Source organism: Chlorocebus sabaeus, chromosome 10 (genome assembly GCF_047675955.1).
Source record: "Chlorocebus sabaeus isolate Y175 chromosome 10, mChlSab1.0.hap1, whole genome shotgun sequence".
Taxonomy (NCBI): Eukaryota; Metazoa; Chordata; class Mammalia; order Primates; family Cercopithecidae; genus Chlorocebus; species Chlorocebus sabaeus.
In genome coordinates, this window is record NC_132913.1 from 58,044,766 (window position 1) to 58,105,713 (window position 60,948).

At 39.1% G+C, this 60,948-nt stretch overlaps 1 protein-coding gene across 6 annotated transcripts; it reads left to right on the forward strand.

Moving 5' to 3' along the window:
* The first annotated feature begins 4,882 nt into the window (after positions 1-4,882).
* ERICH2 (glutamate rich 2) lies at positions 4,883-59,579 on the forward strand. 6 transcript variants are annotated; one of them, XM_007965326.3, is made up of 10 exons: positions 32,086-32,895; positions 38,876-38,906; positions 39,105-39,153; positions 39,372-39,408; positions 41,519-41,614; positions 43,659-43,807; positions 46,052-46,239; positions 53,452-53,509; positions 58,654-58,725; positions 59,384-59,579. In XM_007965326.3, the coding sequence occupies exons 1-10, from the start codon at positions 32,390-32,392 to the stop codon at positions 59,506-59,508; spliced, it is 1,311 nt and encodes a 436-aa protein (XP_007963517.2). In that variant the 5' UTR covers positions 32,086-32,389; the 3' UTR covers positions 59,509-59,579. The 6 variants fall into 6 exon arrangements, with proteins under 6 accessions (XP_072875905.1, XP_007963517.2, XP_037857863.1 ...); XM_038001938.2 differs by having other exon boundaries at positions 32,788-33,128; XM_073019804.1 differs by lacking the exons at positions 32,086-32,895; positions 38,876-38,906 and adding an exon at positions 4,883-5,077.
* Positions 59,580-60,948: the final 1,369 nt, after the last annotated feature.

The window sequence follows — 60,948 nt, forward strand, 5'->3', positions numbered from 1 at the left end:
CATGGTCGAGGAATGTGCAGCACAGGAGCTTGGTCTAGTCCAAGCAGTTAGAGAAGACTTCCCTAAAACAAAGCAATATTTAAGCTAATAAATAACTCAACAATGAGTAAAAGGTAATTAAACTAGGATGTTGCGAAGTATGTTACAGAAACTACTAGTGGTACACAGATATATTATTATTGTCATTATTCTGTATTTTATAGTTTTGCGTGATTTGTGACCAGTGAAATTGGCTCTCCATTTACATTGGCATATAAAATTTCCTTGTAAAATAAATGTATTTAAATTTTAAAAGCTGTAAATGTAAAGAAAGATCATAAGAAAAATAATAGAGTAGGCATTACACAGAAAGGGCAAACATGAAGGTGTTAGGTGTAAACCCGAAGCTTAGTAAATACTGGACTAGGTGTGCTGGAGGGTGGGTTGAGGAGGGGAGTCGTGGGCAAAAGCCTGAAGTGGAAGAAAGACTCAGGGGTCCAACAAGCAGAAAGGAACCAATATGGCTGGAGCAGAAAGAAAGAGGAAGTCACTCACTGTGAGCCAGGCGAGGCCAGCAGGACCTCGATATTCAGGGACTTTCGTTCAGAACTGAAACTAAAATCAACATGAGCAGCTGTACTTTCTTTCCCTTAAATATTGTACTTGTGGAAGTTTACTACAAAATCACTGAACTTCACTGAGTATTTGAATAGTGATTGATTTATATTTTTGAGACACAGTCTTGCTCTGTTGGCCAGGTTGGAGTGCAATAGTGCAATAACAGCTCACTGCAACCTCAACCTCCTAAGCGCAAGTGATCCTCCCACCTCAGTCTCCCAAGTAGCAGGGACCACAGGCATCTGCCACCACGCCCAGCTAATTAAAAAAAAAAAAATTTGTAAACATGGGTTCTTGCCACGTTGACCAGGCCTATCTATTCTGGAACTCCTGGGCTCAAGTGATCCACCCACCCTGGCCTCCCAAAGTGCTAGGATTACAGGCAAGAGCCACCGCACCCAGCCTGAATAGTAAATTTTTAATAGAACAAACTTAGTCTATATAGATAACAACAATATTAACTTGCAGTGTCTAAGAGCTAATATTCCCACAGAAAATAGTGTTGTTCAATCTGTTTTAATTATCCTAAAAGCAATGGGACACCATTGAAGAATTTGGGAAAGAGGAGTGATAAAACCTAGTTTGTGAGTTTTTAAAAAGTGATTTCTATCAATGTATCCATGCATTTAAAAAATTGTACAGGAATGCTAATAATAATAAGATGCAACATTCTGCTCTCCAACCTCTTTCCCACCCCCAGAAACAACCACCTTACCTTTTTTCTGTTTGTATTCTCCTGGTGGTTTCCTCCTTCTCTCCAGAAAAAAAATATGCTTTCTTGCTTTTTCACATTTGGACACTGCAGTGCATACATCACAGATGCTTGCTTAGCTATCATAGGCTCAGCAGTCTCCCAGCCACTCAGCCTCCCCTGACGAGGCCATCCCAGTGGTGACTGACCGAGTGTGTGCATGTGGTTCCACCGCAGCAGCCATCAGGCCACGTGCCCAGATCTGGCTTCCCCAGTGGCTATGAAAGGGGCCAGGTGCCAGGTGACACAACCCAGATGTGTGTGGGCATTAACTGCCCCAGCCAGCACATTTTGACCTGCAGAAGATAGAAGGCAAAGTGAGCTTGCAGATGCATTTTCTCTCCCTCCTGCTTTTGAGGGACTGTCCCAGGCACAGTATTTCCATAAAGCCTGTCCAAAGAGGTCCTTTGTGACTGAGCAGCCAGCCACCTGCTGAGAAACTAGCTCTGTTTATTCATGGCTCTTCATGAAGCAATGGCCAGTGCAGTCATTCATCACCTTGTACTTGCTGCCATTCCTTCCCTGCCATTCCTTCCCTGCCTCTCTTCCTTTTCCCCTGGCTCTCGCAGAGCTGGGTCTGTACCTCCCTAAAAAATGTAAGCACTTAAGCTTTGCCTCGGGCTCTGTGTTCTAGGGAAATCAGACAAAGACAGACATTGCCAATATTATTGATGAACTCAATAATATGATTTATATCACCACTTCCATCTCTCTCCCATGTTAACTCATTGTTTTTAGTTCTATCAGCTATGCTTACAAGCATAAGTTACAACTTTCAATTTTGTGCTTATAACTTTACTTCATTTTCCAATCATCAGAGCCAGTCTCTTGTTTCTGATACTTTGCAAGATGAAGACATTGGTGTCCTTTCCCTTCTTTTCACCTCTCTTTCCCTGATCACTTCCAAACCTCTGTCATCATACTGTCCCATCCTTAAGGTTGAAAGCATTTACATACTGTTCTATAATCCCTTTTCTGCTATTTTCCTAAGTGCTGATTCTAAATTTGAAAATCAATATAAAGTGTCAATCACTATGATGACTATCCATTGAACAGTGAATGTTTATTAAGAGTTTGCTATGTTTTAGGCACAGTTCTCCAGGCTCTAGGGATAGAACAGGGAAGAAAATGGACAGAAATCCTTGCCTTCACAGAGCTTTCATTTCAGTGAGGAGACAAACAAAAAACAATACAGATACATAAACTATAGAGCATGCTGGGTAATGGAAAGTACTAAGAGGAGAATAAGGCAAGGAAGAAGAATAAGAGTCGGTCAAAGGAGCTGAAATTTTAGGTAGGCTGGGCAGGGAAGACTGCTCTGAGAAAGTAAGGAAGTGAGGGATCAAGCCAAGCAGCTATCTGCTGGAACAGCATTCCAAGCAAAGGGAACAGCAAGTACAATGGTCCTAAGACAGGAGTGTGCTTATTGTATTCAAGCAACAGCAAGCAAGCTCATGTGGCTGGAGAAGATTGACCAAGCGGGAGAGTAGAGGGGAATAAAGATAGAGAAGTCATGGGGAGCAGATCACGGAGGGCCTTAGAAGCCAAAGCAAGGACTTTGGCTTTTACTATAGCAGAGGCAGATAGCCTTTGAAAGGGTTTGAGCAGTGGACAGACAGGATCTAACATACATGCGAACAAGACTACTCTGGATATCATGATAAGAAGACACTGAAGGGGGTGAGGAGGAAGCAGGAAAAGTAGTTGGGAGACTCGAAACAATCTAAGCAAAGGATGATGGTGGCCTGAAGTAGGGTGACAGTAGTGAAAGAGATGAGAAGAAGTCAGAATCTCTATTTTGAAGGTAGAGCCAATATGATTGGTGAGTGATTGGATGTGGCAGAAAATGCAGTCAAGAATGACTCTAGAGTTTTACCTGAGCACCTGGAAAAATGGAGTTGTCACATAAGGAGACAGGGACGACTGTAGAGAGAACAGAGCTTAAAAGAAAAGATACAGGCTCTGCTGTAGCCAGTTTGAGTTGCTGGTTTTTGTTTTGTTTTGTTTTGTTTCGAGACAGAGTCTCGTTCTGTCGCCCAGGTTGGAGTGCAATGGTGCGATCTCAGCTCACTGCAACCTCCACCTCTCAGGTTCAAGTGATTCTCCTGCCTCAGCCTCCTGAGTAGATGGGATTAGAAGCACCTGCCACCGTGCCCAGCTAATTGTATTTTTAGTAGACACGGGGTTTCACCATGCCTTGAACTCCTGACCTCGTGATCTGCCCACCTTGGCCTCCCAAAATGCTGGGATTACAAGCATGAGCCACTGCGCCTGGCCTCATTGCTGTTTTAATTATCTATATTGCATAACCAATCACCCCAAAAACTCAGCTGCTCAAAACAGCAATTTACTGTCATCACTCATAGTTTCTGTAGGTAAGGAATTTGGATAGGATTCAGCTGAGCAGTTCTTGCTCGAGGTCTCTCACTGAAACTGCCCCAGTTTTAGCTCTAAAAGCCCTGTGTCCTGGCAAATCTCTCCCAAGGATATGAAAAGTTCTGGTTGTCAGTGATGGGGGCAGAAGTTGGAGAGAAAATACAACACTATACGGTGACCCTAAAAACTAGAGACTGAACGCCGTGCTATTTATAGTGTTAAATGGATACAGCATTGACTCTCTGCCTTTGGGAGTCACTATCACTGATTTTTCCTGACCACTGAGGTTGGCCACAGTGGTTTGTGGTTGACATAATGGATCACCCATTCTGGCATCACTTCAAGTAATATGAATTAAGTATGCAACTTGAGTTGCAATCGTGGGTGTTAACAGTCTGTTTGACTTCACCTATAGATTAACCGTCGTGCTTATTTTATTTTATTTTTTTTTGGAGACAGGATCTTGCTCTGTCGCTCAGATTGGAGGGCAGTGGCACAATCACGGCTCACTGCAGCTTTAACTTCGCAGGCTCAAGCGATCCTCCCACCTTAGCCTCCTGAGTAGCTGGGACCACAGGCACGTGTCACCACACCTAGCTTTTTTTTTTTTGCTTTTTTTTTTTTTTTTTTGTAGAGACAGGGTGTCCCTGTGTTGCCCAGGCTGATCTCAAACTCCTGGGCTCAAGTGATCCTCCCCACTGGGCCTCCCAAAGAGCTGGAATTATAGGTGTGAGCCATTGGGCCCCACCAAATGTCTGAGGATTAGTGTGACCACTCCGGAGAACTAGGATAAGCCCCACCCAAAGTTCAGTTCAGACGTTAAGACTCCTAATGCCAAGTACACCTCAGGACATAATGGAAAGGTTGATTACTTACATAATTGAGGTCTCTGGGGAAAGCAGAGCGGACCTTTCTGTAAGTCCAGAATGGCTTGAGAGAGCAGGGAACAGAGACTGGTTGAGTTTTATTGTGGTTAGGGGTGGAGGCGGGGTGAGGGCTGCCCCCTGTTGGGAGGAGCTTATGTAGTTTGAGTCTCTCCACAGCACAGAGAGAACACCCAGCCTTTCTTATCAGCTTGCCCAGATGTGGGGCAGACGGAGAGACAGAGAGGTGGGGCTCAATGCTGTTGCTAGCCAAACACCAAAGAGTGGAGCCAGACTCCTTATTCCAGAGAGTGCTAGTTTAATTTTTAACATTGTAAATATTGTGGCAATATTTTCTAAAAGTTCAGATTGTGAAAAAGAGAACAACTACAATATCACCAGCACGACCCAGATCTCGCTGAAAAGGAAGGCTAAATGACTGTGTTCTCTTAAGGACAAAAGGAAGGACACATACAACTGGATTAGGGAGGTAAGTCACCAAAATGGCGCACACTGCACAATATGCAGAAAGCAGCTTTGGCCTGGGCATTGCAGAAAAGGTGATTGCGAAAACACACGTGGGCGCTGGATTTCACAATTCTGGGATTAGACAAGGAAGAATTTCTAAATCAGAAGAGTTTTTTTGTTTTTGTTTTTGTTTTTGTCTCCCAAAGACACCTATGCTCAGTTAAAAACAGTGACCACTGAATTGGTATGGGCATACCACATGAACAAACACACAGTATTTTATCATTCTCTTGATGGCACTATGGAAATGAGTGAAGTTACATTTCCTGATTCACAAGCTGAAGCTATAATGTACTGTGGGCAAACAAAAGGGGGAAATTTGAGAACTGACATGTTGGGCCCTGTAATAGATTGCTAGGGCTGCCAAAACCAAGTACCACAAAACAGGTGGCTTGACACAACAAATTTACCCTCTCATAGTTCTGGAGGCAAAAAGTCTGCAATCAAGATGTCAGCAGGACTGTGCTCCCTCCGAGGTTCTAGGGAGGAACCTGTTGCACGCCTCCATCCTAGTTTCGGGTGATCCTGGCAGTCCTTGGCATGCCTTCGCCTGAAGCTACAGCACTCCAATTTCTCCTTCCAGCCTCACTTGGAATCACACATCTTCCGCGTGTGTGTGTGTGTGTGTGTGTATGTGTGTGTCTGTCTGAATTTCCCTCTTCTTTAAGGACAGCAGTTATATTGGATTTATGGCCCACCCTAATCTAGTATGACTTCATCTTAACTTGATTACTTCTACAAAGACCCTTATTTCCAAATAAGGTCACATTCACAGGTTGCAGGTGGACATGAATTTTAATGTTGGGGGTGATACTGCTCAACACAGTACCGCCCTTTGGAACTCTTCTCATCAGATTGTACCTATGATCATGCCTCCTATAATATATCAAGAAATGAATCGAATTATAGCAACAACAAAATGTTCTCCTGCTCTTACTTTAATTTGAAAAATGGAGTTTCAAACAATTGTCTTATTTCTATGAAGATTTTAGTGAAACTACAGAAAGCACAAAACAAAAAATTGTTGATATTTTGTTTAAAAAAAATAGACTTTCCTCATCTATCTGCATATTCAGCAGAAAGTGCTGCTAGGAAAATCCTGGGAAATTTTATTGTTTATAAACTTCTATAATATGGACTTGATTATAGCAGAGCTGCAAGTCAAAATGAATTTACATTTGACTGTATTCACTTTTACCACTGCATAAAAGGAAGGAAGGATGTCCTAAAAGCTGCAGGCAGTTCAGAGAAATATTATTGAAAAAGGCGGCTGGGCATGGTGTCTCACGCCTGTAATCCCAGCACTTTGGAAGGCCAAGGCGGGTGGATCACCTGAGGTCAGGAGTTCGAGACCAGCCTGACTAACATGGTGAAATCCCGTCTCTACTAAAAATACAAAATTGGCCAGGCGTGGTGGTGCGTGCCTGTAATCCCAGCTACTTAGGAGGCTGAAGCAGGAGAATTGCTTGAACGATCATGCCATTGCACTCCAGCCTGGGCAACAAGAGAGAAACTCCATCTCAAAAACTAAATAAATAAAATAAACAAGAAAAAGGCAACCGAAGGTTTAAAAAAACCTACCACATCACAGGGCAGAAGGAAACATGTCATTGCAATTTTTTATTAAATATAGGTAATATTTGGTTAATAATACTATTTATGTTCTTCTTTTAAAATATCTCATGTATATTTTCTTAAGAATATATAATAATAGAACCTGCAAAATTTAAATACCTAATATAGAGTTAAAAAAAGATAAAACAAATTGCTATATCAAAGGACAAGAAGAAAGTTATTAAAATATTGTCATATTTCGCTCACACATATTATGTGTTTAGTTAGTCCTATTGTTAATTACTTCTAATTGCATTATTTATTAGTCCCATTGTTTATTTACAAATTTTTAAGTAATTTAAATAATTAATTTAAATTTATGTTTGTGTGCATATGAGATCTCTGATAGTCTACTTTTGAGAATAATTTAGTAAAGCTTTTAAATAAAAATCAGAAGTAACTCCATTAATTGCATTATATGTCATAATTATATTTTTCTGTTTATTTAATGAAATAAAACTTTATAGCTGACTAAAAAAAATTCTTTTTTTTAGACAGAATCTCATTCTGTCACCCAGGCTGGAGTGCAGTGGCATGATCTCATCTCATTGCAACCTCTGCCTCCCAGGTTCAAGCTACTCTCATGCCTCAGACTCCTGAGTATCTGGGACTACAGGCATGCGCCACCACATCCAGCTAATTTTTTGTATGTTTAGTAGAGATGGGGTTTCATCATGTTGGCCAGGCTGGTCTTGAATTCCTGAGCTCAAGTGATCCACCTGCCTCAGCCTCCCAAAGTGCTGGGATTACAGGCATGAGCCACTGCACCCGGCCACTAGCAAACTTTTTTGAATAGGAAGTAGATAATATTTAACACTTTATGAGAGTTGATTGTAAGTGAAATAGTTCATGATATAATTTAATAAAATAGGTACTAACTATATTATTTAATACGGTGCACCCAATCTGAAAGAAATCACATAAAAGTTTTATCTATAGCTTTTATTTAATACATCGTTTTAAAACTAGTAGTCTCAGAAATCATTCCAGTTACAGTGGAAGAATTGTTGTTATTAACTTACACTGATTTGATATTCAAAAAGTTTTTTCTTCCTAGCTAATAACATAGACCTAAGGATGAGAATAGTGAAAAAGGTTTTCTGATGTTTAAATACATTTAAAAAGTCTTCTTTTTTTTTTTTGGCCAGGTGTAGTGGCTCATGCCTGTAATCCTAGCACTTTGGGAGACCAACGAGGGAGGATCTCTTGAGCCTAAGAGTTCGACACCAGACTGGGCAAAATAGTAAGACCCGGTCTCAATTTTTTTTTAAATTGACTCTAAAAAAATAATTTTTTTCTCATTAATAGTTAATAATTTACCAATCAATATCCTCACCAATATTTCTCACTAATCATCTCTTTGTTCTCCTGGACTCTCACCTAAGAATGATGCACTCTTGATAAAAAAAAAGTCTGGGTCTTTCAATGAAAATTGTCAATGATCTACCACCCTACTCTACAATGTATAGGAACTGAAAACGCTTCAATGTAGGTCAAATGCTGACTTTCCTTGAATGGAAATATACACAGAGAAATGTTAAATGTTTCTGTGTCTTGATCAGAGGTGATGGAACTGCCCTGTGGCTTATCCCCGGAGGTATTGACCCCTGAGATTGAAGGAGGTGAGAGATTGCCTTTGTTTTGTACAGTGAGAGAAGAAATTTTGTGATGTGAATTTTAGGAAACTCCATGTACATGTTGAGGATCTGGTAGCTAATTCCCTTCAACTCTTTTCTCCTTGGAAAGCCATCACAGTTTGAAAACCACTGGTACAGGAGAGAGGGAGAGCAGACAGACTGAGCACATGTGGTATGAAGGAGGGCTGCACTGAGGGTCTCCTGAGATTAACCAGGAAGAATCTGAAGTGAAACTGGTCATGTGTTTCCATCAGCCACAGTCTGCTGCACTGATACAGGCATGAAGGAGTTAGAGATCTGGATTTAACCAGGGTTGTAGATTTAACCAAGCAAGTAGTTTTGAGAATTTAAAGATGTGATACAGGCCAACAATGAACAATAGGGAAGGAAAAAGAAAAAAAAAAAAAAAAGACCATACTAGAAAGGAAACATAATCACAGTGCACAACTAGATTGTGCAGCAACACATTTTGTATAGACTTTAGCTCCTGACTCATCATACTCTCTCAGATCAGCCTGTCATGTTCCTGATAAGTCCATTACCCATGCAGAAGCATAAAGGATTTACAGGTATATGCCAGGGAGTGATTAAAATGATTGTGTCCAGATGTGGTGGCTCACACCTGTAATCCCAGTACTTTGGGAGGCCAAAGCAGGCAGATTGCTTGAGCCTAAGCATTTAAGTCCAGCCAGGGCAACATAATAAGACCCCATCTCAAAAAAAACAAAAAAAGAAAAAAGAAAAAAAAGCCAGATGTGGTGGCATGCATCTGTAGTCCCTGCTACTTAGGTGGCTGAGGTGGGAGAATCACCTGAGCCCTGGAGTTTAAGGCTGCATGAGCTGTGATGGCACCACTGCACTTGAGCGTGGGTGACAGAGTGAGACCTTGTCTCAAAGAAAAAAATGTTTTTTAAATGACTGAACATGGCACTTTAGGTAGGTAGGAAAGGCTGTGAGGACCCTAGGGAAGGGAAGAAGGTTCAGTGAAAAGGTGATAGCATCAGTGAATTAAAAGTTTAGTGGGAAGGAAACGTTATTAGAGGTGGAGTCCCATAGGAAGTAGGCCGAGAAAATAGTGTTCAGTGAACAGTGCGATTAAAACGGAGATTCAGGAGGATTTTCTGTGTTGATAATAAAATCTAGGGCACTGCTAATAGAAGTATAAAGTGAGTAACATATGTAATTTAAAATATTCTACCAGCCACATGTAAAAAGTAAAATGAAACAAGTGAATTTCTTTTGATAACATTTCACTTAACAAATACATGTGAAGTATTATCATAATATGTAATCAATATAAAAAATTCATTCGATATTTCATATTCTTTACTTTATGAAACTACATCTTCAAAATTCAGTGTATATTTTACACTTGGGTACATCTCATTTTGACCTAGCCACATTTCAGGTGCTTAAAGCTAAAAGTGGCTAGTGGCTACAGTAATTGGAAAACTCAGATCCAGGGGCTGACCAAGGTCACGGATGGTAGAAGTAGGCAGAGGACACATTCATTGTAAAAGAGATCAAGGGGGCCGGGCGCAGTGGCTCACGCCTGTAATCGCAGCACTTTGGGAGGCTAAGGCAGGAGAATCACTTGAACCTGGGAGGCATAGGTTGCAGTGAGCTGAGATCGTGCCATTGCACTCCAGCCAGAGCAACATGAGCAAAACTCCGTCTCAAAAAAAAAAAAAAATCAAGGAGTCGGAAATATTATCTCCCTGGATATTGAAATCACCAAGAATAATGACAAGATGGTGTCAGAAACCATGGTAAGCCACAAGCTAAAATCTTTGTAAATATTTTTGTGCTGTGGTGGTTATATTTCCTTTCTTGTCCCTTTTTTTTTTTTTTTTTTTTCATTGTTGGCCAGGTTGGAGTGTAGTGGTGCTGTCTCGGCTCACTGCAACCTCCACCTCCCGTGTTCAAGTGATTCTCCTGCCTCAGCTTCCCGAGTAGCTGGGATTGCAGGCACGTGCCACTACGCCCAGCTAATTTTTTGTATTTTTGGTAGAGATGGGGTTTCTCCATGTTGGTCAGGCTGGTCTCAAACTCCCGACCTCAGGTGGTCCGCCCACCTTGGCCTTCCAAAGTGCTGGGATTACAGGCGCGAGCCACTGCGCCCAGCCCGTTTCCTTAAGTTCTAAGGGTCCTCTCAGAACTCTTTTCTCAAGTATTCTCAGGAGCCCTCTCTAGGTTTGCTGCAAAGCTGTCATCTTTAGACTTGGTGTATAGTCATATATCCTGCATATCTGAAAAATGTCTTTATCCTATTGTCACACTTAATAATTTGACTTGGTATAGAATTCTCAGGACCTTGAAAGAATTATTGACTACTTTCTAGAATTAAACACTGCTGATGAGAAGTCTGATATCAGTCTGAGTCTAACTCTTTTGTAGGTGACTTTTTAAAAAAAAACTAAAGATGCTTCTTGTTTCTTTAACTTCTTGCCACTCTGAAATTTCACAATAATGTGGCATTAGGATTATCAGGAGACAGAAACCATAATAGTAACATAATCAGAGAAAATGTAATATGAAGAATTATTAGTTAGTAAAAGGGGATTGTCTAGTAAAAAGGATAAAGAATGCAGAAATATCAGATGTAAAGAGCAGCCACCACCTCTAGGACTGAAAAGAATACCCAGGAAGGAATGAACACGGAAGAGGACCTTCAATCAAGGCTGACATTCGAAGTCACTGGAAAAGATACATCATTGAAAGGGTATACTGGAAATTTGCCAAAACGCCATGGGCTCAAGCTGGCAAGCAGGAAGTTACCCACTGGGATACTAGCAAAATTCCTGGGAAGCTACCCTCCAGGGTGTTGTTCAAATTTGCTGGCAGTTATGCACCATTAGCTACCTTGACAGCACTCTGAAAGAAGCTGCCTGCTGGCACCACAGAAGCAAGAAAAATGATCACTGGAACCAGGAAGGGGAGCCGCTTCCCCTTGCAGTGTCCTTCCAGTATCCTCTACTGACAAGGCCTAATCTTACATCACCTGGGAAAGGAGAAATATTTACAGGACCCACCTCCAGTAATCCAAAGTAGGGAAAGAAGGGTGGATATGGGGCACAGAGGAAATATATTGATGACTGGGACACGTGTGCTTAGTGTAGTATTTTGTATTTTATCTTTTTTCTTTAGGTGCATATCTTGGTATGTTTTGTATTTTATTGACATTTATGGGCTAGGCACTTCTTGGGCCTTTTAAATCTGAAGATTTCTGATTTAGTTCAGCTCTTGGAAGTTAGCTTTTATGATTTTCTTTATAATACTCCTCCCTCCATTTTCTCCGTTCTCCTTTTCTAGGTTACACCACTTGTAGGTTACACCTTCTGGATTGATCTTGTAAATCTCTCCTCTTTTCTCCCAATTTTCTTTTCTTCTCCAATCCAGGAGATGTCCTCAATTCTATTATCCAATCTTTTTTTAAAAATAGCTTCCCAGCCAGGTGCAGATGGCTCATGCCTGTAATCCCAGCACTTCTGGAGGCCAAAGGGGGCGGATCACGAGGTCCAGAGATCGAGACCATCCTGGCTAACACGGTGAAACCCCATCTCTGCTAAAAACACAAAAAATTAGCCGGGCGTGGTGGCGTGTGCCTGTAGTCCCAGCTACTCAGGAGGCTGAGGCAGGGGAATCGGTTGAACCTGGGAGGTGAAGGTTGCAGTGAGCTGAGATGGTGCCACTGCACTCTAGCCTGACAACACAGCAAGACTCAGTCTCAAAAAAAAAGAAAAGAAAAACAACTTCCCGTTTCCCCTCTCCCCAGCCCCTGGTAACCACCACTCCAGTCTTTGATTTTATGAACTTGACTCCTTTAGATACCTCAAATGAGTGAAATCATGCAGTATTTGTCTTTCTATGTCTGAGTTATTTCACTTAGCACAATGTTCTGAAGATCCATTTATGTTGTTGAATATTGCAGATTTCCTTCTTTTTAAGGCAGAATAGTATTCCGTAATATGTATATGCCACATTTTCTTTATCCATTCATCTGTCAATGGATGATTAGGTTGTTTCCATATCTTGGTGATTGTTTGTGAACGATGTTGCAGTAAACATGGGAGTGCTTATATCCCTTCAAGATCCTGATTTTCAATTTTTTTGGGTACATACCCAGAAGTGGGATTGCTGGATCATATGGTAATTCTATCTTTATTGATTATATGTACATGTATACATTTATTTATTATACATATATAATACATGTGTAAATATATAAATATATGCATTTAAATACATTATATATTGAATATTTACATATGCATATATGAATATATATTAATATATAATTAATATATGCATATGTATATATTACTGTATATGTATAATATATACATATAATAAAGATAGAAATATTTTATATATTTATCATTTTGTATAATAAATCTATACATATAGCATCTACATTTTTTTCTTTCTCTCTTTCTTTTGAGACAGAGTCTCACTCTATGGCCTGAGCTGGGATGCAGTGGCATGATCATGGTTCACTGCAGCCTGGATCTTCTGGGCTCAGGTGATCCTCGCACCTCAGCCTCCCAAGTAGCTGGGACTACAGACACACACCATCATAGCCAACTAATGTATTTTTTGTAGAGATGAGGGTTTGCCATGTTGCCCAGCCTGGTCTTGAACTCCTGGGCTCAAGCAATCCATCAGCATCAGCCTCCCAAAGTGCTGGACTTACAGGCATGAGCCACTGTGCCCAGTCAATTCTATCTTTAACTCTTTGGGAATCTCCATACTGTTTTTCACAGCAACTGCATCATTTTGCAGTCCCACCAATACTGTGAAAGAGTTCCAGTTTCTCCACGTTCTTACCAACATTTGTTATCTTTTTTTTTCATAGCCATCCTGACTGTGAAGTATAAAGTGTTATCTCATTGTGGTTTTGATTTGCATTTCCCTAATAATTAGTAATGATAAGCATTTTTTCATACATCTGTTGGCCATTTGTATGTGTTCAATCTTTTAAATTAAAAATGTTTAATAACCATTTGCAATTTTTAAAGAGCTATTTCTTCTTCTTAGATTGATTTTGTTATGGCATCCTATTTGTCTTTTATGGATGCAATATAGTATTTTCCCAAATTTCTCTGAGGATGGTTTCTAGTATAGTATTTTATGTGTTCTTCTGTTCCCTTAATTACTGATGTCCTCTGGCATCATTTATTTTCTGATAGTTTATCAAGCTGTTTTTATTGCATGTTTTTGGCTTTTCTCTAATGTCTGGTAATCCTTGGTTGCGTGATTATATTTAAGAGGAAGGCAATAGGAATTCTGCTTCTGGCCAAGATGGAGTAATGGGAAGGGCTTTACCCTCTAACTTGAAAAAACTCCAAAAAAATATTTTTTTAGTTAATCAACAGGTTTCAAGACATTAGACATCTGGCAACAAAAGAAGTGATCCCTAAAACCACAAACAGAAAAGGTAAGCCCTATGGTTATATTGGCTTCTGCCTGGAGAGATTTTTCAGGCTATAGCACAGCAAGGGAAACCTAGGCAGACCTGAGCAGTCCACCTACATCAAACAGACACTACAGTTCACAGGAAAAAGTATCAGAGGAGAAAGCTGTACAGAGAAAAGACTCCAGAGATCTGCAAGGATCATCTTGAATATTCATCTGAGTAATGAGTAGTGCACACATTTGAGAAAAGTTACCAGAGGCCAAGGAAAGGATCCCATGCCAGGATTACAGCTAACAGTATACAGGACTCCACAAGGCTGTGAAGAGTGCCTATTCCCACCAGCCAAGGTGGAAAACCTTAGAACTTACAGGGCACAGAGTAGAGTGAGCACTCAGACGGGTTTTGCCTCTGTAGTGGGGAAAAGAAAAATAGCTTCAGGCTTAATGCTGTTCTGGCCTTCCCTATCAAAGCTTAAAAGCAAGACCTAAAAGGATCAAACTGCACCAGAGAACAAAGCTCAAGTATATTTATAGGAAGACAAAAATACCCAGCACCCAAAAAGTAAAATTCGTAATGTTTGACATCTATCCAAAAATTTCCAGAAGAAACAAAAAATTACTATCCACAATAAAAGGTACAATAGGCTGGGCAAGGTGGCTCATGCCCATAGTGCTAGCTACTGGGGAGGCTGAGTGGGGAGGACCACTTCAGCCCAGGAGTTCAAGGTCGCAGTGAGCTATGATCACATTGCTGCACTGAAGCGTGGGCAACAGAGCAAGACCCTGTCTCTAAAAAAGAAGCAAAAAACAGGGGGAGGGGTGTATGTACGATTAGTCACTTGAAACTAACCTAGATTTGATACGAATGATAGACTTCGTGGACAAGGATATTAATGCAGCCATTATTATAATTATCGTCAAGAAGCTAGAGAAAAGGTTGAGTATGTAATTGAAGACATGGAAGTTATAAAAAAGATCCATATCAAACTTTTAGAGATGAAAACTAAAATGTCTAATATAAAAAACACACAGGATGGGATTAACGTCAGATTGGACATTGCAGAAGAAATGATTAGTGAATTTGAAAACATTTTCATAGAAACTATCCAAAATGAAACACACAGAGAAAAAAATATTAAAAAAAGAAATGAACAGAATACCAGCAAGCTGTGGGACAAGGGGCCTAATGCATGTGTAACTAAAGTTCCCACAGAAAAAAAAATGAGGTGAGAGAGAATAATATGTCAAGTAGTAATGGATGAAATTTTCCAAATTTGATAAAATTATAAACCAATAAATTCACAATGCTCACTGTATTAGTCCATTCTCAAGCTGCTATAAACTGCCCCAGACTGGGCAATTTAGAAGGAAAGAAGTTTAATTGACTCACAGTTCCACACTGCTGAGGAGGCCTCAGGAAACCTACAATCATGGGGGAAGCAGGGGAAATGCTGGATATTTATAAAACCATCAGATCTCGTGAGACTCACTCACTATCATGAGAACATGATGGGGGAAACCACCTCATGATCTGATGACTCCACCTGGTCCCACCCTTGACACGTGGGGATTATGGGGATTACAATTCAAGATGAAATTTTGGGTGGGGACACAGAAACCATATCACTCACCAAACCTCAAGCATAAGAAACTTGGAAGAAACTACATCAAGGCTCATAGTAATAAAATTGCTTAAAAACAGTAATAAAGAGAGAATCATAAAAGCAGACAGAGGCAAAATGATATCACATGCCAAAGAACAAAGAACAGTATGACAGATTTCTTTTTAGAAACAATGCGCCGGGCGCGGTGGCTCAAGCCTGTAATCCCAGCACTTTGGGAGGCCGAGACGGGCGGATCACAAGGTCAGGAGATCGAGACCATCCTGGCTAACACGGTGAAACCCCGTCTCTACTAAAAAATACAAAAAACTAGCCGGGCGTGGTGGCGGGCTCCTGTAGTCCCAGCTACTTGGGAGGCTGAGGCAGGAGAATGGCGTGAACCCGGGAGGCGGAGCTTGCAGTGAGCTGCGATCCGGCCACTGCACTCCAGCCTGGGCGACAGAGCGAGACTCCGTCTCAAAAAAAAAAAAAAAAAAAAGAAACAATGCAAGTGTAGCATAGCAAGACAAAGGTGCAAGACAATGGAGCAACATTTTTTAATGTCCTGAAGGGAGGGAAGGAGAGGGAATCACTGGCAACACAAAATCCTTTACCCAGCCAAAATCTGTGTCAAAAAATGGAAGGCAAAACAAGGACCCTTTTTAGATGTACAAAAGCCAAAATAATTTATCATCACCAGACCAGCACTACAAGAAATGTTAACAGTAATCCTCCAAGCAGAAGGAAATGGTACCAGATATAAATCTGCATCTACATAAAGGAGTGAAGTATACTGGAGATGGTAACTATGTGGGTAAATATAAAGTTTTTTCTTATTATTTAAATCTCTTTAAAAGATAACCAATTCTTTAAAGCAAAAAAGAAAATGTATTATCTATTTGGAAACTAAATGTAAATATAACACATATAGAAATATAATATATGACAACAAAAGCACAAAGGACAAGAGGGGAGAAAAGGAAGCATGTTTTACATTTCTTATATTCTACGTGCAGTGGTATAATATTACTCAAAGATAGATTGTGATAAGTTAAAGATGTATGCTCTATGCCTTAGCGATCACTGAAATAATACAGCAAAGAGTTATACTAATAAACCAACAAAGGAGATACAATTTAATCATAAAAATAATTTAATCCAAGGCAATGAAGAAAAATAGGAAAAAGGGAATAAAGAACAGGTAGGATGAATAGAAAACAAATAATATATAATCCCAATATCAACATAATATTAAATTTAAATGGTCTAAATACTTCAATTAAAAGGCAGAGATGTGAGATTGGTTAAAAAGGCAAGATGCAAATCTATTCAAACTACTGGGGACCAACTTTATATATAAGGACACAAATAGGTAAAAATAATGGGATAAAAAATAGATATATCATGGTAACACAAATCAAAAAAAGTCTGGGGAATGTATTAATATCAGACAAAATAGATTACAGAGCAAAGAATATTACCAGGGATAAAAAGGGTCATTTAATTTTGATAAAATGATCAATTTATCAAGAGGCTATAACAATCGTAAATGTTTATGTCCCTACTAACAGAGCTTGCAAACACATGTAGAGAAGCTGATAGAATTGCAAGGAGAAATAAATAAGTATACAATTATAGTTGGAGATTTTGACACCCTTCTCTCAATAATTGGTAGGATAAGTGGACCAAAAATCAGTAAGATATAGAAGATTCAAACAAAACTATCAACCAACTTGACCTAATTGACATTTATAGATGTACCCCATGTAACAACAGCTGAATACATATTCTTTTCATATGCACATAAAACATTTACCAGGATAGACCATAGTCTGGGTCATTATAAAGTACAGATATGTTTAATAGAATTCAAGTCATACAAAGTATATTCTCTGATCAATGGAATTGAATTAGAAATCAACAACAGAAAGATCTCTGCAAAATCCACAATTATTTGAAAACTAAGCTATACACTTCTAAATACTTCATGTGTCAAAGAATAAATGAAAAAGGAACTTAGGAACTATTTAGAACTAAATGAACATGAAAAACACAACATTCAAAATTTGTGGAATGCAACTAAAGTTGAACTTAGGAAGAAATTTATAGCACTGAACATTCATATTTGAAAAAAAGAAAGCCTTCAATCATTGACCTGAGAGCTTTCATCTTAAGAAGAAACTTGAAAAGGAAGGCCAAATGAAACCTAAAGTAAGTAGAAGAAAGGAAATATCAAAAATCAGAGTAAGCCAGACATGGTGGTGCACACCCATCATCCTAGCTACTCAGGAGGCTGAGACAAGAAGAACACTTGTGCCAAGGAGTTTGAAGTTGCACTGAGCTATGATTGTGCCACTGCACTCCAGCCTGGGTGACACAGTGAGACCCTGTCTCAAAATAATAATAATAATAATAATAGAATCAGAGTAGCTATCAGTGACAGAAAAAAAAAGAAAACAATACAGAAGATTGATGAAACCAAAAGTTGATTTGAGAAAACAAATACAATTATGAAACCTCTAACTATACTGATAAGGAAAAAAGAGAGAAGACCCAAATTATCAGTATCAGGAATGAGAAGAGTGGCATCAATACATATTTTATAGGTAGTAAAAGGACAGTAAGGACTGCTATGAACATCTTTATGCCAATAATTCAACTTATACAAAATGGACAAATTCCTTGGAAGACATAAACTGCCAAAGCTCACTTAAGAAAAAATAGGTAACCAGAATAGCTCTATACCTATGAAAGAAAGTGAATTTGTAGTTTTAAAAACTTTCCAGCCGGGCACGGTGGCTCATGCCTGTAATCCCTGCACTTTGGGAAGCCGAGGTGGGTGGATCATGAAGTCAGGAGATGGAGACCATCCTGGCTAACAAGGTGAAACCCCGTCTCTACTATAAATACAAAAGTTAGCCAGGTGTGGTGGCTGGCACCTGTAGTCCCAGCTACTCGGGAGCCTGAGGCAGGAGAATGGCGTGAACACGGGAGGCGGAGCTTGCAGTGAGCCGAGATCTTGCCACTGCTCTCCAGCTTGGGCGATAGAGCGAGACTCTGTCTCAAAAAACAAAAACAAAAACAAAAACAAAAAAAAACTTTCCAACAAAGCAACTCCATGTCTAGATGGCTTCACTTGGGAATTCTACCAAACATTTAAGAGAGAAATTCTATACAAATTCTCCCAGAAAATTGAAGAGAAATAATACTTTCCAGCTCATTCTAGAAGGTCAGTATTACTCTGATACCAAAACTAGACAGACTTTACAAAGAAAGAAAAGTAGTGACTAATGTTACTATGAATGTATATATAAAAATTCTTAATAAAATTTTAGCAGATTGAATCTGGCAATATTTTTAAAAGATAATATATCATGGCCAAGTTGGTTTATTCCAAGAATTTGTTAGGTTTACTAGTAGAAAAATCAATGCAATTCAACATAATAGTAAACTTTTTTTTTTATGAGACAGAGTCTCGCTCTGTCGCCCAGGCTGGAGTGCAGTGGCACAATCTCGGCTCACTGCAAGCTCCGCCTCCCGGGTTCACGCCATTCTCCTGCCTCCGCCTCCCGAGTAGCTGGGACTACAGGCGCCCGCCACCTTGCCTGGCTAGTTTTTTGTATTTTTAGTAGAGATGGGGTTTCACCATGTTAGCCAGGATGGTCTCGAACTCCTGACCTCGTGATCCGCCCGCCCCGGCCTCCCAAAGTGCTGGGATTATAGACGTGAGCCACTGTGCCCGGCCAACATAATAGTAAACTTAAGAAGAAAAACCATATGATCATCTCAGTAGGTACAGAAAAAACATTTGGCAAAATTGAATGTTTATTCCTGACAAAAATTCTCAGGAATAGAAGGAAACTTAAAATCTTGTAAAGGGTATTCATTAAAAAATATATATATACCAAAAGCCTAATACTTAATGTTGAATGACTGACTGCTTTCCCCCTCTCTGATAAAAAATAAAGCCACTGTGCCCAACCAACAACTGACAGAGAAGAACCAAGTTAGAAGACATACATTACCTAAATTCAAGAGTTCTTATAAATCTACAGAAATCAAGATATTTTGAAATTGACATTAAGATTGATGAATAAAATACATTAATGTAATATGATAGAGCCCAGAAACATACTCAGATATATTTGGTCAGTTGATTTTTGGCAAAGGTACAAAGGCAATTCAGAGTAGAAAAAACATTTTTTAACAAATAGTGCTGGCCGGGCACAGTGGCTCACACCTGTAATCCCAACACTTTGCAGGGCCAAGGTAGGCAGATCACCTGAGGTAAGGATTTCAAGACCAGCCTGGCCAACATGGTGAAACCCCGTCTCTACTAAAAATAAAAAAAATTAGCTGGGTGTGGTGGTGGGCGCCTGTAATCAATCCCAGCTACTCGGGAAGCTGAGGCAAGAGAATCGCTTGAACCCGGGAGGCGCAGGTTGCAGTGAGCCAAGATTGCACCATTACACTCCAGCCTGGGCAACAACAGGGAAACTGTCTCCAAAAAAAAAAAAGAAAAGAAAGAGAAAAAGTGCTGGAGTAATTGGAAAACCATACGTTTTTAAAAATAGACTTCAGGCTGGGCGAGGTGGCTTATGCCTGTAATCCCAGCACTTTGGGAGGCCAAGGCGGGTGGATCACAAGGTCAGGAGTTCAAGACCAGCCTGGCCAAGATGGTGAAACCCCATCTCTACTAAAAATACAAAAAATTAGCTGGGCATGGTGGCAGGAGCCTGTAATCCCAGCTACTCGGGAGGCTGAGGCAGGGGAATTGCTTGAACCCGGGAGGTGGAGGTTGCAATGAGTCGAGATCACGCAACTGCACTCCAGCCTGGGTGACAGGGCGAGACTCTGTCTCTAAATAAATAAATACATAAATAAAACTAAAAATAGACTTCAATTCATACCTTGTACCATATAGAAAAATTAATGAAGATGGATAGCAGACAAAAATGTAAAACCTAAAAATATGAAACTTCTGGAAGAAAATAAAGGAGAAAATCTTTTTGGTCTAGGATTGGGCCCAAATTTCTTAGATATGAAACACACAGGCTGGGTGTGGTGGCTCACACCTGTAATCCCAGCACTTTAAGAGTCCGAGGCGGGTGGATCCCTGAGGTCAGGAGTTTGAGACCAGCCTGGCCAACATGGAGAAACCCCGTCTCTACTAAAAATACAAAAAAAATTTAGCCGGGCATGGTGGTGGGCACCTATAATCCCAACTACTCGAGAAGCTGAAGCAGGAGAACCACTTGAACCTGGGAGGTGGAGGTTGCAGTGAGCCAAGATTGCACCATTGCACTCCAGCCTGAATGACAAGAGCGAAACTCTGTCTCAACAAAAAAAAAAAAAAAAAAAAAAAAAACAGCACACACAATAGTGATTTATAAAAGCAAAAATTTGACTTAGACTTCATCAAAATTAAAAGCTTCTGCTTTTGAAAGACACTTTAAGACAAGACAATATATATGGATTTATTTACTAGTGTAAATATATATATATTTATACTACATATGTGTGTATACATTTATACTATATATGTGTGTGTATATATGTGTATATATACATATATTATATATATATATATACAGTCCTATGCCACATAACATTTAAGTCAAGGACAGATTGCAGTCAGTGGTCTCATAAGATTATAGTGTCATGTTTTTACTGTACCTTTTCTATGTTTAGATATGTTTATTTATTTTTGAGACAGAGTCTCACTATGTCACCCAGGCTGTAGTGCAGTGGCACGATCTTGGCTCACTGCAACCTCTACCTCCCAGGTTCAGGTAATTCTTATGCCACAGCCTCCCGAGTAGCTGGGATTACAGGCATGCACCACCATGCCCAGCTAGAGACAGGGTTTCATCATGTTGGTCAGACTTGTCTCAAACTCCTGGCCTGGAGTGATTTATCTGCCTTAGCCTCCTAAAGTGCTACAATTGCAGATCTGAGCCACGAGCCTGGCCTAGATACATTTACATACACAAATACTTATCATTGTGTTATAATTGCCTATGGTATTCAGTACAGTAACATGCTATTGAGGTTGGTAGCCTAGAAGCAATAAGCCATACCATACAGCCTAGGTGTATAGCAGGCTATATCATCTAGGTTTATGTAAGTTCACTCTAGGATGTTCCCTCAAGGATGAAATCACATAATGACACATTTCTCAGAAAGTATCCCCACCATTAAGCCATACAAGACTGTATATAAACCCTCCCATCTACATAATTAGAAAGGAAATTTTTAAACAGTCCCAAAATTTGAACAAAGACTTCACCAAAGAAAATATATGGACAGCAAATGAAAAAAGCACTCAAAATCATTAGTCATTGGGGATATTAAAATTAAAACTACAATGAGATAATGCAACAGACGTAATAGAATAGCTAAAATTTAAAAGACTGCCTATGGAGAATCGCTTGAACCTGGGAGGCAGTGGTTGCGGTGAGCCGAGATCACGCCATTGTACTCCAGCCTGGGCAACAAGAGCGAAACTCCATCCCCAAAAAAAAAAAAAAAAAAAAAAAAAGTCTGCCTATACCTGGACTAGGTGAGGAAGTAGAGGAACTGGAACTTTCATATGCTGCTGTTAAGAACATAAAACATACAATCACATTGCCAGTGTCTTAAAAAGTGAAACATACATATACCAAATTACCCAGCCATTTCACTCCTGTGTGTTTACCCAAGAAAATGAAAGTATATGTCCACAGAAAGACTTTTATTTTATCTATTTTATTTTATTTTATTTATTTTATTTTATTTTATTTTAGACAGGGTCTCACTCTGTTGTCCAGGCTGGTCTCAAACTCCTGGGCTCAAGTGATCCTCCCACCTCAGCCTCTTGAGTAACTAGGACTACAGGTACATGCCACCACAACCAGTTAATTTTTTTTTATTTTTGTATCTTTTGTAGAGACAGAGTCTCACTATGTTACCCAGGCTGATCTCAAACACCTGACCTCAAGTGATCCTCCTGCCTTAGCCTCCCAAAGCATTGGGATTACAGGCATGAGCCACTGAACCCAGCCTAAAGTCTTATACGTGAATGTTCATAACAGCTCAATTTGTAACAGCCAGAAACTGAAAACAACGCAAATGTCCATCAACAAGTGAACAAATAGTGGCATACCCATGCAATGGAATACTACTTGGCAATAAAAAGGAAAGAACTACTGATTTTACAACATGATTAAATCTAAAATTATGATGCTGAGTTAAAGAAGCTAGACAAAAAAGTATATACTGTATAATTCCATTGACATAAAATGGTAGAAAAATACAGAGATCTATAGTGGTAGAAAGCAGACCAGTAATGGCTTGGGAATGACAGGAGGGACAGAAGATCTTTTAAAGAGGAAGAGGGTTCATTTAATATTTTTGGAGGTACACCTTCTCCTCCTCCTCCTTTTTTGGCCTAAGTTAAGTTAGGGAATACTTGGCTACCAACTGTTCTGTCCTAGAATGAATGAGGAGGATGGTGTTCATTGTAGGCCATCACTTAACCCTCTCTTTTTTCTGTTCCATGTCACATGTCCGCCTTTCATACCTGCAGCCATCTAGTCCAAAATCTCTAGCCTTTTCCAGAAGAATCTCTTTTTGGATCTATTTTCCATGCAACATAGAGGCTTAGACTGCCTCTATCTTGATTCATCAGTCACTATTTCTCCATTGCTTTCTTCCCTCTAAAAACGTTGAACTTAACGACAGTCAGCCCTGCCTCAATTCTCTTTGTTATGGATGTAGGCTTTTCAAAATTTTGTATTATTTTAATAAATGTATTGGGAGGAAGAGATGATACGCATAGCTGCTTAGTTTGTCACTTTGAACAAAAAGTTTTCAAATTGCATTTTAAATGACTACTCTGGCTCTTGAATGGAGAATGGATTTGATAGTGGGGACAAGAATGAATGAAGTGATATTAGGAGACAGTTGCAGTAATCCAAGTAAAGGGTACTGGTCGCTTGGCCTAAGGTGGTAGAAGTGGAAATGGAGAAAAGTGCGTGGTGTGGAGAGTTATTCAAAATATAAAATTGACATGACTGGGTTATGAATTGGACATGGGGAAAGAAAAAAAAAAAAAGATGTTTGCCCAGCCTCCTTACTCACCAGTGGTTATAGTCACTAAGATAGGGACTGAAAGAGGACAAGATTTCTGGTAGAAAATCATTAATATAGTTTTAGAGCTACTGAGCTTGTATCATTGATACATCCAAATGAAGAAGTCAAGAAGGCTCATGCTGTATGAATTCAGAGGTGAGGTCTGAGAAGAAGACATGTATTAGGGAGTTATTGATGGACAATGAGCCAAGCTGAATGGATGAAATCTCTTAGAAAATGATTATGAATAAGAAGAGGAATGGGTTGTAGTATACTGTTAAAAAAAAAAAATAGCCACATATGCCTCTTGCCAAATTTGCATGACTCTGCAATGTGATTTTGTCTCCCACTAAAAGGTGGAGTTTATTTCTCCACCCTTGGAGTCTGAACTGGCCTTGTGTCTTATTCTGACCCATAGAATATGGTGAAAGTGATGAGTGGGAATCTGAGCCTAGAAGTCAAGAGAACTGGCAGCTTCTGCTCTTGCACTTGAGACCACCATGTTAAGAAACCTAGATTAACCCTGTGAGAAGGTAAACGACAATGAGACAAAGGCTCAGCCAACAGCCACCACCAACACCCATACATGAGACTAAAGTTGTAGATTACTGAGGCCCCAGTCAGCCACCAGACAAGGTCATGAGTAACCACAGATAGGGGCAGCAGAAGCCCTCAGCCAAGCCAACCTCAACTTGCTACCCCGTAGAATCATGATCAAATAAAATATTTGCCACTTTATAGACTCTAAGTTTATTTGTTTTTTGTTTTTAGACAGAGTCTTGCTCTGTCACCCAGGCTGGACTGCAGTGGCACGATCTTGGCTCACTGCAATCTCCACCTCCTGGGTTCTAAACAATTCTGTCTCAGCCTCCCGAGTAGCTGGGATTACAGGTGCATACCACCACACCCGGCTAATTTTTGTATTTTTTAGTAGAGACAGCATTTCACCATGTTGGCCAGGCTGTTCTCGAACTCGTGACCTCATGTGATTTGCCCACCTTGGCCTCCCAAAGTGCTGGGATTACATTTAGCCACTAAGTTTCAAAGTTGTTTGTTATGTAGTGATAGACCACTGATGTAGTAGCTGAGGAGTCTTGAGAAACTCCAATATTTAAATATTCAGTAGAGAAATGTAAATTGACATACACACACAAAAAAGGTAGTCAGAACCAGGAAGAAAATCAGAAAGGTATAATGTCACAGAAGCAAGATATAGACCCACAGAAACAAAGCAAAGTGTTCACAGAATAAAGGAATGCAATGTGTCAAATATAGCTGAAAGGTCAAATAAGATGAGATAAAAAGGTACTTTTGGATTTAATGACATGAAGGTTGTGGTCACACAGTGACAACTGGGGCAGAGGGAAAACTTACAAGCTCAGCTCTGGACAAATAGAGTTTGAGATGTCTATGGGATATTTAAGTATATTTGTCCAGCATGTAGTTAGATAATATATGACCTGAAGCTCAGTTTAGGGCCAGTAAGCATAAAGGTGGTCGATAAAACTGTTAGTGTAAATGAGATCATCAGGGAGACCATGTCAATGGGTGGGAAGGGATCTTAGTGCACAGCAAGGTTTTACAGTGTGAGCACAGGCAGAAAACACACAAAGAAGCTCATGAAGAGGAGAACTGGGAGAATGAGGTTCATGAAAGACAAAAGTGTTTCAAAAAGAAACAAGAAAGGCCAGGCATGGTGGCTCATGCCTGTAATCCCAACACTTTGGGAGGCCAAGGTAGGAGGATCATTTGAGCCTAGGAGTTCAAGACTAGCCGGGGCAACATCTCTGCAAAAATACAAATAAAAAAATTACCCAGGCATGGTGGCATACACTGTAGTCCCAGCTATTCCGGTAGCTGAGGCAGGAGGATAGCTTAAGCCTGGGAGGTCGAAACTGCAGTGAGCTGTGATGGTGCCACTGCACTCCAGCCTAGGCCACACAGCAAGACCCTGCTGATGCAGGGTAAGTGAGTCCTAAAGTGGACCTTAGCTCACTGGGTTCTTGGTTTTTCCCAGTAAATAATTTAAGGGCAAGCCAAGGGTGGAAGAAAACAGCTTTGTTGAAGAGGCAGTGTTACAGCTCTGTGACTGCTCCTGCAAAGCAGGGCTACCCCATTAGGCAGAGGGTAGCAACTCAGGGCATTTTGCAGTCATAGTTATACTCATTTTTACTTGCATGCAGATTAAGGGATGGTTTGTGCAGAAATTTCTAGGGAAGGGGCAGTAACCATTGGGTCATTTCCATGGAAAGGGGTGGTAACTACCAAGTGTTGCCATGGCAATAGTAAATTGACATGGCACACAGTGGGCATATCTGATTGAAAGCTGCTTTTGTCCTGGCCCTGTTTTAGCTAGTTCTCAATCTGGTCCAGTGTCCAAACCCCGCGTCTCGTGTCTAGTCCTGCCTCCTACCTCACCATCTCAAAAAAAGAAAAGGCGGGGTGCAGTGGCTCACGCCTGTAATCAATCCCAGCACTTTGGGAAGCAGAGGCTGGCGGATCACGAGGTCAGGAGATCGAGACCATCCTGCCTAACACGGTGAAACCCTGTCTCTACTAAAAATACAAAAAATTAGCCGGACGTGGTGGCGGGCGCCTGTAGTCCCAGCTACTCGGCAGGCTGAGGCAGGACAATGGCGTAAACGCGGGAGGCGGAGCTTGCAGTAAATCGAGATCGTGTCACTGCACTCCAGCCTGGGCGACCGAGCAAGACTCTGTCTCAAAAAAAAGGGGGGGAGGGAGGGGGAATGAGAAGTAATTATGTCAAATGCAGTAGAAAAATCTCCTAAGGCAAGAAGCAGAAGGTCCCCTCTCACATACCGCTCTGAATCTGACACTATTTGCCAGAGCAGTTTCAGCAGTGCGGTGCGAAGCCAGCAAGGGCATGCTGAGCAATGATGAAAATTAGAATATGGATGCCCACATGTAGAGACTCTTGGTGCTGCGGACAGGGCAAAAAAGGGCACTTTTGAGGACCATGTGCTTTGTTTTCTGTTTCATTTTGTTTTGAGACTGACTTAAGTTTATTAATTGAGGGGAAACACCCCAGTGGAATGTTTTTCCAACATTTGCTTTCCCCAGCTTTTTTGAAAAGTCCTTCAACTTGTGTTTAGTTTTAACTATATCACCTTTCATGTCACTATATAACTGGGTAAAATCCACAGGTTTATTTGCTTTTAGGTTAGTTGATTCTCAATTGAGTGGGGGTGGGGCAGGGCCTTTTTCTCATGGCTATCTTCAAGTCACAGTCAGAGAAGTATCTAGTACTTCAAGAGTTCCCAAACAGCACTAAGAAAAAAAGCAAAATTCCCTGGTCAAATAAATTTGAGAAAGGCTACATTAAAAAAAGAAATCTCCCTCTGAGAAACTGACAAAGTATATTAGCATATTAAAGCCTCTGAGACATTCTACATTAAACAAAAAACTCTGTTTAACAGTTTAACAAACAAACTAATTTCCCCCAGGGGGAATGCTTTTTTCTCTGCATGTTAATAACATACCAGAATTTTCACTTATCACCAGTTTAGGAAACCCTGCTGTAGCTGATTGATTCTACCTATGGATTCCTTTTGGGTTTTACAATAGAGAGATACTTCTCCATCTTATCTCTAGATTTAGGGATCCCTGTTACCTCAGGGACTTGGAACCCTCCCTAGACTATTTACAGTAAAGAATGGTGATAACATCACCAGTTATTACCTTAAGATCCCCTTTGTAACACCAGGGTCAGCGGGTACTCAACAAAATATTGGGCTGAGGGCAAGGATGACTGAGGAGAGTTCAGCAAGAGACATCTTTAACTAAGGGTAACAAAATTCCCAGTCCGTGAAAGGATTGGAAAGTTATTAAACACTTTCCTAGAAGGATATGAGTTGGTGACAGGATCTAAGTGCCTCCCTACATGTCTGCAGGAAGCCATCAACTAAACTACAATGATTCTTTAAGATACAAAATTGGGAATGGTAACATATTTTGAAGTTCTGTTGAAATAAAGAATCATGATATTAATGCCCATGGAAATGAAAGGGCGATCAACACTACGGGTTGAAAAGGGGGAAATTGTAGAGCACAGATGTGTTCGTGTGGCAGTGTGCTATCTCTAGCAAAACTCAGAGAAGAGAGAGAACAATGAAATTGTGATTGACCCCAGTGTGAGCCCAGTTGAGGTTCAGCTGCCAACCTTCTCTTTCACATCTTATGAAAGTCATTATTTAAGCTTTAAGCACAGCCAACTTTTTTCTTTTCTTTTTTTTTTTTTTTTTGAGACACAGTCTTGCTCTGTTGCCTAGGACAGAGTGCAGCAGTGACATAATCTCGGCTCACTGGAGCCTACACCTCCAGGCTCAAACGGTTATCCTGCCTCAGCCTTCCGAGTAGCTGGAATTACAGGAGTGGCCCACCATGCCCAGCTAATTTTTGCATTTTTAATAGAGATGGGGTTTCACCATATTGCCCAGGCTGGTCTTGAACTCCTGGCCTCAAGTGATCCACCTGCCTTGGCCTCCCAAAGTGCTGGGATTACAGGCATCAGCCACAGTGCCCAACCCAACCAACCTTTTTAAAAATAAATATTTTAAAAATTGCTATTTCACATATATGCTAGTATTTACATTTATCCACACATCAAGAATTGGAAGATAATCATCATTTCCACGAAGCCTACAATAACAATGTTTTGGCTCCAGGCTCCCTCTACTGTCTTTGAAATAATAAACAAACATTTTATGGCACCCTCCTGACTAGATTCCAATATTTATGAGAGTCAAAACAAACACAATCTCATGCAATAATAAAGGATATCCTTAGTATGATAATCAGGAAGTTCAATACTTGAAGAAAGTTGAAAAAATATGAACTACTTAATAAAATATTAATATAAATAAAGCCATATGAAGTTGCCATTATTTGACCATTTTTTATTCACAAATGGTAATTTCATATGGTTTGACCTAATATATGAACATTTAATTGTCAAAGAATAGGAGGGTATGTGTGTGTGGTGTGTGTGTGGGGGGGTGTGTGTTGCAGGAAAGATTGTTGCTTTTAATAAATAGATATCTATTATTAAATTCCCTAAATGCATTGGTTAATTTACATGATGTTTCTTGACAAATATTAACTACAGGATATGTTAAGGCCATGTGTCATAGGAATATATGTATTATAATTTGTGTTTAGAAGAAAGAATCTACCTTCAGATTAATAAATGTGAAAATACAAAATGTTTCACATGAAAAGGTAAATGAAAGAAATGCAGCAAAGCCATATGCTTACAAGAGGAAAGCTGGAAATAAAATAGTTAACATTTTAACTGTGAGAGAAGGAAGTAGGGCAATTTGCATAGACTTCAAACAATCTCACACTGTTGAGAAAACCAGCAAATCCTGGAAAGAATTAGAGGTAAAAGCCAAAGTCAATATACTTCAAATACCCTGGGTATTTCACAGTAACTAACAAGAAAGCATCTTCTGGGTAAGTTCACACTTTGCACGAAATAAATATTAATTCTGTTGTTGGTAGTTTTCCAAAAAGTTAATATTTTACAGTTCAGAAATTTGGTTTCTTAAATTTGCCTTTGAAGCTCGAAGAATGCCTTTTGAAGTTGTGTTTTCATAGTCCTAGGAATTGAGTCTAAAAATGAAAGATGCCACCAAAGATTTGTTTGCAAACTTGTTCATCAAAACCTTCTTTTTATAGTTACTGTTCACCAATTAAATCTTACGTCTGGCATAGTGCCTGGTATATACTAAGTACTCAACAAATATTTTTGAAACAATGAGTTACATAAGAAAAGTTAAAAATTTTCAAATTGGGGACTGTTTGAATAAATTATGGATAAATATTATACAGCCATTAAAGATGTTTTGAGACTTAAATACATTTGGGAAATGTTTAAGAGGGAAAGTTAAGCAAAAAAGGATGCTAGCACTGTGTACACATCTAATGCAAATTTTATAAAGTATATATATATATACGCACAAAGAGGATAGAAGGAAAAATAGAATTATTGATTGAAGTTATTACTCAGTGGTAAAATTCTGGATGGTTTTAATTTTTTCTTTTGTGTTTCTCTATATTCGTTTTATAATCAGAAAAACACTAAAACTGATTTAAACATTTTTAACATAAGGCACTGCTAACATTCAGATTTGTAATAAAAATGAGTCCATTAAAAATCAGGGAGTTAGCCGGGCATGGTAGCTCACGCCATGTAATCCCAGCACCTTGGGAGGCCAAAGTGGGTGAACTGCTTGCACCCAGGAGTTTGAGACCAGACTACACAACACAGTGAGACCTTGTCTCTATAAAAAAAGAAGAAGAAAAAAAAATTAGCCGGGGGCAGTGGTCTGTGCCTGTAGTCCTAGCTACTCAGGAGGCTGAGGGATACAGAGGTTGCAGTGAGCTGAGATAAGGCCACTGCACTCCAGCTTTCCAACCCGGGCTACAGAGCAACACTCTATTTAAAAAAAAAAATCAGGGAGTTTAATGAAACATAGTTGTGGGATGATTCAATATTTATATAAGACTGGCTCTTCCTCTCCACTTTGTTAGAACAAACTCTTGCTAGACAGACACTTTCGGTAATTTATTCAGTGGTGTAAATATACAGGCCAGGGCTAAACTGTGCTTTATTTTTGAGTATAGCACCAATAATAACTTCTGCACAAAAGTTAGGTGAATTATTTCTCAGGTTATACAAATAAAGATGAAATGTAGTGCTTTTTCATCAGAGAAAGCAAAGTAATCATCATGGGTTCAAATAGGCACTGGGCCAGGCACTTTACCTAATGATCTTTAATTCTTACAGCTATCCTGAAAGTAGTTTTATTTATATACAGAATATTATGGTAGAAGTAATAATAATATCTGAGTTGTTGAGGAATTGTCATGTGCCCGGCTCTGTGTCAGGGGCTTTATTTTCTCTCATTCCATGTTCTGAGCTACAGGGGCAGGTAGTGCACGTATTTCCACTTGGCACTTGAAGACCTTGAGGCCCAAGGTGGAAGCCAGATCGCTCTAACCACTCGTCGATGTGGAGAAAATATTTTTATTCGCCAAGATCATAAATCTTTTATATACATATATATATACACACACACACACACAGGGTCTCACTTTGTTGCCCAGGTTAGAATGCAGTGACGCAATCAAGGCTCATTACAACTTCGAACCCCCCCACCCCACCCGACCCGTGCCACCATGCCCAGTTATTATATTTTTTGTGGAGACAGGGTTTCGCCATGTTGCCCAAGCTGGTCTCAAACACCTGAGCTCAAGCGATCCACACACCTCGGCCTCCCAAAATGCTGGGATTGCTGGATGCGGTGGCTCACGCCTGTAATCCCAGCACTTTGGGAGGCCAAGCTGGGCGAATCACGAGGTCAGGAGATCGAGACCATCCTGGCTAACACGGTGAAACCTCGTCTCCACTAAAAATAAAAAAAAATTAGCCAGGTGTGGTGGCGGGTGCCTGTTGTCCCAGCTATTCGGGAGGCTGAGGCAGGAGAATGGCATAAACCCAGGAGGCAGAGCTTGCAGTGAGCCTTGATGGCGCCACTGCACTCCAGCCTGAGCGACAGAGCGAGACTCTGTCTCAAAACAAAACAAAAAAAAAGTGGTGGGATTACAAGTGTGAGCCACCGTGCCTGGCCCATTAATCCATTTTTGCTCCCTTTCAGAAGCAATAAGTAAACATTAAAAACACTGCATTCTACAAATGAACTTGAGCTTTTCTGTTAGGGGGAAGAAGAGTAGGTAGAGACAGTTTAATCAAATTTGACGTTTTCTTACACTTCCTTGTAGTAGATCAATGGGAATAACCAGTCAGCCATTACCCATTCATCAGTACTAAGCAAATTCAGCAAAACTAATGTTTTCAAAGGTGTTGATCAAGACATACCCTTTGCCTTGTTTAAATGAAAAGTCCTCAATCAAACAAGACATTTTCTAGTAAGGGTGTTCCTGTAATAGAGGAGGCAGAGGCCTGCTATGTCCTTATCAAACTAGGGATGTATTTGTCAATGACTCCACTGAGTTCTTTTCAAAAACTTCCATTCTGGCATTTTTCCTTTGCCTCCTACCTATCATCAAGGGCTCACAGGAGATTTAAAGAATGAACAGATGACTAAGAGAATTAAAAAATAACCATGTCTCTGTATTCTTTTGGTTCCGGAAATGGTCCAGCTGGTTCTATTTTTATTATAATAAAATTTGCCGTTTACTAAGCATCTTCTACATATCAGAGCTTTACATATTTTTATGTCATTTTAGCTTCACAACCATCTACCAAGGTACATATCCTCAGCGGGTACCAACTCCACAGATTAAATAGGGAGTACACCTGATATTATGTGTCTACCATGTGAAAGTCGAATCCAGATTTGAGTCCAACAAACAGGCGTCCTTCAAAACACGTTGCCTAGCAACAAATTGATTCTAGTTACTTCCGGCATCCCAAGAGGAGAAAAATAACCAATTCCTTCCTAGAAGCCAAGCTTGAGGGACCTTTAGAATTCTGTAACAGAAAAGCTCCCCACCCTCTTCTGTGACCCAAGCAGTTACTTAAACACTAATACCTCCCATTGGCTGGCGTGGCAGAGCAGCAGCTCCGGCGCTAGAGGGAACCTGGGCTGCTCTCGTTGCGGGAAGAGCTGGGTCTCTGGTTCAAATCACTTGAATCTGACTTCTGGGAAAACTGGCGTCCAGGGACTCCCCCCGGGACCCATAATCTTCTTGGGGCGACCTCAGGTTGGGGGACTAAGTCCTGCAGGGGACACTTGTTCATCTACAACCAGGGACACCCATCTCTCCCAACTCGAGACTTCTTTTTACTCCCCAAGTTTAAAACTCTGAGGCCACCCCGCCCCCTTCCCTCTCCCTCGCTTAGAATCAGGTATGAACACCGACATTCCAACCCTCTTTCCTTCTTCGGCGCTCCTGAAGGTAACCGGTGCGCGTGCGCACGTCAATCCGAGGGTGTGTCCGCCCAGTTTCCGGCGCCGCGGGACACCCACGACCGCGGGGCTGTCCCTCAGCCCGGCCGCCCGCCCCGCCCCGCCCCCCCGGACCCGCCTCCCAGCCCCGCCCCGGGCCCTCCTCGCCCCGCCCGCTCCGTCCCGCGCCCTCCACCGCCCTCCGGCCTGGGCCCGCCTCCACCCAGCCTCTCCGTGGCTCCCTGGGCTGCCCCCGCCTCCGCCCCCACCCCCGCCCCCTCCCCCGCCGTCGCCCCATCCCCCCAGCCCCCACCCTCGGCTGCTGCCCGAGCTTCCTCCACACGCCGTGCAGTCTCCACGGCGACGCGGCGTCCCAGACTCGGAGCCCAGAGCCCAGCGCGAGCAGCTAGCCGGGCTGGCTCTTGGTGTCTGCCCTTCGGATGGTCGGCTGGAGAGAGCCGCCAGCTGGTAAGACACTCCGAGGCAAAGACCGGTCTCCCTCTCCCCAGCCCCGTGTGCAGCCTGACCCAGCCCCCACAGCAGACCACCCCCAGACCCGGCGCCCGAGCCTGCGGACTGCTCTACCGCTTCTGGTTCGGGCTCTGGGCCCCGCGGCTGCCAGGCGCCGCCGGGAAGGGAGGATGCGTGCGGCTGGGGTGCGCCTGGCTCGCGGCACCCTCCTCCCGCCGTGGTCGGAAGAGGTGAGGAATAGCTGTTCGGGTCTACGCGGGTGTGGAGATAACTGGGCGATTCTGACAGGCTTGTCTACACCAACATGCTTTGACCTGCCGGTTCACACGCACCAACTCCTTCCCGGCAAATAACGAGTATGGCCCAGCTCATCCCAGGGCTTCCCGCCCCCTCCGTCAGTCCTTGCCCTTGCCGGGAATTATTTTACTTATTTTTGGAAAATTAGTGAAGACATCACTACTAACTAGATGTAACTTGCTAGCCATACAAATTTCGATGTAATTTGGACAAATCATTTATATTCCCGGGCCTTGTTCTCATCTTATGCGATGATGAAGTTGACTTGAAACTTCCAAAGTGTTGATATTGTTGTCTTTTGACTACTCAAACTACTCTACACTGAGCCCTTGTAACATTTAAAGTAACACATGGTATAATGATCAATTTATTGTTTGGCATAGGTGTCTTGGCTGAATCTATTTTTGCCCCAGGAGAACCCCAGGAAGTCGCTTTTTAAAAATCTGAAAAGGACACTGGAAATGCCTTTTAATAGGTTTCATTTTTCTAAAAATCAAATGCAATGATCCCCAAATCCAACTTGTTATTTTTTAATTTTTATTTGTTTTTGTGAATTGAAATTGTTTTGGTTTTTGTAATCTCTGGAAAACAACAATAACAACAGCATTTCTCTTTAAGTGTTAAGAGTTTTCCAGAGCTGAATTCCAGCATCTCTGTAGGTATTTCACTGCACCCACTCCAGAATTCCAGAGCTTTCCACGTACGCTCACCGGTTGAGCCACATCCTCACTGTTTTCTCCCCTCTTTGCCCCATCCAGTTTCAGCATTTAGAACTGGCTTCATTTGTGACAGTTCATCTTCAGGACTGGCCTCCCTCGGCTGTAAATATACTATACAATAGTATAGGAGGAGTTATAGTAATTGTAGTTCTAGCAGGAGATGAGTGCTACTCTTATTATTTATTAGTAGCTAATTATTTTAATCCTTGCAATTTGACTCTATGAATAGGTGGTATTTTTATCCACACTTTATAGTTGAGGAACTGAATCACAGAGAGGTTAAGGAATTTGCTCAAGGTCACACAATTTGCTGGGATTTAAACATAGACAACCTGACTCCAGAGTCTGGAATCCTAGCACTATATTACACTGTAAAGGAAATATGTAAAATTTATATTTAGTCACTTTAAAGAATGAATGTAAGTGATGGATGATCCTTGACACCATTGGTATACACATTTGAAGCTATGCCATGAAATATTGTTCCTGCATCATGTAATGTTCCCCCACCAAGCTCCCTGAGGATGGAAGATAGTGCTTAATCAGCTCTGTCTCTCCTTCTTACCAGAGTTGCAGGGCCTGACTGTGTAGCTAGCTAGCTATTCATTCTGTCTTTGCCTATTAGACTATAAGGTAGCTTAGAAAGACCAGTAGCACAAAACAGTAAAATACTTGCATAAGTGGGATGAAGAAAAAACATGTAATGTCTTCCAATATTACAAGATAAATCTAAAATAAAAATTTTTTGAAATCTGAATTTTAAATGTTGGTAGTTCATTTTATAAAAGCTGTTTTTGTTTTTCTGTTTTTTGTTTTGTTTTGTTTTTCCTGAAGTCTGTGGAGTGTGGAGTCCAAATAATACCAATTGGGGAGGTTCAGAATCTTGTGGCCTCTGGTTGTATGACTCCTAAACTACAATTTCTAAATCTTGTGTCTAATCTGTTAATCCTACAAAGGCAGTCTGGTCCCCAGGCAAGAAGAGGGTTTGCTTTGGGAGAGAGTGGTTATCATCTTTGTTTCAGTGTTAACTATAAACTGATTTCTTCCCAAAGTTAGTTTGGCCTATGCCTGGGAATGAACAAGGGCAGCTAGGAGGTTACAAGCAAGATGGAGTCAGGTCAGATCTCTGTCACTGTCATAATTTTATCACTGTTACAGTCTTTGCAAAGGCAATTTCACCTCTGTTCTTCCAGTTCTGCCTCCACTGCCTGCTGACTCTGCCTTAGGTATCTCCAGTCCATGAGCCCAAAAGAAAGAATTTGATTGATCCTGGTAATCACTATTCCTCAGTTTGGATAGTATGGGAAATTACACTGTAGTCCCTTAGAGGGAAGCATTTGTTACAGTACTTTGAAGCTTGCTCTGTCACATACATATAAGAAGTTAGTACCCACTTCACCTATAAGATTCTGAACTTCTCAGAGTATCTTCATCTTTGTGTCCCCAGAGCTTAGCACAGTTATATCTGACATGTAGTAGGTGCTCATCAAATGTCTAGTATTGTATTATTTATTGTCTTTTTTTTTTTAGAGACAGAGTCCCACTCTCTTGCCCAGGCTGGAGGACAGTGGCACAGTCATAGCTCACTGTAACCTCAAGCTCCTGGGCTCAAGCCATCGACCTCAGCCTCTTGAGTAGCTGGGACTACAGGCACACACCACCATGCCTGGCTAATTAATGTTTTATACAGGCATAGTTTTGCTATGTTGCCCAGGCTGTTGTCGACCTCCTATCTTCAAGCTATCCTCCGGCCTCGACCTCCCAAAGTGTTGGGATTAGAGGTGTGAGCCACGACATCTGACCCAAATACCTGTTTTAAATAGACATTGAATAGTGCATGAAAATTTGGAACTATCATAAACTGTGCTGTTCCCATTGCCACAAGGACTGTTAAAAGGTATCAGCTTTATATGTGTTCTAAATTAGTCTGCTTTTTCCCTGGAGTTACTGATCTTTCTAAACAACTGTCAGTACTTATAGGGTTTAGGTAGTTTTTGAAATTAATTAAAAGCCCTCAGAGATAATCTGCTTGTCTCAATCGTAGTAAAGGCCCATTTTTGCTTCCGTAAGCAATTTTAATCATCCCCATAGGACATCTTTCCAAACTTTTCTTTTAAATAAAACATTGAATTGTTTCAACAGTGTCCTTCCTATATGCCAGGCTCTGCTGAACACTTTACCCAGATTATTCCATTTAATCCTTGTAATAATCCACCAAAGGTGGGACGATGGTGATCCCCATTTTTCAGATGGAAGAATGGAAGCTTAAAGAAGTTAAATGACTTGTCCAGGCTCACCTGGGAAGTGACTGGAACTGGGATGTGAATCTAGTCTCTTTCACTCAAGAGCCCCACCTTTTTTTTTTTTTTTTTTTTTGAGTTGAAGTCTCACTCTGTCACCCAGGCTGGAGGGCAGTGGCACGATCTCCGCTAATTGCAACCTTCACCTTCACCTCCCAGGTTCAAGCAATTCTCCTGCCTCAGCCTCCCGAGTAGCTGGGACTACAGGTGCGCACCACCACGCCTAACCAAAATTTTTTTTTTTGTATTTTTAGTAGAGAGGGGGCTTCATCATGTTAGCCAGAATGGTCTCGATCTCCTGACCTCGTGATCCGCCTGCCTCAGCCTCCCAAAGTGCTGGGATTACAGGCATAAGCCACCGTGCCCATCCCAAGAGCCCCATCTTTTGAGTATTATTCTGTACTGTGTCCCAAGGAATTCAATGTAATGAAAGGAGATGAAATGGACATTTCCTAGCTAATGATAAAGCCAGACCTAGCAGAGCATGGGTCTCCATTAAGGACTGGGATCTGTCCATCCTACGTTTTCACCAGGTGAAAATAGGAGGAGAATTATATGCACGAATGTTTCATCTAGGTGAAGAGTGGAATGTTGCAATCCCTGAAGATCCTAGAGCTAGAAAGGAAAGGACTGCTCTAAATATAAAGGTGGGCCAGCACAGTGGCTCACGCCTGCAATCCCAGCACTTTGGGAGACCCAGGCAGGAGGATCACTTAAGGGCCAGGAGTTCGAGACCATCTTGGCCAACAAAGTGAGACCCTGTCTCTTCAAAAATAAAAAATAAAAAATAAAAAAAATAGCTGGATGTGGTAGTGCACACCTGTGGTCTCAGATACTCAGGAGGCTGAGATGGGAGGATTGCTTGAGCCCAGGTGATCGAGGCTGCAGTGAGTCATGATCATACCACCACACTCCAGCCTGGGTGACAGAGCGAGACTCTGTCTCAATAATAATATTGTTAACAAATATAAATTTGATGCTCTATGGGACACACAGGTACCCACAGGATTGTGGAACTCTGTGAAGTGAAAGTGTCTCTCAGGGGAGATCGTGTTAGATTTCTTTTGTTAAGCCCTTATTTAGTTCATTATTGCTTTGTTTCCCCTTTGGAGCTTTACTGCCCTAGATAATCAGAGGAAAATCTTTCATTTATCCTAGAGTTTGGTCTTCTACCACTGTGTTTCCCCAAAAGATGCTGTGCTGTTCCGATAGACTTTAGTTCTCTGTGAGCCTCTTGGAGAGCTAATCAAATTAACATATGTAATGTTTGGCTAGGTCAGGGTTTCCCAGAAAGCAAAGCCTGAGGCAAATTTTATATACAGCTGCTTTATTCAGGAGCATAAGTCAATGTAAGGGACTTGGATTTTAAAAAAGTAAAAATTTAATATGAAATAATGACACTTCCCTTTTATTGTCCATAGTCTTGGCCCTGAATTTTATATTCCAGAAATCCCTCAGTAGGTAATAATTATGATAATTTTTAGTCTGGTTTGGGTGTGGGAACAGTGTTGGAGGGGTGAACAAGTGAATTGTTACTTAGGAAAATTTTAAGTGTGGCCACTCCTATACTTGAAAAAAAACCTTGAGTTTATTTTTCTCTTAACTATGAGAATGAAATTTATCCAGATATATAAAAGGCTACCTTTTAGGAAAATCAGTCCCATCAGGTAACTTAGGTAAAAATTCATAGAGAAAACATTGTACCCTTATATTAATAAACACATGAGAACTTATGACGTGAGGATTATATTTTAAAATCAAAAGTCATTTCTATATGTAAATAATACTTTATTAAAAATACCATATTTTGAAATACTGTGGAAGAATTTCTTCTTGTTCTGGTCACATGTACTCTGAAAGGTGTTTTGTTATTGTTGTTGTTGTTGTTGTTGTTGTCGTTTGAGACAGTCTTGCTCTGTTGCCCAGGCTGGAGTGCAGTGGCGCAATCTTGGCTCACTGCAACCTCTGCCTCCCAGGTTCAAGCTATTCTCATGTCTCAGCCTCCCAAGTAGCTGTGATCACAGGCGCGCACCACTATGCCCAGCTAATTTTTGTATTTTTAGTACAGATGGGGTTTTGCCATGTTGATCAGGTTGGTCTTGAACTCCTGACCTCAGGTAATCCACCCGCCTCAGCCTCCCAAAGTGCTGGGATTACAGGTGTGAGCCACTGCGCCTGGTCTTAAAAGGTGTTTTTTGTTGTTGTTGTTGTTGTTTTGTGACACCAATAAACTGGAATGTGGCAGATAAGTTACATAAAACCAAAAAGATAACAGAGAATTTCTTTTTTTTTTAACTGTTATTTTAGGTTTGGGGTTATGTGTGAAGGTTGGTTACAAAGGTAAACGTGTCATGAGGGTTTGTTTTACATATTATTTCATCACCCAGGTATTAAGCTCAGTACCCGTTAGTTATCTTTTGTGCTTCTCTCCCTCCCCACCCCCTCCCCACAGAAGGCTTAATTTCTCTAGACTTTTTAAACTAAATTTCATAATCCAGAAGAATGAGATTTTACAGTTAGAATGGAAATAATGCTACTAAATACAAAAAACAAAATACATACTTAATACCCAACTGACAGATTGTGTTCTGTGTTCTATTTGTATTTTAAATCTATATAAGTGTTTAGAGGCTTATGAAGTAAATATTTTGGTTTTTGCAGGACTTCTGTAGACAAGACAGATACTGTAAAGGTGAGAGTATATAATTTTTTAGGATGTTTTGGGTCTATTTTACCATCAATTTGTACAGTTTTTAAATAATCAGCTTTAGTATAAAATTGTATTTTATTCTAGATAATAGAAATGTTTACATAAAGGCTATTAGTAAATTATTTCAAATATCTCAAACTAAAATAATAATGCTAGTTTTTATTTCTGCTTCTATTTTAGACAGCAAAGAACAGACAGAATGGCAGATTGCTAATGTCTGATCCAAAGGGTAAATGATTTATTACTTTCAAAGAATATGTTTAGCCACTATTTTGTCCTAAATATTAAGAAGAACATTGGAATGGCGAGTGTCATTGAATGACTTAGCAATTAAATCCTTTATTATTTTGCTTATCCTTTTAAAATTCCTAACTATTTGCCATTTAGAAATGTATGTTAGGGACATCACTGTTAATAAAATACTGAGGGTATTTTTTTCTTTTTCAGAAAAAGTGACGATTGAATCAAATGAAGCAATGTCAGAGTAAGAAAATGTCTTTGATTGTGCAGCTGATTTCTCCCATGCCTTTTAAGCAATTAGAACTAGATAATGCAGCCATTTGTCACCCAATTAAATTTGAAAGGCCAGAAATGCATGGATTAGCACTTCAGCTTTTGCTTCAGTCAAAGCAGTTGTTACTTAGATAAAAGGACAGTTAAAATGAAAAATGAATTTTGATAAAAATGTAGAAGTTTAGATAATATTCACTTCTACTTTTTAATGCTTAAACACCCTGGATTCTGTGTTTTACTTGTGTCATAATTTTCATAGCTCATTCCTATTTCCCTTTGATACTTATTTCTTTCAAAATATTTCTTCAAGTGAATATTTACTTTAAAATTAAACCAATTATTTTCTGTAACATGAATTGTTACTACTCAATAAATAAAATAATCACCTCAACTAGTTGAAGAAACTGGTGTTAAAAAAATTACATCGTTTCCAGCCTTTTGGCTAAGATCAAGTGTAAAAAAAAAATCACAGTACAATATCAATTTAGTAACTAAATGTTAAGTATCTGCCCTGTTCAAGACTCTGATTCTGATAATCTATTAAAGCCCTTCCTGTATTCATCTCTTACTTTCTGGAAAAAAAAAAATCTCTATTTATTCTATGAAAAATTACGGCTTGAAAGTTGATCATATACACATTTGTGAGGATTACTGACATTAGTAGATACTGTTCTGGTGGGATTCTTCTATTCAAATTCGTATTGTTTTGGTTTATTCTAAATATTGGCTGGGAAAAATTCTACCTTAGGTAGCATATATTTAAATTTTCATATTGTCAAAACTAAAAATGTCCACCTTGGCTTTTGTTGTAAATTATATATATATTACATATTATATAATACTTTTTTTTATTAAAGAGAAAGTAATGTATAGCAAATCAGTGACAGAGGTCCTCATTTATTTTCATTTAAAGTTACAATCAACCAGAAAAAAAGAGCCTTGTTACATATAGTAATCTACATGTAATTTTATACGTATCCTATTACATGGTTGAAAACATTTAATAAAATCTAAAAAATGTTTAGTTGTCTTTGAGGGATATTTGAAATGTAACTTTCAATAATAGTAATAGAAGTTACTAGATCATAGATGAAAAGAAATTACTGTTGTATCCATGAGCCCCAGTGTTCTTTGAGTGATAAGCAGTGTTGGAACTGGAACGAGGGGTGTTCCACCTCCTGAGGTAGATAAACCCCAGGGATAAATCAGATGCAGCCTAGGCCAAAATAGAAAAGCAGAGTGGCTACTTGTTCTCTTGATCTCAGTCATAATTGCATCTGCCTCTCAAACTGCTTCTTGCAAGGTCAAAATGATCATTTCCCTTCAATTTGCTTGCAGAGAAGGAGAAGGGTGGACAGTGTAGCCAATAAGCTTCACAAGTGTGTAGTTTTGTCACCTCAGGTACTTCACCCAGAGTTGAAGGTAAACAGGGCTAGTCCTAGACAAAAATGATCAAGTAGGAAAAAACATCAGGGGGGATCTTTGCACGGGAAGAGTGTCACTGACCTGCAAAGTTGATGAATTTTTTCAGTGTAGCTTCCATTCCACTCCCCACCCTGCTGCTGGCTTCATAGTCTGATTGGCAAGTGAGATTTGCCAAAAGATTTCATTTAGGTTGGGTTAGGGAAAACTCAAAGTTTTTTCATTGCTTTAGTTTTTGTATTTTTCACTCCAGTCCCAGCCACAAGAAGTATGTGGACTCTATAAACCACGAGTTTCAAACTTCTGGGCGCACAAATCCCACATTTAACATTTTCTTTTCCTTAGAAATCGTATGTGGGAAAGATTTTGTCTACCCAGCAAAGTGCTTTTAGTTGACAAACTATTTTCAGTAGTAGAAATAAAATATGTATTTAATGCTGGATAAAGTTTTCTAGATTTTGGACCTTACTTGATTTTTTGGTCAAGCTTTCAAGCATAAAGATTGAGGGGAAAATGGCTGAAGCAAATCCACAGCACTCAACACTGACTGAGCCTGAAAAAAATTGTATCTAGGACTTTTCTTACCCAATCACATGTTTTATAACCTTTTCTAAAATGAATAACGAGCTATTTTTTTCTTCCCATTTTTATACCTCAAGTAAATGTCTCCTTGGACACAGACCAAGATTGACAAGCAAACTTAATACACCACCAACACAGATCTCTCTAAATGTAGCTAAGACATTCTCAGAAAAGTAAGTTTTAATTAATTTTGTTTTTAGGCCCATGTTTGACAAGTATAAATCATTTTATGACAAAGTTTAAAATAGAAATCTCCTGAAAAAATTATTAATTTCAATAGAAGTTTTGGGATACTTCCTAAATATACCCAACATGCTGAGGAAAAAATTCTAAAACTTAGGTTATCTGCCTCTGTCATAAATATGTTCCAATGGAGTGTCTAACCTGATTAGCTCTGTAATATTGTTAAGTACTAAATTAAATACTTTTGCATTTCCAAAGGATATTACTACATAAAGTAAAATTTTAAATCTTTCCTCAGTTGTAATTATAGTTAACAAAAACAGATCTGTTATACTATACTAGTTATCTGTTTTTCTTAAATAGTTAGGGGACTTATGACCATAAATAACATCACTTTCTCAAATAGAAGTCAATAGATTTTAGGTGAAGAGGAAATTGACCTTTGGGCCTCTGATTCTTTGAAACTACGCAAGAAAGACCATAGAAAGTGAACAGAAAAGCCATTTATATCTTACTGTTAAAATCAGGATTTGATTAGCTCTCATACAGGTATTTTTCTGGCATGTTCACTGCTTCCAAATAGTAATATTCCATTTATCTTCAGGTCATTGAGTATGTTGGTTGCCTCCATGTGTGTTTCATTAAAATTATTATAGGCATTTCTAGTTATTCAAATACCTAGAACTATACTAGCTAAATTCCTTTTTTAAGGTATATAACTCAGTGAATATATAAGTGCCATATTTTATTCTAAAGCACACATTTTTTTCATATTTTAACACCTTTTACAATCAATGTTATCTTACACTTACATTTGGCAATATTTTTTCTTTTTTAGTGTACATAAAACAATGGTATGTCTTGTAATAAATAGATGGTATCTTAGATTCAATGAAATACTTTAATTCAGGGAAGAAAAAAGACATGAAAACCCTTTTATGTAGATCAGCTATGAGAGCGTATAAATTTTAGTAATCACTAGTGTGGTGACCTTTTACATAATAGGAGTCTCACAATCCTGGAAACTGAATATTTCAATGATTCCACAACTTTTCATATGTAGAGTTTCTTCTTGGATGCTTTCTGTCACAACTAGAAGATCGAGCGGGGCAGAGGCAGAACAAATGTAAATCATCTTTGCTGTGCATTTTTCATTTCCAGAGAAGGGTTTTGCTTTAGCCACATATACTGGGGGAGTAAAGATTCCATTCCCTCCCGTAGTATTAAGAATATAACAACCTGGTCAACCTATTTGTTAAATTAGTGCATAGGACCACTAACTTAACGACTAATGTTCTGGATTCACATTTCCATGAGGGGAAAAAACAGAGCCATTGTAACTTTGGGGAACAAATAATACTTTACATCTTTTTATATATTCCCATACAAACTAGAAGGTGAATTTTTAAAACTTTATGAAGGAGTCAAATTAAAAGACTCTCAAGGCCTCAAAAAAAGAGACTTGGGGTTTTTTCCCACAAGCATAGGGTGCCTGTGTTTGTGAACAGAGGGCACCACATTAAGAATTCCTTGTTTCAGTGTGTTATTTACTAACACGAAGCTTCAAGCTTGAAGTCTAAAAGGGAGAGTTAACCCATTTTTAGTTAAGCTACTTAATGAAAAAGGCTATTTTATATTATGACCAAGGGCTAATATTATGTTATGCATAAGCATAGCATTTAGCAATGGCAAAAATCGATTCATAAACTTAAAAACTCAAGGCTAATTCTCTTAGTTTTATTGCATCATATCACTGTGATATACCAAAGACATTTATATAACTGATTACTTAAATGCTGTGTGTTAAAGAACTCTGAAGAGTCTAGGAATACAATAACAAATGCCAGTCAGCAATAGAATTTTAATCATCGCAAAATAATTTGTAATGCTTTTCCACAAAGAAGATACTACATTTTAGCTATTATTTTATTGTTGGCATATTATATTGTATGTTTATATTAAATGTAGTGTGTGTGTTTAAAGCATTAAACAGAATTATGACCTAAGAAAATATTTTTTCACTGTCTAACATAGGAAGGAAGTCCCTTCTAAGAATATTGAAAATAAAGTCTCTTTAAAGAATATTGAAAATAGAGTATCTTCAAGGAGTATCGAAAGTAAAGATATCTTAACAAATCTACAGTCTGACCTACTGTCATCTTCCTGCTTAAAAGAAAGCACAGGTAATAACATTTGTTTCACTGAATTAACTAACTATGGCTTCTAATTGAACCCTCCTTTTCTGCGACCTTGGGGAACTGACAACTCTGTAGATCTGGGGCGGGTAATGAGAATCAGTAGTTCTTCAAAGTCATGTTCTGGGTGATTCTTATATTCAGCCTGATATAAGATCCATGGATATACATTACATAAGATGATAATTACAGAGCCTTAAGTCCTGGAATAAGTTAAAATACTTATGAAAGCATTAACACATTCCATTCATTTAACAACAGTTGAAAGCCAGAGTGCCAGGCACTGGTTTTAGAGGCTGTGGATACAACAGTTGGCAAAATAGGGAAAGCCCTTGTCCTTATAAAGTTTACATTCTAGTAGAAGACATACAGCTGACTATTAAAAATAAATAACAGGCCAGGTATAGTGGCTCATGTCTGTAAATCTCAGCAGTTTGGGAGACCAAGGCAAGAGGATCAGCCTAGGTTGAGCCCTAGAGTTTGAGACCAGACTGGGCAATATAGCAAGACCCCACCTTAAAAAAATTTTTTAAATTGAAAAAGAAAAATTGCCAAGCATGCTAGTATACACTTGTAGTCCTAGCTACTAGGAAGGCTGAGGCAGGAGGATTATTTGAATCCAGGAGTTTAAGACTGCAGTGAACTATGATCATGTCCCTGCGCTGGGTGGGTGACACAGCAAGACTGTGTCTCAAAAAGAAGTCTAAAAGAAATTGAAAATTAAAAATAAAAATAAATAATAGGCTGATGTAAAGATAGTAAGTTATCCAAGTTGATTGTTCATAGCTACAGAATTAACTCCTTGTTTTACTCTTTCTCCCCTTCTCACTACTGCACTTGACTAGTCTAAAAGAAAAAACAATTAAAAACACAAACACTGTAATCTTAGCACTTTGGGAGGCCGAGGTGGGTGATCACTTGAGGCCAGGAGTTCAAGACCAGCCTAGCCAACATGGCGAAACCCAGTCTCTACTAAACATACAAAAATTAGCCAGGTGTGGTAGGGTGCGCCTGTAGTCACAGCTACTCAGAAGGCTAAGGCACAAGACTCGCTTGAACCTGGGGAGCAGAGGCTGCAGTGAGCCGAGATCACACCACTGAACTCCAGCCTGGGCAACAGAGCAAGACCCTGTCTCCAAAATAAATAAATAAATAAATAAAAATAAAAACACAAACACATAAGCAAGATAATTACAGGTTGTGGTAGATGCTATAATGTAAATAAACAGCTCCTGGGGAGAGGACTGCTTTAGATCTAGGGATCAGGAAACTTCTCTCGTGCTGCTAAGTGTTTGTGACATGAATGAGATCGTTCCTGTGACATCACAAAATGTCCCTAATTCCTCATTATGACCTCCCTTGGTGACATCAGTGCTTTGAGTCGGTCTACAGGCTGGGTGCACACTGGACGATCAGGGTGGTTGTGAGCTGATGGAGACTGTAAATGAACCAGAAACAGGTAGATGGATGGCCTGAATAACACAACCATCATACTCTTGGAAGAACTTGATATTCCTTTTCAGGGTAGTACTTTGGGTTTAGGGTCAGGAGTTTGTTTTAGAGTCATAAGTTTTATCTTTTTTTTTTTTTGGTCTTTGTTTTCTTAACATTGTCTTCTATGAAGCTCTCCTAGATTTCCTCACTTTCTTCTTCCTAACACAAGTGGGTATACACGATTTAGAATAGCTCATGGCCACCTTCCCATCAAAGAAGGCATCTCAAAGACTTCCCAGGCACTCAAATCATACAAGAAGGGGTGGGTGTAACACAAGTTCAATTTCAAACTGTGAAAGACTTCCGCAAAACTGAAGAAGCCAGCAGACTCACTCAGTAGTATTTCCCCAGGAGACAATTTAAACTTACTTTAATAGAAGTATATTTATTTTATTGTGTATTAGTAAAAATAGTACAAGACATAGTTAAGAATATGGACTCTAGGGCCAGACCGACTCACAGATTTACCACTTAATTAGCTGTGTGAAGTTGGCCAGTATATTTAACCTCTCTGTCCCTCAGTTTCCTCACCTACAAATGGGAATAAAAATAGTACATACCTCATTGATGTTGAGAGATATAAATGAGTTAAAATATGTAGTGTTTTGAATATAAGTTTGTTATGATAATTGTTACTTTTATTAATATATCAGTTTAATGAATGGTAATAGGATCTGGCAAAATTTAATTTGCAAACTTTTCGATGTCTATTGATTAATTAGGTATATTCTCTTTTAGGTGAAGTGAGCAAAGATGCAGTCATTGTAAAGCAGGAGAAAAATAATGAATATTGCCTTCAGGATATTGATGATAAGTTGTCAGAATCAGCAGAGGATGATGATGAAGATGATACCAATGATGAAGATAATGATGAAGATAGTAACCCTAAAAAGAATACTCAGGCCCCACTAGAGTTAATGGCAGAAGTAAGTTTTACTTATGCATATAATTTAAGAAACTTTAAAATATTGAAATAACTAAAGATTGAAGATTTAAAATCACTACTGTGAGAACTAAAAAAGTGGATTTCACGGAGATAGAACATAGAATGGTGGTTACCAGAGGCTGGATGGGAAGAAGGGAGAAAAAGAGAAGTCCGTTAAGCGGCACAAAAGTACAGTTAGATGGAAGGAATAAATTCTAGTATACAGTAGTACAGTAGGGAAATTATAGTTAACAGTAGTTTATTACATACTTTAAACCAGAAGAGAAAAATTGTAATATTCCCAGCACAAAGAAGAGATAAATGTTTGAGATGATGGTTAATCCAATTGCCTTGATTTGATCATTACGTATTGTATACAAGTATCAAACATGTACCCTCAAAATGTGTATATTATATATCAATAAAAAAATGAACATTTTAAAAAAGTAATAAAAAGATCCTTGTCCACACACAGATGCTTACCTGGCTACTCATCTCTCTTACTGCTTTCACCATGTTAGAGGTGAAAGAAGATTCTGGAAGGGACATGCAGTATTTTGGTAAGGCTGAGGCAGGGGTAAGAGAAGTGTTGGTATAAAACTCTTCAAGGACTGATTTAAGGAAAGCTTTCTATACACTGGGCACTATGCTAGATGCTGGGGATATAGAAATAAATAAGACATGTCTTTGCCCTTGATAACAGGCACATATGTAAATAATTACAATAAGATGAAATGCATGCTAGTAATAAAAGTATTTATTAAGTTTCTGGGAACAAGGAGGATTAAGGGGCTAACAGAAAAGAAGCAGGAGGAGCAAAGAATAAGAGGAGGATTTTTAGAGGAAGAGACACGAATAGAATCTTAGAAACCTGAAGGAAGAGGCAAGTATAGAATTCAGCTGTTAAAACAAGAGAAGGCATTACTGGCATCAGAAGAGGCACATATGAAGGCATTGAAGCCTGAAATAACACACTCAGAAATTATACATGAGCATTTACTGACAATTCTATGGAGAACAAAACAATTTTACCTCGCTTGTTGTGATATCACAGTCTACCTTTAATTATTATTATACAACCTCATGTATATTGTATAATAGGACACTCATTTCCCTTTCCCATCCTTTGTATTATTTTCTCATACATTTTACTTCTATTAATGCATATATTATAAGCCCCTCAATACATTTTTTTTTAATGGTTAATTCTCTTTTAAAGAGATTTTAAAATCTCTTTTCAAATGTCCTTTTCATTTACCCACATATGTGCATTTTCTGGTGTTCTTCATAGCTTCCTGTAGATCCCAATTTCTACCTGATATCATTTTCCCTTTACCCAAAAAACTTCTTTTAATATTTCTTATAATGCAGTTCTACTGGCAATAAATTCTCTCAGCTTTTTTTTTTTTTTGTCTTGAAAGGTCTTAATTTCACTTTCATTTAAAACAAATATTTAGCTAGAGAATTCTAGATTGCCAAAAATTTTTTTTAGTGCTTTGAACTGTTGCTTCATTATCTCATAGCTTGCATAGTTTCAGAAGGGATATCTGCTGTTCTTCTCTTTATTCATCTGTATATAATATGTCTTATACAAATTTTTTCTTCCATATTATTTTATTTCACAGTTTGATTATAGCGTTATACCGTACCTAGGTGTGGTTTTCCTCATAGTTCTGCTCATTAAGATTCTTGGATCTGTGAGTTTGTAGTCTTCATCAGGTTTGGAAAATGTTCAGTTATTCTTCACATATTTTTTCTGACCTCTGCTCTTCTTCTTTTCATCTAGGTGCAATTGCTAAAACACTGAACCACCCAGTATTGTCCCAGAGGTCGGATATTCCACTTAAATTTTTTCAGGTTTTTTCATATTTTTTTTAGATAATATCTATTGCTATGTCTTCAAGTTTATAATCTTTTCTTTGCAGTTATAATCTGCTATTAATCTCATCCTGCATTATATTTTTTTTGCATTTCAGATACTGTAGTTATCATCTCTAGAAGTTCTATTTAGATATTTTTATACCTATTATTTCTCTCATCATCACGTTCATATTTACCTCTGTTTTTGAGCATATGGCATATATTTATAATAGCTGTTTTAATATGCCTGCCTGCTAGTCTATCATCTTTGTTAATTCTAGGTCAGTTTCTACTGATTGTTTTCTCCTGCTTATGGGTCTTATTTTTTTTCCTTATTTGCATGCCTGTATTTTGTTTGTTTGTTTTAATAGATGGGGTCTTGCTTTGCCAGGCTGGAGTGCAGTGACTACTCACAGGCATAATCATGATAGACTACACCCTCAAACTCCTGGGCTCAAGCAATCCTGCCTCAGCCTCCCGAATAGCTGGGACTACGGGTGCACACCACCACACCTGGTACCTGGCAATTATTTACTGAATCCCAAACATTGTAAATTTTATGTTTTTGGGTACAAACGTTTGTTGTTTTTCTGTAAATATTGTTGGACTTCTGTAAATACTTGTTTTGGGGCACAGCTAAGGTGCTTGGAAGCAGGTATCTCTTTGACCCTTGCTTTTAAACTTTGTTAGGGAGCATCCAGGGAAGCCTTTATGTAGCATAGGGACAGTACTAAGGCAGTGCCCTTATGGGGATTCCCCAATGCTCTGCATTTAGGAGGACCTTCCACTCGGGCTGGTAAGAACATGAGCTGCTCTCAACCTTATCTGATAACCAGTGATTATTCCACCTGCTCATTCTAGTGATTCTTCCTCCAGGCTGAGATCGTTTCTTCACACTCACATGCAGATCATTACCAGCCAAAGACTCAAAGAGACACCTCAGCAGATTGCTGGAGCCCTCTGTCTTTGTGAAACTCCCTCCTCTTTTGAAAATTATAGCCACCTTGGCTGTAATCTCTGCAGTCCAAACTATGTCATTTCAACCCAGAGAAATCACTGGTTTGTGTTTAGATTCGTCTTCCTCATGCTGGCCCCTGGAAACAGCCTACAAGTGGTAAGCTAAGGCAATCATAGGACCCACTTTGTTTCCCTTCTCTCAGAAATATCATTGTCCTGTGATATCTGTTGTGCAGTGTCTGAAAACTGTTGTTTCATATATTTTTGTCCAATTTTATGGTTGTTTAAGGAAGGACAGTAAGTCTGGTCTCTGTTACTCCATCATGGCCAAAAGCCTCAATTAGATTTTTAGCACAAAATAAAAAATGCTTATGTACTTCTCTTCTTAGATAATTTAATCCAATTGCTAGCCATGGAATCACATAAAGAAATCAGTCATATTATATTTACTCTATTTCCTTCCTAGAAGAAAGCATATATAGGAAATTTTGAAACCTCCTTAATATTATAAGGTGCTTTTAAGAAGGAAGAAGAAAAATTGATGCCAAATATTAGAAAGACTTCACTTAGTCTTCCTTTTGTCTAGATACCTAAATCATTCTTGAATTACAGAGCATTCAATGACCCTATTTACCATAACCAGACTCTGGAGTTGCTTGTTTTCTTTTTTTCTTTCTTTTTCAACATGTAATTATAAAAGTCATCCATTAATTCATTTTCATGTAAAAATTCAGATAATATGAGATTGCTTACTTTCATATCTTGTTTTGTACTGTGTATAAGATTTTTTGTTTTCACAATGCATCCCTTTTTAATTGTCCCAATTTTTATTTTTTTATTTTTATTTTTATTTTTTGAGATGGAGTCTTGCTCTGTCGCCCAGACTGAGTGCAGTGGCGTGATCTCAGCTCACTGCAGCCTCTGCCTCCTGGGTTCAAGCACTTCTTCTCCCTCAGCCTCCTGAATACCTGGGACTACAGGCACACGCCACCACGCCCAGCTGATTTTGTGTGTGTATGTGTGTGTGTGTGTGTGTGTGTGTGTGTGTGTGTGTCTTTTTAGTAGAGACAGGGTTTTACCATGTTGGCCAGGATGGTCTCGCTTTCCTGACCTTGTGATTCACCTGCTTTGGCCTCCCGAAGTGCTGGGGTTACAGGTGTAAGCCACCATGCCTAGCCAATTTTGTAAATTTTAAAACCTATAGAAAAAGGGAAAGAGTAGAACAGTGAACACCTGAATACTCCTTACTAGATTCACTACTCATTAACATTGTGCCTCATTTGCTGTATCTTTCTCTTTTAATAGGAGAGGCATAGATATAACCTAGCCATATACTTCTTTTTTTTTTTTTTTTTGTTAATTTTTTGAGACAGTCTTGCTCTGTCACCCAGGCTGGAGTGCAGTGGTACAATCTCACCTCACTGCAACCTCTGCCTCTGGGTTGAAATGATTCTCGTGCCTCAGCCTCCTGAGTAGCTGGGATTACATGTATGCACCACCATGCCTGGCTAATTTTTTTTTTTTTTTAAGTAGAGATCGGGTTTCACCATATTGGCCAAGCTGGTCTCACAGTCATGGCCTCAGGTGATCCGCCCACCTTGGCCTCCCAAAGTGTTGGGATTACAGGCGTGAGCCACTGCGCCCAGCTTAGATATATACTTCTGACTGAAACACTTGAAATTAGTTGTAGACATCATGAAACTTCACCCATAAATACTCAAGCTGGGTCTCCAAAGTTCATTCTTCAGTGTAACACTGTATCCTTATCACAACTAAGAAAATTAGTAATAATTCTGTAACATATAATATTTCACCAAATTTAGATTTCTGAATTTATCTTTAAAATGGCTTTTCTAGCTTCTAGCTAGATTTTTTTTCCAGTCAGATTTCATCAGTGTTTATGCTTTTTGTTTAGTTGTTAAGCATGTCTTTATTCTGAATATCATAAATACTTTTGTAAACCTGTCTTCAGCGTAATTTTGGAGTGTTAGATAATTCTCATCGAGGGCTTTGGCAAAACATCCATTGCAAGAATTTCGTAATTTTACTGCCTTTTGAACTGTTAAAGGAAATATATTTTATGCTAACAAAAACAACAAATAGGTCAATACAAGGGAATTTGAAATTGATTCCATACTTCTTTTCTTTTTCTGAGGCTAGTATTATTAATATAATGCTTCGTTAAATACACTACATATTAGATAATATTAAGAAATTCCTAAATGTTTAGGTATGATAGTAATATTTGGATTGGGTTTTATAGTAATGTAAAATGAGATATCTGTAAACTGCTTTACAATAATCCAGACAGAGCGGGGGAAACAGTGTGTGGTGATATTGATAGAACCCAAATTTTGAAGCTGAGAATTGGGAACTTGGATTTCTTTTACTATTCTATTTTTGTGTATATTTAAATTTTTCATAATAGATTTTTAAAATATAAAAATAGCTGCATATTTTATTGATCACATTCTCTGTCCATGATCAATTAAACTAGGCATTAATAACAAAAATAATAATAACAAATTAAAACCACTTAAAACTAAAAAAAAAATTTCTAAATGGCATGAATGTAAAAGAAAAATAAAAAATAAACTTAAGCTAGGCGCAGTGGCTCACGCCTGTAATCCCAGCACTTTGGGAGGCTAAGGCAGGAGAATCACTTGAGGTCAGGAGTTCAAGACCAGCCTGGCCAACATGGTAAAATCCCATCTCTACTAAAAATACAAACAGTTAGCCAGGTGTGGTGGTGCATGCCTATAATCCCAGCTACTCAGTAGGCTGAGGCAGGAGAAGTGCTTGAACCCAGGAGGCAGAGGTTGCAGTGAGCCAGGATCACACCATGCACTCCAGCCTGGGCAACAGATCAGACTCCATCTCAAAAAAAAAAAAAAAAAACTCGAAAACTATTTACAAAATAGTGATCACCACAACACTAAATATTAAAATGTTGAAAAAAGCTTAAAATTTCAAATGCTTCAATGATGATGATGATTCAAGGAAGAATGACAATAAATGAAGTAAATATTAATGCCAGAAACTAGAAAAATAAAATAAACATAAAACAAGAAAAAATATTAAAGAAACTTTAATTCAAACTAAAAACCAAATTAATGTATCAAGAGCTGGATATTTGAAAAAAGGATGACATAGATATGAACTACTAGATATCATAATTAAAATGGAAGAAAACCACAAATAGAAATGAAAATGTCTTAACTTAGACAAGAATAGATTTTGAAAATAAAAGAATTCTATCGCATGAGTTGAACATACCATGTTAATTAGTATGTGAATGAGAATTTTGATGAAATTAATGACTTATAGAAAAATCTCTGGAAGAGTTATATTTACATTAGAAAAAAAATTTTTTAAACCCATGGGAGAAACTGAGAAAACTGGTAGAGAACTACTTCTGAAAACAGTACCTGGGTATTTATTAAGTATCTGGAAGTGTATGAGAAGGGTCTCTTTTGTATTACTATATGCCTCTATCTCTTACAGAATAAAACTCATATACCTGCATGTGGTTCAGAATATGTCACACACAGGCAAGAACAATCATCAAAGTATAGGGGATTTTGTGTGTGTGTTTTTTTTAATGGAAGCAGTCTAAATAGCTATAATAGAAGATTAGTTTAGTAAATTGTAGCCTAAGTAAGTAAAAAATATGTAAGAATATTTCATGCCATGGGGAGAAAATGATCACAATCTGCGGGGTTTTTTTTTAAGTTACTAAATAATATTAAATGTGGTAAATACATATGTGTTCATTTATGGAAAATAATACTTGAAATAATATATATGAAGATGTTAAAAATAAATGTGTTTATTTTTCATAGATGGTAGAAATGTAAGTGCTTCTTAACTGGGGACAGAATGTGTTTATTTAGCTTTTAAATTTCCTACATAAAAAGATGTATTATTTTGTAACAAGAAAAGTATAATAAAAATAATAAAAGCAAAACTGGATGATATAAGAGCAATGCTGGAAAATATCAAATGTACATTTTGTAAGTCTGCGTTTTTTTCAACTGTCATATAATTATGGACTAAGTTACAAGTGAAACCTGTATTTGAACCAAAGGAATATTAAAATAAAGTAATTAATGTATTCACTATCTGTGCCAGTTGAATCAACCTACATATTCTCAAATTGTTCAGTAGTACATACACAGTATGGTTGCAGGAAAGCAGAGGTATCATCCTTACCCCATGTGGCTTTGCCATCAGAGGTCCTTCAATATCCTTGATTAATTGATTGGTTATAGACTGACTCCTGGAAAAATGTGGAAATGTTAAAAGCAAAACAACTAATCATTAATGAAAGATTTTCTAGGGAGTTTGAGTTGACAACATTTAAATTCACTTATCTGAAGAATTTAATGTTTTCCAGTTCCTGAGAGCAGAAATGGCCCGAGAGTACCAGTTGGCAAAAAAATTATGTCAGATGAGTAAGTACAAAATACTTTCATATTTTCTAATCTTTGTTTTCAAAAATGAATTTGATAATATGATAATCAATCTTGATTATCATAAGTCTAGTGAATTCCCTGATAGTGTCTCAGTGATTCCTTGATAGTAAATTAGGTTGATTGGTATAAGGACTAATTTAGATCTCTAGAGTACATTTTAGTGGAATAAATTAATGTAATTACCATCACTGGAAAATAAATAAATAAATTTTACCCTCATGATGATGGGTTAGTAGCTTTATACCTTTAGTTTCAGAGAAGTGTCAGGTGATACAGCAGTCAAACCTTAACTGAACATGCATTTATCCCACAAACATTGAGTGCCTACATGTGTCAGCCACTGTTCCAGGCACTGGAAATACAATAGTCAGTCAGACAGATGACAATCCCACATTTGTGTCTAGTGTTGGAAAGACAATAAACAGACAGTGTGTCATGAATGATAGGTGCCATGGTGAGAAATAAAGTAGGGAAGAAGGAATAGAAGGTACTGGAGGAAGGCAAAGCAGTTTTAAATAGGATGGCCCAGGAAGGCCTCACTGAAAGACTTGAGGAAGAGCCACATGAATATCTGGAGGACAAGTGTGCCAGGGAGGGTGAATGGCAAATGTGCTATGACAGGAGTGTGCCTGAAAGGAACAGCGAGGAGGACAGTGTAACTGGAGCAGAATGAGCAGGAGGAAGTGTGATAGGAAATAAAGTCAGAGGCGTCATGGGCAGGGGGTTGTGAGATTGCATAGGATTTTTTCTTGATTTAAAAACCTTCCTGTTTCCCCTGAGGTGGGAAAACCTCTGCAGGCTTTTGAGTAGAGCAATAATATGATCTACCTTCCTTTTCTTTCTGTCTTTGGTTTTTAGTGGTTTGACTTGATGTTCAAAATAGTTGTGGGTTTTTTGTCGCAGTTGTACTGTTCGGGACATTTGCCGAGTTTCTTACCTCTGTGGGTTGATGTTTCCATCAGCTTTGAAAATTTCTTGGCCATTGCCTTTTCAAATACCACTTCTACCCTATTCTCTCTCTTATTTTCGTGGGTCTCCAATTACACATAAATTTGACTTTTTTTTTTCCTGGTGTCCCATGTCTATCTTATATTCAGCTCTAGTATGTTTTGTTTTCTTTCTTTCTTCTCTTCTCTTCTCTTCTCTCTCTTTTATTTATTTATTTATTTATTTATTTATTTATTTATTTTTGACACAGGGTCTCGCTCTGTCACCCAGGCTGGAGTATAGTGGTGCAATCTCAGCTCACTGCAACCTCTGCATCCTGAGTTCAAGCAATTCTCATGCCTTAGCCCCACGAGTAGCTGGGATTACAGGCTTGTGCCACCATACCTGGCTAATTTTTGTATTTTTAGTAGAGACAGGGGTTTCACTATGTTGGCCAGGCTGGTCTTGAACTCTTGGCCTCAAATGAGTCTCCTGCCTCAGCCTCCCAAAGTGCTGGGATTATAGGCTGAGCCACAGTGCCTGGCTCTCTTTCTTTTATTTCTATGTGTCAGTTTTAATGTTTTCTATTTACCTGTTTTTGAGTTTCTTTATTCTATCTTCTACTATGTCCAGTCTGCTGTTAAAACTATTTAGTGAGTCCAAGATTGTCTTTTCCATTTTAGAATTTCCATTTAACAATCTGGAAAGATTCTGGTTCTCTGTTGAACTTTATCATCTTTTCAACTATTTTATGCATCTTTTTCTCCTAATATATTAGTCATAATATGTTAAAAAAGAGAAAATAGCAACTCTACAATTAAACTTGTTGATAGCAGGACTCAAAATATCAAGTAGTGTTAAACTTAAATTCATTCTTACAGTAAAGTTCTTAAGTGAAAATGTAGTACAAGGATTGAGGGTCTGCCCTGGCTGGCCTCGCAAGAGTCCCAGTTGTGGAGAGGGTACTTCTAGATCATTGGCTCATTTTACAAATTGGTTTCTTGAATACTTCAACACTTCCTATCTTATGTCTGAGGTAAATAATCCTTTCAAGCACTTTTGACCTTGAGAGCCATTGAATAAAATATTTTAGTCAAAATTATTTTTGGTGACCCACAAATACAGAATTTTTTTTGAGACAGGTTCTTGCTTTGTCGCCCAGGCTGGAGTGCAGTGGCACAATGTCAGCTCACTGCCATCTCAATCTGCCAGCTCAGGCAATCCGCCCACCTCAGCCTCCCTAGTAGCTGGGACTACAGACGCACACCACCACACCCACTAATTTTTGTATTTTTTGTAGAGACGAGTTTTGCCATCTTCTCCAGGCTGGTCTCGAACTGCCTAGGCTTAAGTGATCTGCCCGCCATGGCCTCCCAAAGCAATGGGATTACAGGCAAGAGTCACTGCATCCAGCCAGAATTTCTAATTAGAAGAAATCCTGATAGAATCATGTTCAATCCTCTATTTTTATAAAAACACTAAAGTATTATTATTACTATTTTTGAAACAGGGTCTCATTCTGTCACCCAGGCTGGAGTGCAGTGGTACGATCACAGCTCACTGCAGCCTTGAACTCCTATGCTCAAGGGATCCTACTACCTCAGCCTCTCAAGTAGCTGGGACTATGGGCACATAACATCATGCCCAGGTAATTTTTGTATTTTTTGTAGAGGCAGGGTTTCACCACATTGCCCAGGCTGGTCTCAAACTCCTGGGCTCAAGTGATCCTCCCACCTCAGCCTCTCAAAGTGTTGGGATTACACACATGAGCCACTGCACCTGGCCCAAAGTGGTTTTTAAATGGAACTGAAAGTCCAAAGTCCAAGAGTCCAAAGTACTTTACATTGCTCCATTCATCTCATGAGTGACTATGAGATTTGGTGCCAATAAATCTTCCTATTTTTTGGTCACTTCACCTGTAAGTCAAAAACCTGCAGCTCAGTCTCTTTAGGGTGCCACACTTCTGCTCCCAGACAGCCTGAGATTCTCTACATAATACATGGAGGTCCTGGAAGATTTATTTCATAAATTATCAGTTGTAAATGTTAAAGAATAATGGCTCAAAAACCAAAATACTTCATGCCATTATATGTCTAATGCAAATACAGATATACTGTATCTTCTGAAAATTTCGTTCTTACAAAACCTTCTATTTATTTTTGAGTAAAATAACTCACTCTTTCCTATTAGCCTACAATATACTTTTAAAGAAACTAGTATCTAAGGAAGCAAGCTGGAGAAACCCTCTTCTGGAAAGAAGCTTAGCCTCAGAGATTTAGACTATTAATGATAAGCATATTTTAATCCAAGGTAAAATGGGTAAAAAGTTACTTTGCTCAGAAACCTTATGTGTATGTATAATGATACATAAAATACCTATAGGATCCTTAAAAGCAGCTTCTAAGCAAGCACACAGTCATGCTAACCCAGACTGATGACAAATTGTTTGTTAGTAGATTAGGAAGTAAAGTCCCTTCTTTGGTGTATCAAGATAAAAGCCATGGGTCGTGTCCTATGAGCCAAGGGGTCTAGTTGAACCATCCACAATGTCCACAATGGTTCTCTCTCTCTCTCTCTCCTTTTTTTTTCTTGGAGACAGAGTCTCCCTCAGTCACTTAGCCTGGGATGCAGTGGCAAAATCTCGACCCACTGCAACCTCCATCTCCTGGGCTCATGTCATCCTCCTGCCTCACCCTCCCAAGGAGCTGGGACTATAAGCACGTGCTACCACGCCCAGCCAATTTTTGTATTTTTTTGTAGAGACAGGGTTTCACCAGGTTTGCGAAGGCTGGTCTTGAACTCCTGAGCTCAAATGATCCACCTGCCTCAGCCTCCCAAAGTGCTGGGATTACAAGTCTGAGCCACTGTACCCAGCCTCACAATTATCTCTTACTTTTAGCCAGATGAAGAGCACTCTTGATGTTTCAGTGCCCCCCTTGGAGGCCACCAAGATATTGAGCAGGAGTCACAATATTAAACAGATGAAGCAGAGTTATGAATACTCCTCAAGGCTGGTAGAAAGTAGTAGAGTGAGAATGTGGAGCGACATCTAAAAAAGTGAATAAAATAGTCTAGACAACTCTGAAACTAAGATTATAAATCTTTCTGGCCTCTAGGATTTCAGTAACATACTAACAAGCCTAAAAAAGTCTATTGGTGTGGTCCAAAAGAAAGGTGACACAGTCACATAAAGGAACAGCAGAAAGGAATAAATAGTGCTAAAAACAATGGGTCCAATGAAGCTGGAGAACGTTGTTAAGCAGGCGACGACCAAAGTGTAGACTATAGTAAAAGTTGTCAAGATGAAGAGAAAGAAGTAACATCAGTTTCCCCTATTGGAAAGATGTAACAAAATGGCATCTCTACTATGGAAGAGGTTGCATTAAAAACAAACAAAAACTTCCTCTGTGTTCCGATGAGACCTTTAGTAAAGGATGTCACATAGATGGGTGGATGACACGAGATGAAGGATTAACAGACCTCTAGGCACACAGTCTTCTCATTAGCAAAGTCTCCATATTTTGCAGGATTTGTACCTTCTTTGAGAAATGATTATGTTCGTGAAACACTCTGGCTACTGGCCTATGAGGGAAGCCATATTGAGGTGATAGAGACTGCATTCTATGGATAGGAGGTAGAAAATATAATGAGGGCTGGGTGCAGTGGCTCACGCCTGTAATCCCAGCACTTTGGGAGGCCGAGGTGGGGTGGATCACCTGAGGTCAGGAGTTCAAGACCAGCCTGGGCAATATGGTGAAATCCTGTCTACTAAAAATACAAAAGTTAGCCAGGCGTGGTGGCGCACACCTGTAGTCCCAGCTACTTGGGAAGCTGAGGCATGAGAATCACTTGAACCCAGGAGGCAGGGGCTGCAGTGAGCCAAGATCACGCCACTGCACTCCAGTCTGGGTGACAGAGAGACACCCTGTCTCAGGAAAAAAAAAAAAAAAAAAAAAAAAAAAAAAAAAAAAAAACAGAAAATAAAATATAATGAGGATCATTTATCTTCCAAAGCACAAAATATAAGTGCAGCATTTTCTCTGTTTGCACTCAGATATATTATCTGTGGTATAATTGTTAGTGTTTATCACTTTGTGCATTTCACCTGCTCTGAGTGACATTTCAATTTCATTCTAAGGAGCCTGTTTGCTGAAACACTAAACGTTAATAACACACATTCTGTTGTCTGTTTTCAGTCCTCATCTATGAACCAGAAAATCCTGAGGCCAAGGAGTTTTTCACACTTATTGAAGAAATGTTGCTGATGGGTAATTTTAAAAATTGAAATTCCTTGTTTCTCATAGAACTATATGCACTCACTTTTTAAAAACCCATTATCCCGGGAGATTGTCAATACATCTTTAGGAAGTGGTTAAGAAAAGGCTAAATGGCTGTCCTAAATGGTTTAGTGAAACAGCTTGTCCTCTGTGGATGGTCACAATGACCCCCTTCTCTCTGTGGGACAGAACTGCCCAAGCAGAGCAGGCTCCCTGGGGACCAGGCATCAGGTACTGACAAGCAGAACATGCTAACACAGCTGCGTGTTAAAGGAATTACCCACAATTCCAAGGGAAGCCAAACCCTCTAAATTACCATGTCTCACTTCCTTTCAATGGACAATTTTACTACTGTCAATAAAATTCTATGATGGAAATAATTCTATGAAATTATTAAACAATTTCATTGACAATAGTAAAATATTTTTGTAGACCTATGTTTTAAATTATCAAAAACACCTGTATCCCAGTAAAAATATGTTTCTTCTTTGTACTACCACTTTGACCCTATGTGCAGTTAGCCAAGTCCAACTCAGTTCTTATGTTGCAAATATATGTATTTCTTGGTAGAGGGAGGGGCAAGGAGAATTATTTCTCAGAGTGAAATATTAAGAAGCACTTTAAGCAATCCTCTTCCTTTCTGTGGCAGAGAAAACTCAGAATCGTGAGCAAGATGGTGAAGACAGTGATGAAGACAGCAGTGGTGAGAGTAAAGGAGAAAGCGATGAGGAGCTGAGTGACAAGAGCTCTGATGAGGGTGAAGATGGATCATGAGTGTTGCTGCGATACTTAAAGCTTCATGTATTTTCATTAATGTATACCATGCAAATATAAAGACAAGAGTGGCATTTTAGTCTAATTGCTCCTTATTTGGTACAGTTTCTTTTATCTATATTCTTAGCTTAAGACTCTTCCTAATATTTAGACCTTAGCTCAATATATGAGTTACTCAGAGGGGAAAATAGTTGAAAACACTTACATAGCACTATGTGCCAGGTACTGTTCAAACTGCTCTACACACATTATATAATCCAACAACCCCATTAAGTACTATTATTATGCCATTCTACAGATGAGAAAACTGAGGCACAGAGAGGGTGAATAATTTGTCCAGTGTCATACACCTATTTGTTTGTAGAGCCTGGATTTGTGCATGGATGTTATTGCCCCAGAATTCATACAGTTAGTACCCTATAAATTACCACCATTTCAGGCACTTTTATATCATTCATCATTTGTTTGTTTGTTTGTCTAGATAATGGGATCTTGCCACATCAACCAGGCTGGTCTCAAACTCCTGGCCTCAAGCGATCCCCCCATCTTGCACTCCCAAAGTTCTGGGATTACAGGCATGAGCCACTGTGCCCAGCCCATTCATTGTGTGTTCTTTACAGCATGTATCACTGTCTGAAATGCTTGTTTAATTGTTCATTTCATCTTCTCCCTACCTGCCAGAGAATGTAACACCCATGAAGCAGGACTTTATCATTTTCCTCATAATATCGCTAGCAACTGGACAAGTACCTGGCAAATAATAGAACATATTTACCAAATGAAGTGAAAGTTAATGGAAATATTTATATTATTTCATAAAACATTTACAAGACTTATACTTCTTATTTATCAGTCTATTTTATTGTGCTGATTCTGTAGTCCTTGTTGAATTTCTGCCACCTTCAAATTAGTTTGTAAGGTAACTGTCTTAGTCTGTTTTTTGTTACTATAAGAAAATACCTGAGGCTCAGTAATTTATAAAGAAAAGAGGTGTATTTAGCTTATGGTTCTGCAGGCTGGGAAGTTAAAGATTGAGCAGTGCAATCTGGTAAGGGCCTCATGCTGTTGCCACTCATGGCAGAAAGTAGAAGGGGAACAGGCATGTGCAAAGAGATCACACAGCAAGAGAGGAAGCAAGAGAAACCAAGGAAGCCAGACTCTTTTAACAGCCCACTCTCATGGGAACTAATCAATTCTTACGAGAGTAGGACCTCACTCACCCCTGGCCCCCAAATTAATCTATTCATGAGGGATTCAACTCACCTGCCTGACCCAAACCCCTCCCACCTCCCAACTCCACCACATACTGGGGATCAAATTTCAGCATGAGTTTTATTTTGTTTTGTTTTTGTGTTGTTGTTGAGACAGGGTCTTGCTCCATCACCCAGGCTGGAGTGTAGTGGTGTGATCATGGCTCACTGTAGCTTTGAACTCCTGGGC

Bases quoted from the DNA above. Each gene is read 5' to 3' on its own strand.
- ERICH2 (XM_007965326.3), top strand. From the start codon at position 32,390: ATGAACACCGACATTCCAACCCTCTTTCCTTCTTCGGCGCTCCTGAAG. The intron at 39,154-39,371 runs GTAAATGATTTA...TTTCTTTTTCAG, and splicing joins GCTAATGTCTGATCCAAAGG to AAAAAGTGACGATTGAATCA. The intron at 53,510-58,653 runs GTAAGTACAAAA...GTCTGTTTTCAG, and splicing joins AAAAAAATTATGTCAGATGA to TCCTCATCTATGAACCAGAA.